General features: G+C 37.7%; 3 protein-coding genes across 3 annotated transcripts; 2 read left to right on the top strand and 1 right to left on the bottom strand.

The window, feature by feature from the left end:
• Positions 1 to 406: 406 nt before the first annotated feature.
• LOC110098650 (pentatricopeptide repeat-containing protein At5g62370) lies at positions 407 to 28,399 on the bottom strand. Its single transcript, XM_028698474.1, has 6 exons — positions 28,322 to 28,399; positions 21,304 to 24,523; positions 11,781 to 12,100; positions 11,574 to 11,691; positions 5,431 to 5,514; positions 407 to 1,291 (listed from the first exon to the last, which is right to left on the bottom strand). The coding sequence occupies exons 1-2, from the start codon at positions 28,397 to 28,399 to the stop codon at positions 21,341 to 21,343; spliced, it is 3,261 nt and encodes a 1,086-aa protein (XP_028554307.1). The 3' UTR covers positions 407 to 1,291; positions 5,431 to 5,514; positions 11,574 to 11,691; positions 11,781 to 12,100; positions 21,304 to 21,340.
• Positions 28,400 to 33,674: 5,275 nt separating this feature from the next.
• On the top strand, positions 33,675 to 35,734 carry LOC110098633 (L-type lectin-domain containing receptor kinase IV.1-like). Its single transcript, XM_020825514.2, has one exon. The coding sequence runs from the start codon at positions 33,698 to 33,700 to the stop codon at positions 35,687 to 35,689; it is 1,992 nt and encodes a 663-aa protein (XP_020681173.2). The 5' UTR covers positions 33,675 to 33,697; the 3' UTR covers positions 35,690 to 35,734.
• A 212-nt stretch (positions 35,735 to 35,946) lies between these two features.
• Positions 35,947 to 36,834, top strand: LOC110098649. Its single transcript, XM_020825540.1, has 2 exons — positions 35,947 to 36,315; positions 36,415 to 36,834. The coding sequence occupies exons 1-2, from the start codon at positions 35,947 to 35,949 to the stop codon at positions 36,832 to 36,834; spliced, it is 789 nt and encodes a 262-aa protein (XP_020681199.1).
• Positions 36,835 to 59,677: the final 22,843 nt, after the last annotated feature.

Genomic DNA, 59,677 nt, shown 5'->3' with positions numbered 1-59,677 from the left:
GTATATCAAACTTCCTCCACTTTTTCCTTCTCTTTTCCTGTAAAAATAGTCAGTAAGAAAATGCTGGTGAGCTATGAGGCTCAACAAGTTATGCAGAATTAATTAACGATTAAAATAGCATAACATGAATAATTACAATATTGAGATCATTACTGAAAAAAAAAATATTAAAAGTTAGAGTTAACATTATGCTTCAATGATTTTGGATTTTTGTTGAATATAAATTTTCTGTGAAAGATTTGGCTATTAATGTAAAATTTATGAAAGATAAAGACATCATATACAGTCAAATTTTACATTAGTTAAGTATTCAACATTCTTTCATAATCACATATCATATATGCCTTCATCATCATTTATGATATATATATCTTGTGTAAGATTAAAATGCATAAATTTTCAAGAAATATTTATATCTTTCCAAAACCTTCTTAAATTGAAAAGCTTTTAAATAACCTTACAAAACATTATCTTGAACTTATGTAATAGCAAAGGTATAAGCAGTAGGTCATATTCAAAATATTGGAGAAAAAACTTTCAAAAGCAATTTAAATGATTCATAACACAAGTTTTTTTTAAACATTAATTTTGCATTTCTTACCTCATTGCTGATTCGTCTTTTTAACTCCACCTCATACTCTTCTTCGATTGCAAGTAACCTCGTAACTTCTACTTTGCATAGTCCAAAGAATCATTCTCTTCTACCACTTATTGTACTTCAACTCTTACTTTCCAAAATACCACACCAAAACCATTGTTCCTTCAAATTACTTCAATCTACAATTTCATCATAAAATTCTAAATTAATCACATAAAAATCTTGGTTACTGATCTCTAATAAGTTCATTAAAAATCTGATCATTTCACTTACATGCATTTGTTTTCCTTCCTTCAATGTTACAATAGAATTTCCTTTACAATGCAATGTTCATAAATCTAGAAGTCTACGGAACCAAAGCCGCTGCTTGCAACAGGAGACTTGCGATCCTTGCTACAGGAATTCTCTCCGCCTATTGCTACAGGAAAACTGCGAATTCCTTGACCATTCCACGGATTTCTTTACACTCCCGGAATCACCTAAAGCTGAATTGTGAACAGGGAAGTCTGCGAATTTTATATGCCATGACAACAACGGCTTGTATGCAATCCAAACTCAGATAAGGATAGGAATGTGAGCCCTCAATCTATAACTACTCTCTCTCTAATAATCCAAAAGCAGCATCCCTTCAGAAATTCCTATTTCCAATCAGTTTCCATTAACGTGAAAGCCAACCCATGCCTTTTTGGATGCCTGACTGGAAACAGGATTATTATTTAATTTATATATTAGATTAAGATATTTGACTACAGAATAATTAACAGTAATTAAATATTAATATTTATTTAACAGTAATTTATAATTAACTTTAAAATAAGTTTTACAATATCTTTAAGTAATGTAACACGCCTGATTGGGTCTTACAGAAATTCATAAAGGCGCTGATTTGAAAGGATGAGGTAATGGAAGCAAATTGAACATCGGCTTGTTATAGAGATTTTTGTATTTCGAAGAATTGTAATTATTGATTTATTTGCATTGTGATCGTCTCCTTTCCATTATAGAGATTTTTTGTCCTAGAACTATATAAAAAGAAGATTATCACATGCACATACCAGAAACACAAAAATATGGATAAACATACCTGATCAACTTCTTCAACATTTCATGTGATAAAATATTCGTAAAAAGTTTATTCAGAATCTCAGGGCACATTCAACGCACATACAAAAGAGACAAGGTAATAAGAAAGACGAAAACACACACATAACATTCCACATGGCATTCATGATTAACTATTCTGCAAAGCAATCATTACATGATGAAAATTATTCCCACGCATATCCCTGATTCCCAGGATTTATCAGCTCTTCTAGAAGGGAAGATACGATTCATGATGGAACAAATATACAAGAATACTTAAATAAATCGGCATTATAAAAAGTTGAATAAACCATGAATACAATCTTTCACATTAGCCAATTTACTAAAGAATGGCATTATTGTTTGATATACCTAAATATATCTTCTATTTGTCTCTAGATTCATAGACAAAATGGCATTATTGTTTTTAATTATTAGCAGACATGCTAACACTTCAAATAAAAGTCTGTTAGACAGGTAAACTGGACCGGTCCAGCCGGTCTAAGCGGGACCGGTTACATGTGAAACAGCGACACTATTCCTCCTCTGGCGGATGCCGCGCAAGCCGCGATCCCATGGGAGCATTTTAAGAAGGAATTTTGAGGAAGATTAGGAGTGAAATTGAATGTTGAGACTGTTTAGGGATTTCGTTTTGATTTGTATGCATTAAATACTTTATTTTCCTAGGGTTAGGGCATCTTGAATTTGGCTGAAATTTGAGATCTCTTAGAATTAGGTTTTTCTTTGGGCTCTAACGGCGTCTAGAGATTTGGGAGAGATCGATCCTCCTCTCGAATTGAGGATCAATTGTATCTTGCTATTTTCTGTTTTCCTTTTATCAAATAATACAAATTATCTACTGTTTTTGTGGTTTTGTGCGGACTATTGTGGAGAAAGCTCGCTGTTTTTCGAAGATTGATAGGAAATACTTGAGATCTACAAGTGTTTCCTATCAAATTGGTATCAGAGCAAGTCTTGAGACCTTTCGTTGGTTGATTTTGGCGAAGTTCGGCGCCCAATTTTTGGTCGAGAAGGGACGAAGTGTTGTTTTTTTAATTCAAATCCCGAATTTTTGGATTTACAAAAGTTCGGATCGAGATAGAGGCCATGAAAATTGATGGGCTAGAAGAAAGGCTTGAAGGGGAGATGAACCAAATCAAGACAACGGTGGAGGAAAGGATTTCCTCCATAGAAGGACAAGTAGCTGATCTCCGGGACATGGTGAAGAAAATGTTGGAAATTCACAACCAAACGGCAGCTTCCGTGGCAAAAGAGGAGAAAAGAAAAAACACGAATTCTGAAATTCATAGGGAGGAAGATGAGGTGGAAATCGTGGAGGGAGAAAGAAGGAAACCCGATTTGGAGCCTTTTTAGAGGGAGGATAGAGGAGGTAGGTATGAGGAAAAGCATGGGTATGGAGGGACGGAGCAAAAGGGTGCTGATTGGGAATGCCGAGAGGGACATTATGGTTGTTGAGGTGCTGATTTTGAAGGAAGAAGAGGAGAATTTGAAGGGAGTTTGAGCTATGACAGGGCAAGGGAAAACCGGGAGATGTGGGGTGGGCCGAGCACTTGGGAGAGGGGAAGCTATGGAGGAATAAGGGGGAATGGTGGAGATCAGAAGGTGAGGAAGTTGAAGATGCCTATCTTCGAAGGGGAGGATGCATATGGGTGGATCTATAAGGTGGAGAGGTACTTTGCCGTTAATGGGCTAACAGAGGAGGAGAAGTTGACAGCAGCAGGCCTATGTTTGGAGGGGAAGGCACTGTTATGGTATCAGTGGAGAAACCAGAGGAGACCTATCAGGGACTGGAGGGAATTCAAGGACTGCATAATAGAACGTTTCCAAACCGATCAGGGAGGAGATTTCTATGATCAGTTCTTTGCTCTGGCACAGGAGGGATCAGTAGCAGACCACCAATAGCACTTTGAGCACCTAGCCAATAGGGTGCAGCGATTATCAGATACGGTATTGGAGGGGAACTTCATGAAGGGGTTGAAGGCAGAGATCCGAGCGGCAGTGAAAGTTCTGATGCCTAGTGACTTGGGGGAGGCAATAAAGTTAGCACAACTAGTGGAAAATCAGAAGAATCTGGAGAAGGGGGCCAGGAACAACGGCTCAGGAGGCTCTTATAGGACAACGACCACTCTTCTAGCACCCAAGGGGCCTGCATCAGGCAGCATTAATGAGACTACCAGGGAGAAGCCAGTAGGAGGGAGTGGGGAAAATTTTAAAAGGCTAACAGAGAAGGAGATGCAGGAGAAGATGGCAAAGGGATTTTGTTTCAGGTGCGAGGATAAGTATACGCCAGGACATCAGTGCAAGTACCAAACTCTTCAGGTTCTCACCGTCTGTGATGACGAGGAAACTGATGAGGGAGGTGAGGGGGAGTCGGTGAAAAAGATAGAAGAGAAGTTGCATTTAGATCTGGCTGAGGTTTCCCTAAACTCAATGATAGGATTCACTATGAATCAAACCATGAAGGTGAAGGGCGAGATAGAGGGAAGGATGGTGGTGGTGCTAATTTATAGTGTGGCTACCCATAATTTCATTTCCACTCAGGACGTCGACCAATTGGGAGTGAAATTGGTGGACACCGGTTGTTATGGGGTGATGATGGGTACAGAGGAGGTGGAGAAAGGTCAGAGGATCTGTAGAGAAGTGGTGTTGACCATCTAGGGGATTCAAGTAAGGGATGACTTTCTCCCACTAGAGTTAGGAAGTACTGATGTCATCTAGGAGATGAAGTGGTTGCAAACCTTGGGGGAAACCGAGAACAATTGGGGAGCACTCATGATGGAATTAATGGTGGATGGGAGAAAGGTGGTTATAAGGGGAAATGCGGGACTATCTAAAGCCATGACATCACTTAAGACCATGGTTAGGGATATACAAGAGGTGGGGGAAGAATATCTAGTGGGACTACACAAGCTGGATGGGATCAGGATGAAGGAGGGAGGGGATGTTTCTCTTTCAGTGTAGCCCTTGACTCAGCAATTTGGTAAAGATTTTGAACCACCTCAAGGATGGTCACCTCCACGGCAACATGAGCATATTTCCACCTTGAGGAAAAGGTGGATCTTTGGGAGGGGAGTATTGTTAGACCGGTCCACTGGATCGGTTTACGGGTGAAACCACGACGCTATTCCGCCTCTGGCGGATGTCGCGCGAGCCGCGATCCCACGAGAGCATTTTAGGAAGGAATTTTGAGGAAGATTAGGAGGGAAATTGAATGTTGAGACTGTTTAGGGATTTTCTTTTGATTTGTATGCATTAAATACTTTATTTTCCTAGGGTTAGGGCATCTTGAATTTGGCTGAAATTTGAGATCTCTTAGAATTAGGTTTTTCTTTGGGCTCTAGCGGCGTCTAGAGATTTGGGAGAGATCGATCCTCCTCTCGAATTGAGGATCAATTGTATCTAGCTATTTTCTATTTTCCTTTCATCAAATAATACAAATTATCTACTGTTTTTGTGGTTTTGTGCGGACAATTGTGGAGAAAACTAGCTGTTTTCCGAAGATTGATAGGAAATACTTGAGATCTACAAGTGTTTCCTATCAAAGTCCTAGAAGCAACTATAAAAGCAAAAGCATAACGCCCAAAAATAAGCTTTTAAAGCTACGCCTCAATGCATAATCAGTGGAAAACGTGTCCACTCCACTGAATAACCTTAAAGAACAACATTAAAGAGAATTAGTTTCGCCATAATTGGCACAATGAATCTGAGGAGCATTGAATTTCACATACCAGTTTTCAATATGCACAATACTGATCGGTGCAGCGAATTGCTTGTGCCAAATAACAACAGTAGTACCACCTCATTTCCTGCAACTTCATAAGTATAAACCAAGTAGCACACAAGAATATGAGCTCACTATTAATGGAAAGGAGACGATCACAACATATTAAAAAGAAAGCAGATACTTCTTTAGAACAGAATCAATTCATTAAGCTGACCAGAAAACTGAAATAGTTAGCATCCATGGTAGTGCCTTACAGATGTCAATCAATGGTTGATAATCCTTGGTCAATTAATCATCATAACAGATCTCCTTAACAAAACTACTAGTGGTGGGCAGGCATCATGTCATTCATTATTGATCTTTGATCTTTCTTCTTGTGTTAACTCAATTCAACCAGAAGAAAAACTAGGTGCATCTACTCAATTGACTCGGGAAAGATGAGTTTATGTCAAATACCGTCCTAGCCATCCTAGCTGTCAATTGCCTCTTCATCCTATGGCAAGCATGGGGATCTTTGGGATGCTCACCTGGATCATGTCAATCTCCTTTCATATTCGGGAGGCTGATTTATGAAGGATTATATTAGTACAATTATGCATTATTTTGTAATTATTTGTTTCCTTATTAAGACATCTTGTATAGATTTATAAATGGTGCAATAAAGGTAAAGCCTTTTTCCCTCTTCAAATCTTTAAATTTAACATGGTACTAGAGCCTAAGGATACATAATTCGCTTTCCCTGTTGTCCCACCGCCGGCCTTTATTACCGAAATTCTGAGGGTTACTGTTCCAGGCTGCCTTGTTGCTATCCATATTCAGTCCTTTTGCTTCCTTCGTGCATCCAAGACTGAGAGAGAGACTCCCTGCATGGGTCAAAAGGCAGAAACAAACAAACCTGGGAGTTCCTTTCTGCTTTCGTGTGTCCAAGACTGAAAGGGAGATAGAGCAGCGTTCTCGTGAGGATCTAGGGCCAGGACGAGCAAGAGTGTGAGACCTACACTCCTTTCTGCGGTTCGATCAGAGGGATCAAAAGCCTTGTGTGCTCCTATACTATTCTGATCAAATAGGAGTCTATTCAGGCATGAACTAGGACCAAACCGAAAAAAAGGATACTTGGTTGCTGAGTGCTTTTTTTACGTCTAGGCGGAATCGAACGGCTTGGGAAGGAGGAGATTTGCATGCCAACGACTGAGCCGTTTGAGACGTATTTTTCTACTGTTGTCCCTGAAACTTGCCGCAAATAGAAATTTTTTTCTTTCTATTATCATGCCTTCATTGACAGCCTTCCCTTGTTGTTGTTATCCCATCTATAACCGACGCAACCTTCATTGTTTCCCTACTTAATATAGCCTTCATCGCTACTTTTTGTCGTTGTAATGTCTGAAGCTAATTCCTTCCAAAGCTTTTGACCAAATGTAGGACTCTATGGTGCACCAAGGAAAAGAAAACCTCCCAAATATTTCCTATCGCTTAAATAGGAAGAATTATTTAAAATGATCTCAATTTGTAAAAACCTACTTGAAAGGGAAAGGAAGGATGAATCGCCTCCTTTGGGTAAGACCAAAAGAAGGGGATCCTAACTTTTGAGCATGGGATGAAACGGACTCCATGGTTATGTTATGATTGTGGAATTCCATGACTCCATAAATTAGTAATACTCTCATGTTCTTGTCCATTGCAAAGGACATATAGGATGCCGCCAAGCAAACCTTATCAAAAGCTCAAGATGCTGCTCAAATTTTTTAAATAAAGGTCAAGGTGCGAAGCAAAAATCAAGGAAACAAGATCATAACTGAATATGTCATTCACCTTCAAGGCTTATGATAAGAACTTGATCACTACATATGCATGGAAATCAAGTATCCAGAAGATGTTGTTATCCTGAAAAACTTTATTAAGAAAGATAGAGTATGACTTTCTTGTAGGATTAAATGCGGAGTTTGACCAAATTAGAGTTTAGATCATTGGAAAAGAGGAGACACCTTCACTAAATAAGACTATTTCTTTGATTCGTGTTGAGGAAAACCACTAAGGGGTGATGCTAGAACCAAAGGCTGTTGAAGGTTTAATAACGATGCCAACTAAAGAGGCACCATGGAAGGAAAGAGGTAAGGATTCCTCAAAACACAAAGACAAAAAAACTCCCTTTTGTGCAAAAAATCAATACACACAAAGGAGACCTACTGAAAGTTACATGAAAAGCCCCCAAGGAGTGAAATCAAAGAAGTAGATAACTAACACTACAATAAGTCAGCCCAACCCAGAAACAGTCCAACTTCAGAGAGCTCAACAAAGAAGATATTAATAACCTAAAATAACTATTGGTATCCCTTGAAAAACCATCTGCATTTTCGTCTCTTGCACTTTTAGGTAATTTTCATATATCCATCAGATTAAGTGTCTCTAGAAAGCATCTGAAAGGTTTATGGATCATTGACACAAGTGCCACAGATCATATGACACACTCCATTACCCACTTCATCAATTACACTCCTTGCCGAAGCGATAAGAAAATCATCACTATTGATGGTTTTCTTGCCATAGTAGTAGGCCAAGAGACATACCCTTCTTTCCCTCCCTCACTCTCAAAAATGTGTTTCACGTACCTCAATTATTCACAAGCTTAATCTCCATTCAAAAACTTACTAGTGACCATAATTATCAAGTCTTATTTAAACCTATATATCGTTTATTTCAGAACCAAAGATCAAGGAAGAAGATTAAACTTGTTAAGAAAAAAGTTAGACTGTACTACCGAGAAGAGCTAAACATATCCACTATTATCGAAAATAGCTATTCTATGTTATCCCTCTCTAATAAAAAATTAACTATTTGGCTTCATCATTTTAGATTTGAACATCTATCTTTTGATGTCTTAAAAATATAAATCCAAAATTTTTTTATGAGTTGAAAAACAAATCATTTCATTGTAAAACATGTTAGCCAAGAAAAAATGAGTCTTTTTCTCAAATAAAAAATGAGAAATGTCATACTATTTTCTACCTTATTCATATGGGGACCCCCTCAAATATTCCCAATATTTCAAGGTCCCTATAGTTTGCATCCTTCATTAACGACTGCACTAGAGTCTCTTGGATCTCTCCTCAAAAATAAATTTGGTGTTAGCACTATTCTCTCCATTTTTCACACTATGATCTAGAACCAATTTAAGGTAAAAATAAGGATGTTTCGTTCCAACAAGGCCAAAGATTACTTTAACCAAACCCTATCCTCTTACTTTCAAAAAGAATGTATCATTCATAAGTCTTCCTGCATTCACACCCCACAACAAAATGGAATTATAGATAGAAAAAATGGCTACCTTCTTACCATAACCCATGCACTTCTATTCCACCACAATGTACCAAAATCCTACTAGAGGAAAGCCTTTTTGACTACCATATATCTCATAAACCAACTACTTTAAAAAACATTAGGACTAAAAACACTAATTGATATTTTGTCCTCTTTTATCCTAAAGTTTGAACTCATAACAACCTCACACCCAGAATCTTTGGGTGCACTGTCTATGTTCACATTAATAACCAAAATAGAGGAAAATTAGATCTAAGAGCACACAAATATATTTTTGTTGGATATTCATCCACCGAGAAATATTATAAGTATTATCACCCCTCTACCAAAAAAAACTCTTGTATCCGTTGACGTTACTTTTGACAAACAAAAATCCTATGTTACCAAGCCTCATCTTTAGGGGGTGACTAAAACTAAGGAAGATGATAAAAATAAGTTTACCCCCTTGACCTTCCTACTCCACCTCAAACCGATCCACCTAAATCTGAAACGTACTAAAGCCAAGGAAATTGAGGACAAAGCTATTAGGGATAACATAAGGTTTGTAAAGGTACATTCCAGACATACAAATCCAAACTATGCTCCAGAATAGATCCAAGAATCTCAACCGTCTCCTGAAATTGAGGTAAATACAAGATCACCTAAAAAATCTCTCGTGTATCCCATAACCAACTTTGTATCCTTCTATAATTTCTCACATTCAAACAAAAATTTTCTGGTTACACTTAATGATATTTATATTCTTAATAATATTTCTGAGGCTTTATATGATGAGAATTGGAAAAGTGATATGAAAAATAAAATGCAACCCTAGAGAAGAACAATACATGGGAGATCATTGACCTATCAGAAGGAAAAAGATCAATCAGATATAAATGAGCATTCTCTATGAAATACAAAGTCGATGGTATGCTGAAAAGAGATAAGGCGAGACTAGTAGAGAAAGGGTACAGTCAGACATACAACATTGATTACCAGGAAACTTTTATACATATGACCAAGATGAACACTTTTAGAATCATGCTCTCCCAAATAGCTAATTATAACTGGCATCTAGAATAATTGGATAACATAAATGCATTCCTACACATAAAATTGGAGGAAAATATTTATGGAGATTCCATAAATATTCAAAAAAAATTATAGGGGTGTTAAAGTGTGTAGGTAAAAAAAAAGCTCTATATTGGCTAAAGCGATTACCTAGAGCTTAGTTTGGAAGATTCTCAAATGTTATACCATTCAATGGATATCGGTAGAGCCAGGGGGACTACATGTTATTCTTCAAGCACTTAGACTCAGGAAGAGTCACAATTTTGATAGTTTTATGTGGATGATATCATCTTGACTGAGAATGATAAAAAAGAAAAAGTGATGCTAAGGAAATGTCTTGCCAAGGAATTTGAGATCAAAGAACTTGATAAATTGAAATATATCCTAAAAATTGAAGTTGCCCGCTCTAGCAGAAGAATCTTTATTTCATAATAGAAATACATTACTAATATTCTTAAAGAAATATGTTAACTAGCTTGTAAACCGACACCAACATCAATAGAACCAAATCTCAAATTGGGGGAAGCAAAAGATGATCCAAACATAGATAAGGGAGCTTTCCATGGACTTGTAGGGAAATTGATTTACCTTTCCCACACCAGACCAGATATAATCTTTGTTGTAAGCATGGTCAGCCAGTTTATATAGAATCCAAAGCAAACTCATATGCAAGCAGTAGATAGAATATGCACTACCTCAAGGGAAATTCAAGAAAGGGGATTCTCTTCATAAGAGAAGTGAAATAACCCCAAAAGCTTATATTGATACAAATTATGCATAATCATTAATAGATAAATGATCTACCTCAGGATATTGTATAATCCTTGGAGAAAACCGAGTTACATGGAGAAGCAAGAAACGGAATGTGATGGTAAGGTCTAGTGCAGGGCAGAGTTCAAAGCTATAGCCTTAGGTATATATGAGCTACTGTGGATTAAGATGATTTTAGAAAACCTAAGGATTAAGTGGGAAGGACCCATGAAGCTACACTGTGACAATAAATCAACAATCAATAGAGCTCATAATCCATTTCAGCATGACAGGACCAAGCACATAGAAGTTGACAGAAATTTCATAAAAGAAAAATTGGACAGTAAACTTATTTATATTTATAATGTCTCGTCAAAAGATAAGCTACCAGATATTCTTACCAAGGAACTTGATAACTTTTCCTTTTTGGGATTGATTATCAAGCTGAGAATGACAGATTTGTATTCCCCATCTTGAGGAGTGTCAAATATCGTCCCAGCCATCCCATTCACTCCTTCCCTCTTGATCCTATGGCCAATATGAGGATCCATGGGTGGTTCACCTGGATCACGCCAATCTCCTTCTTCCATATTTGGTGGCTTATTTAGGAAGGATTATATTAGTGCAATTATGCAATATTTTATAATTATTTATTTTCTTATTAAGATATCTTGTATAGATGTATAAATAGGGATAGTTTGTGCATAAAGGTGAAGCCATTTTCCCTCCCCAATTCTCCGAATTTAACAGTTTACTTGCCATTTAATAAAATATAAATTCATTGCATAGCTTGCACCAGTTATCACTAGAATAAATAATGCTCGAGTGTGCTAGTAGATTAGGTAAATTAGCAACACCTTATTTAATGCACGTGTACGACATCTAATGAAAACTAGGTCATAAGCATGCATAAATTTACCAAAAGTTCTATTAGTATTCGAGCATGATTGATCTATTGTTCTATTAGTATTCTAAAATGATCAATCCATTAAACTCACAAGACAAAAAAAGTAGTTGAAATGCATAGTGTACCTTATGGATGGCTCTCACATGGTTAGCCTTTAGCCTATTGGACATGATGACCAATGACCTTATCAAGCTATTTGTGGCAGATTGGCTTCATGGCAATCATTCATCTTTGTTCTTGTGTCTAGGGCCAAAAATTTATTAAATACAATTAGCAAAGATATTCTAAATGCATTTATTCAAAATGACTTCAGCAGAGTGCAGGTTGCTTACCACAAGAAATATAACCTTACTCAGCAAAGAATCACACAGACCAGACCAGCCTTGTTGGCCTCATAGCTAAATATAGAACATCTCTCAACAAAACACCAAGACAATTGAATTTTTTTTTTCTTCTCTTTGTGGCCTTTCTTATTGGTGTTTATTTATGGAAAAAATTTGGCCGGTATGTCTTCGTATGCAGAGAGGGAGGGGCACAAACAATTAATCATTTGCCCTATTCCAATTTTCTTGGTTATAGGCACGATGAAGGCTTCAAAAGAATAGAGAGCAAATGTTTGATATAGTGACGCTGGAAGTTTGTGTATGATGACCTGCAAAATGCCAAAAAACCATAGAAACGCTTACGCTGCAAAAAGGATAACAAACACAACCTTTAAATTATCTGTGGACAAGAAGAAAAACAGCAGAGGAAAGGAAATAGCTATAACATCTTAGCAATACGTCGAGTAAACAGGATGTGCTCATGAGGTGGCAGACGGCTATAAAGAAAAATACTATTGCTGCTCCTGGCTATGAAAGAAATACTAGTACCGGCCCCATGCCCACAGCCCAATATTGAACCAAGTGAAGGACTTCATCCAGCTACCTTGACATATTCATGTCAGAGAGTGTCATAGAGAAGGCTTGCACAAAATTGAAGATAATTACAATTATGTATATGGATGGTGAAACTAGACAACCAGATCTTCCAATTCCAAGAAGATGGATTAAGTTTTCTTTTGCTGAACCCATAAGCCTACACTTTGCATAATTAATTTTGATAATAATAAACATGCAAAGAAATTATTTGTATGGTTTGTTAAATGTTGTGTAAATATTTAGAAAAAGCCATTTTGACCTAAATGAAACACTTAGCTTTAAAATATTTCATTTTGCTCTTCACATGTAAGAAACACATGACGAGGCATCGAAGAATACAAAGAGCAAAAAAATATATATTTAAGTTATACTAAAACAAAAAATGACATTTTTCATATATTATGATATATTATTTCTTTCAAAATATGCTAAAGTATCATTTGGAATACTAACTAAATAGATTTTGCAAAAACAATTATAGAAAGAAATAAGAAAAGTCAACTATGAAATTTGATTGTACTTATAGGTCTTTACAAACTTAACAAGTTCTTGTAAACTCATGGTCCCACTACGTAAAGTGTTTGAGATACCTTTATTATTAGTGGGTCTTTACAAAGGTTAACCGGTCTCCGTAAAATCCTTTATGGGCCTTCACAAAGTATTTGAGCACCTAAAAACCTATAAATGAAAATTTTTAATTAAATGTAATCAATCCATCTAATTGTAGACTTTTATAAAAAAATGACTTTATTCTACAGGATAAATTCGTGGTAATATAGTATATTTCAAACTATTAACTAATTTACTTCGCTAATACCAAATTATGATATATGCCTATGTATATGTATATTAAATGTAAACTCGAATTAATCAAGCACATTGAAAACCTAACCTTAGCCACCAAGAACAACTCTAACTCCCTATTGCAAAATATTTTTAACCATTGGAGATTCTTTTTTGAAAGAGGAAAGATGGCTAGCAATCGCCATTTTTTTTTTTTTTTTGAAAGAGGAAACAATAAAAAAAAAAAAATGGCTAGCAATCGCCATTCAACTTTGATGTCTAGATCTAGATCCTTGATTCTTCCATAACTAATGATTCATGTCTAAGATTGTTTTGTATTTGTACTTCTTCTGTACTGGTCATGTATTTTGGCAAAGTTATTCATGTGGAAAGACTAAGAGATAATACCTTTACCCACACCTAAGATAAATAGTACAATTCCCCTTAATAGAAAAGATTGTAGAGATTTCACCTCCATAGAGAAAAGGATTTTTTATGGGGATTGCGGTAATTCTAGATGGCATTGCACCTCAGCATGGAAATAGACTCATTAAGCCGAATAACATAAAAGCATCGTGATATGGCGGTTCCAAAGGAACCGCCTCTTAAGGAGGTTCAGAAAGAACCGCCTCAGCCGGCCTCACCTGGGCTAGTACAATTCCCCTTAATAGAAAAGATTGTAGAGATTTCACCTCCATAGAGAAAAGGATTTTTTATGGGGATTGCGGTAATTCTAGATGGCATTGCACCTCAGCATGGAAATAGACTCATTAAGCCGAATAACATAAAAGCATCGTGATATGGCGGTTCAGAAAGAACCGCCTCAGCCGGCCCACCTGGGCTGGCAATTTGCTACAGGAGGCGGTTCAAAACCACCTCCCTCCTACCTATTTAAGCTTGCCGCCTATATGTGGGGCCCCATCGATTTAAATTTATTTGAATATTATTTTTTTTTTAGGAAAGGGGTGGGCGGTAGAGAGCTTATAAATAGAAGAGGTAGGGGGAAGGGAGAGGCATGCTTAGATTTGAGTTTCTCTTGGAATCTCTTGGAGTTTGAGGGCTCTAGACTTGCGTCTAGAGATTGGGAGAGAACGATCCTCCTCTCGAATAGAGGATCACTTGTATCTTGCTTTATTGCTGGTTTGTTTGTTTCGTTATTGCAATTTTATTATTTTGGAGCTGATTATGCCCAGATTTTTTGCTCTATATCTTCGATGTTTTCTCTCCAATTAGTGATAGGTTTGCTTGCGAACTCAAGTATTCCCTTAGGGTTCCTTGCGAACTCAAGTATTTCCTATTAAATTAGTATCATAGTAAGTCTTGGGACCGGTGGAGGGCTGATTTCAATGGATTCCAGCAGCAGTTTTTCGCTCCAAATCGGAAGAAGTTGCTGTTTTTCTTTTCCAAATCCTGCTTTTATAAATCTACAAACTCCGGATTGTGATGGCGGCCAAAAAGTGGATGCCTTGGAGGAAAGACTTGAAGGGGAGATAAATCAAATCAAAACGACGATGGAGGAAAGGATCTCTTCAATGGAAGGACAAGTCGCCGATCTTCGAGAGATGATGAAAAAAATGCTGGAAATTCAAAACAGAATGGCGGCTTCAGTGGAAAAAGGGAAGGAGGGTAAAGGTACGAATTCAAATTCGTAGGGAGGAAGATGAGGCGGAAATCATGGAAGGAGAAGGAAGAAGACCTCATCTGGAGTCTGTCCAGAAGGAAGAAAGAGGAGGCGGATACGAGGAAAGCCAGGAGGGGTACTATGGCTGCCGAGGCGCTGATTTTGAAGAAAGAAGGGGAGATTTCGAAGGGGGTTTGGGCTATGGCAGGGCAAGAGAAGACCGGGAAACTTGGGGGGCACCTAGCACTTGAGAGAGAAGAAACTATGGAAGAATCCGGGGCAATGAGGGGATCAAAAGGTGAGGAAGGTGAAGATGCCCATATTTGAAGGAGAAGATGTGTATGAGTGGATTTACAAGGTGGAGCGATCCTTTGCCGTCAATGGGCTGATGGAGGAGGAGAAGCTAACTGCAGCCGGATTGTGCTTAGAAGGGAAAGTCCTGTCGTGGTTTCAGTGGAGAGACCATAGGAGGTCGATCAGGAACTAGAGGGAATTTAAAGACTGCATAAAAGATTTTTTTCAAACAGATCGGGGAGGAGACTTCTACAAGCAGTTCTTTGCTCTAACACAGGAGAGATCAATAGCAGATTACTGGGAGCAGTTTGAGCACCTAGCTAGCAGGGTGGAGCGACTCTCAGATACAGTATTGGAGGAAAATTTCATGAAAGAGTTGAAGGCGGAGATCCGAGCAGCAGCAACGATTAAAAAAGCGGTTGAGGAATCCGAACAGAGGCGCGACTCAATTCGAGGCGCTAACCCGACGCCTTGAGGCTTAAGCCTCAATGTATTTGACGAGGCGTGCATTTTTTTCAACGAGGCATACGCGTCGAGGCGTAACGCCTCGAGGCAGCGTGAGGCGACGCCTCATTAGGATTCGACGAAGCTCACAGCGAAGAACAAATTCCTTATCTTTCGAGTGCGCTTCTTCCGCTTCGTCCCTTTTGAGAGCTGCTTCGTGTTCGACCACAACTGAGTTCTTCGATCGGGCAGGAGTGCTCGGGAACGACCTTTCTTCCTGTTCGACCACTGTTTTGAGTTCATCACGCTTCGTGTGAAGTCGGAGCTCGAACCAAAGGTAACACTACCTGTTCGACCACTTTTTAAACTTTACCTGCTTCCTCTTTTGAATACTTTGGCTTCGACAACTGCAGGTAATGGGCTTTCTTCCTTTGCTCATGGAGTTTAAAACAACAAGAATTATTTTTATGCTTCTCTTTTAATGGCTAAAATTCAGAGTCTTAAAATCATTGCATGACTCACCACTAGGTACATGCTCGATGCGATGAAAAGTACAGACCAGGACATCGGTGCAAGGACAGAACTCTTCAGGTTCTCACCGTCTGCGATGACAATGAAACTGAAGAAGGTGAGGAGGAGATAGAGGAGGAAGAGGAGAAGCTACATTTGGATCTGGCTGAGGTTTCCCTAAACTCAGTGGTGAGATTCACTACGAATCACACCATGAAGGTAAAAGGAGATTTAGAGGACAGGGAGGTTGTGATGTTGATTGATAGTGGGGCAACCCACAATTTAATTTCCACCCAGGTCGTAGACCAACTGTGAGTGAAATTGGTGGACACTGACTGTTACGGAGTGATGATGGTACAGGGAAGATAGAGAAAGGTCAGGAGATTTGCAGAGGAGAGCGACTGACGATCCAGGGGATACAGGTGAGGGAGGACTTTCTTCCACTAGAGTTAGGGAGCACGGACGTCATACTAGGGATGAAATGACTGCAAACTTTGGGAGACACCAAAGTAAATTGGGGAGCAATCACGATGAAGTTGATGGTGGATGGAAGAAAGGTAGTAATTAAGGGAGATGAGGGGCTTTCCAAATCCCTGGTTTCTCATAAAACGATAGTGAGGGATATCCAGTTGGCAGGCGGAGGGTATTTGGTGGAGTTGCACAGTTTGGAGGGAGCGAGATTGGAGGAGGGAGGAGACATACCCCTCTCCATTCAGCCATTGATTCAGCAGTTCCAAGAGATATTTCAGCCACCTCAGGGATTGCCACCGCAGAGGGAGCAGGAGCATGTCATCGTATTGAAGGAGGGAGTGGCGCCCATCAGTGTCCGGCCTTATCGCTACCCTCAGTTCCAGAAGGATGAAATAGAAAGGTTGATTAGAGAGATGCTGGAGGCAGAGATCATCAGACCCAACACCAGTCCCTTTTCTAACCCCGTTCTATTGGTGAAAAAGAAGGATGGCAGCTGGCGTTTCTGTGTAAACTATAAAGCACTCAATAAGGAAACTGTACCTGACAAGTTACCTATACCCGTCATAGACGAGCTGCTAGATGAATTGAGTGGGACTGTGATCTTCAGCAAGATAGACTTAAAATTAGGTTACCATCAGATCAGAATGAAGAAAGAGGATGTACCCAAGACGGCTTTTAGAACTCATGAAGGATATTATGAGTTCCTGGTGATATCCTTTGGCCTCACCAATGCTCCCGCCACTTTCCAAACCCTTATGAATAAGGTTATCAAACCTTATCTCAGAAGATTTGTACTGGTATTCTTCGACGACATCCTGGTCTACAGCAGGATAGAGGAAGAGCACTGGGAGCATTTGAAAAGGGTGTTAGAAGTACTGCAGGAGCACCAGCTGAGGGCTAATTTGAAGAAATGCTATTTTGCATAAGTCAGTGTGGAGTACTTAGGCCATGTGGTATCAAAAGGAGTGGCGGCAGATCAGTTCAAAATTGAAGCAATGCTAAAGTGGTCAGTGCCGAAAAATCTGAAGTTAAGGGGATTCCTAGGACTAACAGGCTACTACATAAGGTTCGTTAAGGGGTACAACTCCATAGCATGACCACTCACTGAACAGTTGAAGAAGGAAGGATTCCTATGGGGGGAGGTGGCCACATCAGCATTTGAGAGCTTGAAAAAAGCGATGACTATGGTACCGGTCCTAGCCTTGTTAGATTTCACTCAGAGCTTCATTGTGGAGACAGATGCTTCTTGGTATGGGCTAGGTGCAATACTAATGTAGAGTCGTAAACCCATTGCTTATTTCAGCCAGGTATTGACGACTAGAGCTCGGCTGAAATCAGTTTACAAGAGAGAATTAAGGTACATCGTTTTGGCCATCCAGAAATGATGACCCTACCTGCTTGGGAGGCATTTCATTGTTAGGACAGATCATCGAAGCCTGAAATACCTGCTAGAATAGAGGATGGTGATGAAAGAACATCAAAGGTGGTTGTCCAAGCTGCTAGAGTATGATTTCGAGATTCAGTACAGACCAGAGGTGGAGAATAAGGCGGCAGATGCTTTGTCCAGATGTATGGGGGAGCTACAGACAATGGCATTATCTGTTCCTTTGATGCTTGACTGGGAGGCCATCAAGGAAGAAAGTACAAAAAATGAAGAATTAGGAAGGATCAGGTTGGATTTGCTCAAAGAAGATGGTAGCCATCCAGTGTACTCTTTAGAGGGAGACATACTATTGTACAAGGGAAGATTTGTGATACCTCATACCTCAATCCACATCCCAAATTTAATTCAGAAATTTCATGAAAGTGCAGTTGGGGGCCATTCAGGAGTGCATAAGCCTATAAGAGACTTGCGGACGAGCTTTATTGGAAGAAATGCATAGAGATGTAGAAGAGATGGTGGCGAGATGTGAAATCTGTCAGAGGAACAAATATTTGGCTATGTCAGCAGGGGGACTACTACAGACGTTGGCGTTACCAGGATGAGTTTGGGAGGAGATGTCCATGGATTTCATCGATGGGCTGCCCCGTTCAGAAGGTTTCACAGTGATCTTGGTGGTGGTAGATAGATTGAGCAAGTATGTTTATTTCATTCCTCTCCGACATCCTTACACCGCAGTGATAATGGCTTCAACATTCATTAGAGAGGTGGTCAGATTGCATGGGGTACCAGAGACAATCGTGTCAGATAGAGATAAGGTATTCCTTAGTCATTTCTAGAGGGAGTTATTCATATTACAAGGGACAGTTCTCAAAATGAACACAGCTTACCACCCACAGACAGACAGCCAGACGGAAGTAGTCAATAGGAGCCTGGAGACATACCTAAGATGCTTTGTGTCAGAGACACCCAAGCTATGGGTCAAGTGGCTATCGTGGACAGAATACTGGTACAACACGTCCTTTCATTCGGCTTCACAGATGACCCCATTCAAGGTGTTGTACTGACGGGATCCCCGCACACTTGGTGCACTTTGGGAGCAACAGTACCCTTGTTTCATTAGTAGAAGAGTAATTGGAGGAGAGGGGCCGAATACTAAAGGAGTTGAAGAGGCATTTACTGAGAGCTCAACAAACTATGAAGAAACAAGCTGATGGGCATAGGAAGGACATCTAATTTGAAGTAGGAGAGAGGGTGTTCTTAAATCTCCGACCGTATAGATAAAAGACAGTCGCCAACAGGAGGAACGAAAAATTAGCTCCAAGGTATTTTGGGCCTTATAAAGTGCTGGAGAAGATTGGGGCAGTAGCATATCGACTGAAATTACCACCGGCAGCAACTATACATCCAATTTTTCATGTCTCGCAATTGAGGAAGGCCATTGGTGACTACACAGCCAGTCCCGAGCTACCAGCAACACTCACTGAAGATTTAGAGGTAGTTCTGGAACCCTTAGAGCTGGAAGGGGTTCACCAAAACAAAGATGGAACTAAGGAGGTGTTGATCAAGTGGAAGAACCTCCCAGATTACGAGACCACATGGGAGCCATATGAGAGGATAACACATAAGTTCCCTTGTTTTCACCTTGAGGACAAGGTGATTCTTTGAGAGGGCGGTATTGATATGGCGGTTCCAAAGGAACCGCCTCTTAAGGCGATTCAGAAAGAACCGCCTTAGCCAGCCCCACCTGGGCCGACAATTTGCTACAGGAGACGGTTCAAAACCGCCTCCCTCCTACCTATTAAGCTTGTCGCCTATATGCGGTGCCCCATGGATTTAAATTTATTTGAATATTATTTTTTTAGGAAAGGTGTGGGCGGTGGAGAGCTTATAAATAGAAGAGGTAGGGGGAAGGGAGAGACATGCTTAGATTTGAGTTTCTCTTGGAGTCTCTTGGAGTTTGAGGGCTCTAGACCTTGTGTCTGGAGATTGAGAGAGAACAATCCTCCTCTCGAATAGAGGATCACTTGTATCTTGCTTTATTATTGGTTTGTTTGTTTTATTATTACAATTTTATTGTTTTTGGGGCTGATTACGCCTAGATTTTTGCTCTATTTACGTTGTTTTCTCTCCAATTAGTGATAGTTTTTCTTGCGAACTCAAGTATTCCCTTAGGGTTGCTTGCGAACTCAGGTATTTCCTATAACATAGTATTCTTATTTATTCTTTTTTGCTTATTTTCTTTTTTTTTTCTTGTTAAATAATCATGTAACTATTGCAACCTACTTAAAAGATATTTTTCAAGTCAAATACATTGTTAATAATACCCGGTTCACCCCTTGGGCCATCTGTAAAACAATTATCCTTGACTATCCAATCTCCAGTAAAATAATTGACATATTTTTAAAATGGAATCCCAAGCTTCAATAATCCAATCAAGTGCATGATAATTCATCCACTAGAGAAGGAGAAAACACTATAACATTAAATGATATCCTTTACTAATAAATTAGAAATTCCATGCCCTCAAAGAATGAGTAGAAATTATTAATTCTTAGGCATTTTGAAGCCATTAAGACATTATACAAATTTGAAAAGAACCATTTGCAAAAGTGTGATCTGAATTATTTGATCCTTATTGCAACCCAGTTAAAAGATATTTTAATTCAAACAACAACCAAATAAAGTGTAACTATAAATGGTTTTGAGATGGTTTGAAATGTGATCTAAACTCAATATCAATTTTTTGTTCAAACGATCTAGAATTTGTATGGATCAACTTTAAGAAGAAAGCTCTATTCTCATGTGTGTATGAGAGAGAGACTACAATTCTTTTAAGAGGACAGAATCTACTCACCCTCCATCAAAATATTTGAATGGCTGATATTGAAGATAGCCAATAGTCATTTGCAATGTAGATGTAACAACTGGGTGGGGGGGGGGGGGGGGGGGGGGGGGGGGGGGGGTTACGCGCAATGTGATCCCATATTGTTGAAATGTACCAACTAACCTTATAGAATGAAGAATGATACTAGTTCTACTCTTTATTTATTCTAAGTAAATTTGAATAAGTTATATGAAGTATTGATTCAAATGTGTTTCAGGCAGGCTATTTAAATGCTTAGATTTAAAAGCTCTAATTAGGTGTAATATTCTTGAATTAAACGGGAAATTATAACACCCAGGCAGTGATATGCATTGTCTTTTATCTTTCTTATAAAATCCTAATAAACATTCCTTCCTAACCGTCCTTCAAAACACAAGCATCCTTGGAAAGAAATGGCACCTTAATTGTGCATGTCACAAAAATGGTAAGTAATCAATCCCATGTTAACAGAAGGTTAGTAAATTAGTAAAAATGAGGAAGTGATTAAATAAGTACCTCTCAATGAAGGAACACAAAATGTTGGAGAAATGGCTTTCATGCATACCTGAGAAACCTTGTATCATGTACCAGAAAATCAACAGTTAGCCATTACCAATGAGCATGTTCTCCTCTATGTTCAAAGCCATGTCAAATTCTCCTTGACTGTAGCATGTTTTCAAAAGATGCCTCTTTGTGTTCTCATCTGGTTTTTTTCCCATTTTAAGAATCAGATTATAAACTCTGCGAATTTCCAATAAATTGGACCTCATAGAAAGTTCCCAAAGTATTCTATTATAATTACTCGAATGTGGCGCATGATTATTTGAGATCATCTCTTCTAAAAGCAGGATAGCTAGATTGCTAGGACAACAAGAAACAAGGCATTGAAGCAATTGGTCATATAAAATCTTGTTTGGAAGGAGACCTCTCTTCTGCATCCCATGAGCAAGTGATAATCCCTCAATCACCCTACCAGCCATACAAAAGCCCACTATCAATGTATTGTATGAAATTTTATCAGGAATACATCCATTGGAATTCATCTGATTAAATAAGCAGATCGCGCAATTAATATCACCAGATCTAATAAAAGCCTTCATAAGAATGGTGTAAGTCACCTGATTCGGAGCAATGCCATTATCATGCATGTAAGCAATATGCTTATAAGCATCTTCTATCCTATTAACTCTACAAAGTCCATGAATTATACCATTATAGATGTGCAGGTCCGGTAACAACCCACTATTTATAAGATCCTGCACTTTTCCTAATGCAAAATTGACCTTTTCCATTATTGACATGGAAGATAGCCTTTTACTGTGAAGAATTCGGGATGTAACTTTTCCTCTAGATTCCAATCTAAAAACAATGTATCTTGTTTTCTTGAATTTTTTGATTAGTGAGAGACTTCTGACACCCCTTTTGTGACCACAAAGTCCAGTTATCAGAGATCCATATGCAACAAGATCAGGCTCAATCTGATTCCTTATCATGAGGTCGAATATTTCCAAGGCTAATCCAACTTCCCCTTTCCTCAAGAACTGATTAACAAGCATGGTGTACAGAACGGTGTCCGGAACAAAACCATCCTCTAACATCCTATCAAGAAAATGGCAAGCATTCCTAAACATGTTTTTCTTAATCAGCCCATTTATAAGTGCACTATAAGCACGTGAACTAGGCAACAACCCTCGCTGTGTCATCTGATCGAAAAGACGACAAGCCCGAACTGCTCTTCCCATTACACAATAACCGTTAATAAGTGTGGCATACACTACCTCATCAGGATTAACCCCGGCTTTAAGCATGCCATTGAAAGTCATGTCAGCCTTCCTTATTCTTCCTTCTCTGCACAAGGACCCAATTATTGAATCATAAATAGAAACGGTAGGATCAAAGCCCTTGTGTATCATTTCATCAAGTTGTTCAAGAGCCAAGTCTACATGCCCAATCTTGCAAAGTGCGTTAATTTTAACGGAGTAAGTAGCCAGACTAGAAGGCAAATCGCTATGGTGCATAATGAGGCTGACAAGTGAGCCAACATCATCCAAACGACCCTCTTTGTATATGCACCTTATTAAGAAATTGTAAGTAGAGATTGAGGGCTCATAACCCCAACTTACCATTTTTTCCATAAAAGTACAAGCTACATCAATCTTTCCCTCTGTACAAAATACACTAACCAAAACATTAAAAATCAGATCAATAGGAAATGCATCACTTTTCATTATCTCATCAAGCAACACTTCAATTTGTCTTTGCAAGCCTTCATTGCAGGAAGAAAGATTAGAGACCCTCAACAAGTCAATCTTGCAGTCAATATTAGCAATAGCATGCAAAGTTTTCTGAACCACCATGGCCCTATGACCTCGTGGTAGATTATTGATAAGCAGGGCAAACATCACATGATCTGGAACAATACCACTGTTCAACATCTTATCAAACAACTGGTCTACCTCAACCAATCTCCTTTCCATGCAAAGTGAAGTTATCAGAGCTGTGTAACACTGTAAATTGGGGGGTATGCCAGACTCAGGCATCTCCATCAAAAGCTCCATTGCTCGGTCTACACGTCTGTTCTTGCTGTACCAGTTTATCATCAAGCAATAGGTGACAACATTCCGTTCCAAGCCTCTCTCCACCATCTGGTTGAAGAGTTTCCATGCTGAATCAACATAACCAAGCTTCAAAAACCCATGGATAATGGTATTATACGCATAGGTATCAGGCTGGCAGTAGCTTATCTCTTTCATTCTATTGAAAACCTTCAAAGCCAATTCCATCCTACCTTCCTTCTGGTACCCGTTTATGAGTGAAGTAAACAACGTGCGGTCCAGCCAAAACCCTCGAGATTCCATTTTGTTGCATACATCCTCAGCTTCTAAAACTCGATTTGCCTTGGAAAGTCCATACACTAAGCACTTATATGACCGCGGAGTGAGTTGTAAACCTAGGTTAAACATAAAATCAAACATGAAGCGCGCATGATCCACGCATCCAATGGAACACAAACCAGAGATCATGAGATTGTAGATTGATAAAGGTGGAAGAAGTCCCTCATGAGCAGCTATCGCGCAAAAGAGATTGAAAGCCTCCACATACTTCTCCTCTCCACAGCGCGCACGGAGCACAGCAACGCAAGCCCTCGCGGTCGGCAAAGATCCGATTTTGACGAGTTCGTCCAAATAAGTTTCGGCCACGACCAGCTTCCCAAGCTTGCAGTAGCACTCAATCATAGAATTCAGTACAGTGGGATCAATGGGAACTTTGTCTTTGATGCTATTGGTGAAGAGGTCATCGGCCTTGAGAAGCTGGCCGGCGACTATGAGAGAGCGGAGGAGCTGACCAAAGTCGATGGGAACACCGAGGGAGACAGCATAGTTCAAGGCAGCGACGGCTTCCGGCGAGGGAGAGGCATTGATGATGCGTTTGGTGACATTACGAGCGGCAGAGAGCAAACCGCGGCGGGCGAGAACGGCAAGAAGAGACAATCGGTAAGCTGCGAGGTCGGAATCAGTTCGGTGGAGAGAAGATGGGAAAGCGTCTGCGGCTGGAATAGCGCAGGCGTTCGTCGCAGAACGAACTGGGCTTGGAATTCTTGAAGGGTGGGAAAGGTGAAACTGGTAAAAAGATGGGAATTGGCACCTTTTCAGTTGTATCATTAGAATTTGGCGAAAGAAGAACTTATGGAAAACCACCACCACAAACCAAAGCCGATCAAGTTCCTGCTTTTGCTGAGCAATGAGGGCGGTTAGCAATGCACTATTAACAACTTGAATTTTGCTCTATTAATATTAATACAAATGCATTCAAATTAATTATTATCATTTATATTATAATGATTGTTTAGCTTAAAAAAATAATATCCACAATGAAATGCTTAGTGATTCAGCTCACTTTGAATGGATTTAGTCAATATTGATTTATTTCATGAAAAGTTTTGACTTGATAAATAGCATACATAAAGGATATTTCTCAAATGAGTCTCATTTCCTCTCTTATGAATTTGAATGCTTCTTATTTATATAAAAATTTAGGATTACATTTGAGCTTCATAACTTTTCTCAATTTATGTGGTTTGTAATATTTGTCTGATACTTTATTATTTTATGCATAGTATGAGTTATGGATTTATGACTACTTAGTTTTCACAATTCATTCATGAATATAATACTTGTGTGTTTGCAATGTTTATGCTTCATTCAAGCTTGCTTGTTCAACCATTGAAAGAAGAATGTGCTAATATGAGAGTGTCTTTTTTTATAGGAAATTTCATATGCCATCATATGATCTTGGAGCTTGCTTGTGAACTAAATGACACTCTGTGTTAGTTGATTTTCAACTGAATGGCACTGTTTGTTGAGTGTCATTGTACTCATTCTCCTCCTATGAATCTTAATGTACTTGAGTATATTAAGCCTTATGAGTTTGTGTCACCCTGGAATCTAAATTGGAAAAATTATACATATTTTTATCTTTTTTAAAATATCAACCAAAGCTCATAGAGGTAATCAAGTGGAAAACATAATTACATTAATGTTCATTGAGTATTTACATATATGATAAGTTTTAAAACAATATATACAATAATCAATAACATGTTACAAAATAATTGATAAAATCAAAGAGCTAGAAATAAAATCTAAACTATCACCCACTAATTAGTCTCACTCTATAGGCACATTACCTTTACGTGAAATTATATAAAAATCATATAATGAGTACATAACTCAACAAGTAAACAAAATCATACAATTGAAATCAATGCATGAAAAAAGAAATAATATGCTGCAAATCTTATAAGAAAATCTATGAATCAATATATACCCGGATGCCGCTAGCATCGCCTAGCCACGTTTCCAATTTTCGGCCCTACCTCACGCTGGCCTCGCTCGGACGCCGCAAGATTGCGCACGCCGTTGGTGTCGTGACTCAGGCTCGCAAGATCACGACCCTTGTCCCGTCGCCCGCATTTCGCAACGACACTCTCTCCCAATCGCCTTTGCCCCGGCCCCCTGTTGGTCTACTGGTCTCGCACCTGCTCAACATCTTTGAATTGGCATTTTGCAAACGGGCCACGGGTCGGGTCAACCCGGCAACCCGTGCAGGTTGGGTCCGAGTTAGAAATCTCGACCCATTTGTAAAATCGTGTCGGGTTTGGGTTGACCCGTTTAGACTGAGGTCAAGTCGAGTTAGGCTCAAAATCAACTCGTCGACCCGTTTTGACACCCCTAGCTAGTTTGAATGTTATTGGATAACCAGATTATGATCTTAAAGATTTTATTCAATACCATCCTTGGGATCCAGCTGAGGAAGTTTTTGTTTTAGACCTATATAAATAATGACTGAGAAAGTTTTTTACTGGAGGGTTTTGACTGGAGGTAAGCGAATGAAGTTTTTAAACCTAGCGGATTTGCAAAATTTGCAGTTCAAGTTTCCTTTCTACTTTGGTTATTGTCCCACTCAAACTCAACTCCAGACATGTATACTTCAACTATTGAAGGACCAGTAGTAGTGTAATCACCTTTTATTATTCTTTTAACATTGTAGGTTTGGTGGGTGAATATTTTGTAATGTTGGTTATTCTAGCGCTGTGCTTTTTTTGTTAGTTGTTTATTAATTATACTACACCTTCGTTTATGAATGAATTAGTATTTATTATTTTTTAAAACTAAGCATGGTTTTGCATAACATTTCAATGTAAATTGAGTAAATTAAATTAATAAAAGTAATAGATTTAGTCAATCATAAAAAGATAGAAAAAGCTACAAAAAAATAACATATAGAGTCAATGGTAACTAAGATAACATCATGCATATACATATATGTATTGCAATATGATAGACCAAGTCATTTAAATTGTACCTCGCATAGCTACAGCAATGACTTCTATGAACAAATCCAAAGAAATATAGGACTCGTCCCAACTCCTAAAAGCTATCTTAATAGCCTTTCGATGTGCATCGCATGCTTTCACGTATAAAACATTTACGTTAAACTTTGCTTCGACTCTTCCAATTATCTCTTTGGGTTTTATATATATCTGCTTCCTTATGGTTGGAATAACGAAAAAGCTAATCAACTATGAGTTACATTGCCTATGGTCAGCTTGTAGAATAAGATTTGTACATTAATGATAAATATTTTCCAAACACCACCCAATTACTGGCTTAGGCTTACATGTAAATGCCAATGACACTTAGTAGTCAAATTATCATGTTGTATACATGCAACTGTAAATTTCTATTTATTCAAAGCAACCACCACAAATTAAACATTATTTATGATGGGCCATCCTTATAAGACGAATTGTAGTTTTGATTTACAATGAAAGAAGACATGTTTAACCAATTCATTTGGAATTACAAATTCCTCATTTGTCATACCACTACAGGAAAACAGCTCATTTCCGACAGAATTTCCGGCGGAAATAAATTCGTCGCAAATTCCGGCGGATTTTTTTCAACGAATTTCCGACATAATTTTTGATTGTTTTTCCGACGGATTTTTTTCGATGCAATTTCCGACGGAAATTAAAAATTAAATATTTTTTATTTTAAAATATAACTTAAATTATTGAATTAATTAAGTTAATTAATTTTTAATTTTTAATTTTTTTGTTTCTGCCGGTATCAATTAAGTTACTTATTGGATTTTTAATTTTAATTTTTACTTTTTAATTTTTAATTTTTTATTTTTAAATTTTTAATTTTAAGTTAATTATTGAATTATTGAATTAATTAAGTTAATATTTTTTATTTATGCCGGTAACAATTTTAAGTTAATTAGTTAAGTTAATTATTTTAAAATTAAATATTTTCTATTTTAAATTAATTAATTTTTATTTTTATTGTTAAATTAAATTAACAAATTTTAATAATTAAGTGGCAATAGTTTAAATAAAAAATAAGTAACTTACTTAACAGATTTTAGTTTATGAGTAGTTGGTAGAATCCTTTAAAGCCTGAGGAGGAGGGGGCGGGTTCGAATCCCGCTGTGAGCACTGGGCGATCCGCGCGGGGAGGGAGGAGGGAGGCGGGTCGCGGCGGGTTCGGCCTGCTTTCAGTCGGTCAGGTCGTCTAGGGTCGGGTCGCAATTGCTGGCGGGGGCTGCTGGAGCGGGAATTGAGGAGCAGCTGCTGTGTGTACGTAAGTGTTTTTTTTTTTTTGCATAAAATTTCCGACAAATAAAAATTTCGACGGAAATATTTTTCCAGCGAAAATTCCGTCGGAAATGCGCCGGAAATAATTCCGGCGCATTATTTTGCGCCGGAAGTCCTTTTACGACGCGCGTGAAACCGGCGGACATATTTCCGCCGGAAATGCAAATTTCTGACGGATTTTTGGTCATTTTCCGACGAAAATGGCCGCCGGAAAATGACGTTTTTCCTGTAGTGATATAATAAACTTAAAAAGTAAGAACTTATACTTAAAGCAATGTGAAATAAGAGGAGGGGTGGTGGTGTGTCAAAGATATTTAAATGAAAATATTAAAAAACTTATTATTATTACATGGCATTACAGCGCCTAAGATCTAGTGATGTTGCACTGCATGTTGTCCCTAGAGTTACTGTAAAACAAAACCTTCAATACTGTGGAGATATTTCTTGGTACCGTAGTGCTCTCAAAGCTACTGTGCTTGCCAGCCCAATGCTGCAACATTGCCCGCTATATCATATTTTCATATTTTTTAAAAATAAATTCATTTTAAATCTTTTGGTTAATTCAAAGCCTATAAGCTTATTTAGGTTTTGATTATTATAAATGTTATTGGTTGAGTTGAGTTTTGGCTAATGATTCAATATATGTTGGCATTTTGTTTAAAATAACATTTTGGTTATATAGTGGATTAAGATTGATACATGACTAGACATACAAAAATGATGCCAATCACTAGCTGATGAACGTGTACTCCGCTAAAGCTTAAATAGGAAATATATAGATCTTTATCCATCAAGACAAAAGACGATTATCAAGGAATCACGGACATACTTTTATGTTTATTGGATATGTTTTCTTGTATGTACCAAGTATATAATTTATGTGAAATAATAAGGCACATACACATGAGAGCAAAATTAAGAAAAGAATGCTTCGAAAATCTACTTCAAATGGTTAATCAAGATTTCTTAAGCTCATACAGGATGATCTCTGGGATGATTGAAATCATCTCTGACATTCGTCCATTATGATTGACATCATATTGTATGATTAGTTTAACAACGAAGATTTCATCTAGATGATCTACGTGATGATCAAATTTTATCTCTGCCAATTGTACTATATACGATTAACATCGTATGGTATAATCTGCCATATTAATTCAACTTTGATTTGATCAACTAATCACGAAGATAAATTTAAATAAATTTTCAAATATTATATATAGTATGAAGATATTCATATAGTACAAACAATACAAAATAAAAAATTCAAAATACTTACCTAAATTTGATAAGCGGTTAGGATTTTCATATTAAACAGATCGTACAATATGATCTTAATCATACAGTATGATTTTTTTAAAATATTAATTATATAATTAGCCATTTTAATTGATTTTGCAAATAACTGATCATATAATATGATATGGATTGTATGGTACGATTACTTCAAATTTTTTAAATTTATTTTCTCACTCTCTTGTGTGTGTGTGTGTGCATGGTCATCAAATTAGCATACACCCTTATATGACTTAGACTCAAGAAATATAACATTATAAAAATTAAAAGTACAAACTCTTTCAACACATGCTATTCCACCCAATCTTGAGCCTGGAATAATCTTGAAAGGTGTATGATATACTTGAAATATTAGTACACACATAAATAAATATACAATGCAAATGCTAAGAGAAATGAAAATCCAATCAATAATATTTGTTATCATCAAAATCACACTCATGGAATTCTAGATTGCAAAATTAACACCCGGCCTTCTTTGCTTACATGTAAATGACACATTCATTTCATATTAGTCATGTCATTTTTCAATTTAATGTAAGTGAATATCATATATGAAATATACTTATCTAAGAAATATAAGAAATCTAATCACTATTTATTTACTCCAAATAATCATAGTTTTTTATTAACCTAGTGAAATTCAATAATATTACTGTCAAAATTCTCATAAAATTCATAATTAACATATAAAAAGTTATAAAATAAAAGTGTGATAGATGAGGAGAAAAAACTATCAACTTAAGAAAGATTCAAATCATCATATTCAAAATTATTAAAAAATAAAGTGAGTTTTTGGTTACCTACCATTAATAAAATAAATATCCAAATAGAACTGACAAATGAAAATGCTCTGAGCCCTTTTCTCTCTCTTCTCTCTCTCCTCCTCTCTTCTCTCCTCTTCTTCCCTTCCTTGACGCCTTCCACAACAAGGAAACAAAATAAGGGGGAGGGTAACGAGTGGAGAAAAAAATTATATTAAAAATCTTTTTTAGTTCCTAGTGTCACGATGCTCCAACCCAGCGATGCAATGCTGTATGCTTATTCTAAAGTTACTATAGAATAGAGCATCAGCAACACCGCATAGAATTTCAATGCCCCAGTATTTCTCCCTTCATAGCCACTATGCTCAAAATTACAACATTGCATCACCACAGTTAAAATTTTTTATATTTTCATATTTTCATTTTAAAATTATTTTTAAGATTTTAGGTTGTTACAAGTATAAGGTCTCATATAATCTCAAGAAAGCTCTTAGGAGCATATTTATTGGTGATTTTGATTTCTTATGTTAGAAGATATTCTTGGTTGTTAATATTGATGACACATATTTCTTCCATTAAAATATGGTTAATATCAAACATATAAAGAAAGAAATGCTTTACTAATTAATAGAGTGGGATAAATCCAAGTAGAGTTCAAAGTGTGTTGGGGATTATAATTATGGTACAATTATAGTCAATGCCTTGGAATATTTTTACACTATTATGCAAAGAGCATAAGGACTATCAATTTAAGTACGAATTTGTGCAATCTACTAAAATATTAGTATATTATTTCTAAGATGTCTTAGTTCACCATAAGAATTAGAAGCCATTAAGGAATCACTAATAGTTTTTAGGGCCAGGCTCATTCTATAATAATATCGGTTGGAGGCAAGATGATTCCTAGAACCTACTTGTATTAACTAACATCAATATTGAGTTCTTTGCTTTAGTTGTAGATCATTCTAGGTGGACCTTGGCCCAAACAATGCCTATAGTTATACATGCGGTAAACTTTAAACTTATGACCTATCTTGTTCATATGTTATAGTAACATTGGGATACACATGTGTATATTATTTAATTATATATTTCTTAGTACTCCACTATTGATAGTTATAAGAAGACTTTCATGTCAATGTTCCATGTCATCCCCAAATGTTATACTTGTCATAATTATAACCCAAATGTTGAAATCAATAAGTTGGCTCTATCAGGCTTTAGGCAAAAGCAATTAAACCCCAAATAGGACGTTACATAAATACTATGTATGAAAGTGGGTTCAAGGAGCATAAGATTTATGGTTTATGCACTAATGTCTAACATAATAGGTCAACACGTGCTTTTAATCCTAATAATATTATGTAATACATTTGTATCTTCATATTAATTTGTTTTATGTTATATACTCATTTTAGTATTTATTTTACTAAAATTATATTTTTGAAGACATGATGGCAGAAGGAGATAGAGGTCAAAGGTGATATGCACCACAATGTATTGATTCTATGGAGATTGATGCTCGTCTATCACTTGACGAGGTTCACCTTGCGATTGCCAAGTTAGAAGGATATATAGATCGAACAACACATCCAAATGAGGTACTAAATTCTACGTACCTACTTTATCTATTAAAATAGTTTTAAATGTTAGCCTTCATCTATAATGTTCTATACTTATGATAGGGCATTATTTTGGAGGCCCCATCACATTTGCTTATAGAGAAAAAGTAGCAAATTAGTTGTTCTCACTTCATTAAAGATCTACGGAAAGTAGGCCTATATGATATTATGCATTTGCATATAAGGCATGATCATCATTTACATATCACATTAGTTGAGCGTCAGTCTCATCAAACTAACATATTTATTAATCTATATGTGAGATAGTTATTATATTACATGATATTGACACATTATTAAGTATTTGTATCAATGATCCATCATTAGTACGTCAAAATATATTCGGTGCTAGTAGGAGGGGATGGTCATTACTTTTCTATTATGATGATTTATTTTCTATGCTTATTTTAATCAAATGGCATGCTACGATCTTTTTTTTATGCTTACTTTTAAAAAAATAATACATTATCATCATGATTTTGTCGATCCACATTATATCCTTTCATGATGTCATTACATAGGAAAAAATCAAAAGAGACATAATCAAATTATTCATTTCAATGATAATGAAAGATGATGGCTATTGTTAAACAAGAATGCTCTAATCATTCAAAGAAACTAACTTTCTAAGGGCAGTAAATTAAAAAGCTAATGCATCTTTAGGAATGTCAGCTACAATCATGCAAGTTAAAATATTCCTTTAAAAGGCTTGCTCCCAGTAGCAAAACGAACTGGAGGTAAGCATCCAAAGACCTGCAGCAAAACAAAGCCAGCAACGAGAATTTCCACTTGGTTTCCTCTGTTTTGGGAATTGCAGCGGGAATATCAACAAGATTACTCAAAGTGCTCTCTGGTTTCAATTACTACAGCTGGACTATGATCGTATGGGAAGTTTTTTGCAACTTGCACTTTCTTTGTTCATCAATTATGCAGCTGGATGTACTAGTGCTGTTGCTCCTACCACGTTTTGGTTATTTCACTTAATTTTGTTTTTTTGGGTGGTATAGAAGGGGTATAGTTGTGATTTCTTTCTCTTTGCCTGCATAAGGTTTTGGTCTTGCTTTTGTAGGCTGTTTTCTTTACTTGTATTTTTCACTTGTAATATCATCTTTTTACAGTAATAGATGGGCTTAGGCCTCAAATTTTCCCAAAAAAAAGGGATTTTTACATGCATACCACTTTATAACATATGTATTACATATTTAACACTCAAAACTTAAATATTTCTTATATACCACTTTAATCCAAACTTAACCTCAGAAATACCACTCCGTCTTACTCCGTTCGCTCGGTTTCACCTTCACGCCCGCTTAGCAGTTAAAATCCCTAAAAACTTTCGGCTCTTCCCACCGAACGCTTGAGGAAATCCCGTTCTCCTTCGTCTCTTACCACTGGAAGGAGAAGTAAGGTAAGATCTGCTCCTAAACTCCCCAATATCGTCTATTTTCCCCAATGTTTCTTCAGCTCATTCATCGAATACCGAGCAAATACCGAGTAATACCGAGAAATACCGAGTTGTACTGAGTTTTTCTAGAAAAACTCGGTACAACTCGGTATTTCTAAAAAAAAGTTTTTCTAGAAAAACTCGGTATAACTCACTATTTCTAGAAAAACTCGGTATTTCTAGCAAATACCAATTTTTTTTAGAAAAACTCGGTAAGAAAAAACTCGGTACAACTCGGTATTTCTCGGTATTACTCTGTATTTGTCTTCACAGAGAGTATTTCTCGTTATTGTCAAGCAATACCTAGCAATACCGAGCAAATGCCTAGTAATACCTCGCAATACGCGAACATAGCATTCTCGGGTTCCGGTCTGGGTCAAGTCGTCGGGCCGCGCGGTAAAGAATAAGAGCACGTGGCGACATGTTATTGGCGGCCGAACGTAGCTCTAAGTTTGGTCAGAGGACCTAATAATTGTTCCTTTCTAAGGGCAATAAATTAAAAAGCTAATGCATCTTTAAGAATGTCAGCTACAATCATGCAAGTTAAAATATTCCTTTAATATCCAGTATTTTTTTTTTTTTTTTTTTTAAGAATGGGCAGCCGGCTTTCAACAAGCCAAATTTTGAAAGAAGATGTAGAAACGACAGCGAATCTAAGAGAAGCAGCAATGTTTCCCATGTCTCTCGCCCTCCTCCTCTCGATTACAAAACTCTTATCTTTCGCCACCGCCGCCGATGTCGAAGCCGCCGGATCTTCCTCTGTCTCGAGGTTCGTCTTCAATGGCTTTCTCGGCGCAAACCTCAATCTCAACGGCGCGGGGGAGATCCTGCCCAGCGGCCTCCTCCAGCTCACCAATAACACTCACAAGCAGGAGGTCGGCCATGCATTCTTCCCCACTCCCTTCCTTTTCTTGAACTCCTCCTTGGGGGAGCCCTCGTCGTTCTCCACCTCGTTCGTTTTCGCCATAGTTCCCCAATACTCCGACCTTAGCTCCGAAGGCATCGCTTTTGCGGTCTCCCCATCCGTCAACCTCTCCGCCGGCTTGCCCAGCCAGCACCTCGGCCTTTTCAACCTCAGCAGCAACGGCGATGCCAGTAACCATATCGTCGCCGTCGAACTTGACACCACAGAAAGCAAGGAGTACGGTGACATCAACGACAACCACGTCGGCATCGACGTCAATGGCTTGATATCTGTCGCCTCCGCGCCCGCCTCTTTCGCTCCCAACTCGACGTTCGATTCCCAGTTCGAAAACCTGAGCTTGATCAGCGGCGAGCCGATGCGAATTTGGGCAGAGTATGATGCGAAGAACTTCCAGTTCAATGTAACTTTAGCTCCTCTCCATGTCAAGAAACCCAACTTGCCTCTCCTCTCATCAAAAGTCAATCTTTCTTCGGTTTTACTGCGTGATATGTATGTTGGCTTCTCATCCTCCACTGGCCATGCGGCTGGGTCGCATTACATCCTGGGTTGGAGTTTTGCCCTGAACGGAAAAGCAGAGGAGCTCGATCCTTCTCAACTTCCAACACTACCGATAACAGAAGAAGAGCCCGCTGCTGCTAAGCAATTGGTTATACTTCTTCCGACAGCCGTTGCGGTATTGTTGGTGACCATTTCTATAATTATCGTGGTTGTGCTGTCGAAAAGGAGGAGGAAGTACGCGGAGGTGATTGAAGAGTGGGAAACAGAGTACGGGCCTCATAGATTCTCGTACAGAACTCTCTACAAAGCCACCGGAGGTTTCAGCAACGACAACATACTCGGAAACGGGGGCTTCGGGGAAGTCTATAAAGGTATGCTTTCGAAATCCAAGCAAGAGATCGCGGTGAAGAGGATCTCCCATGATTCAAAACAGGGGATGAAGGAGTTTGGGGCAGAGATCGCCAGCATCGGCCGTCTTCGGCATCGCAACCTCGTACAGCTTCTCGGATACTGCCGGCGACGAGGGAAGCTCATGCTGGTCTACGAGTTCATGCCCAACGGAAGCCTGGACAAATACATCTTTGGGCGAGTAGAGCAATCTCTTAGTTGGAAACAGAGATTTAACATAATCAAAGACATCGCGGCCGGGCTGCTTTACCTGCACGAAGAATGGGAGCAAGTGGTTCTTCACAGAGACATAAAGGCGAGCAATGTACTCATAGACGCCGAATTCAATGGAAAGCTTGGGGATTTTGGACTAGCGAGGCTACACGATCGCGGGGAGACTGGGGAGACGACGAGGGTGATGGGGACATTCGGTTATCTTGCTCCTGAGCTATCCAGGACGGGGAAGTCTACGAGGAGCTCAGATGTGTATGCGTTTGGGGCGTTTCTGCTCGAAGTGGCTTGTGGAAAACGGCCGGTGGAGCTGAGGGGGTGTGGGGTGGAGTTGGTTTTAGTCGATTGGGTGACGGAGTTTTTGAGGAGAGGAGAATTGATGGAAGCGATGGATAGGAGATTGGGGGAGGACTTTGTGTTGGAGGAGGCGGAGATGGTATTGAGGTTGGGGTTGATATGCTCCCATCCGGTGGCGGAGGCCCGGCCGGGTATGATGCAGGTGGCGCACTACCTTCTAGGAGAGGCGCTGCTGCCAGATATGACGCCGGAGGATTTCCCCTTATTTCAGTCGGCTTCGATCAGGAATGCGCTGGTTCTTGGTGCGTCATCCTCGGACTAGCTATTAAGATGTATTAGTACCTAAGTTCCTAAGAATGTACTACTTATTAAGCTTCTACCAATCTCTGTTTTACACGTGTACCTACTAGCCGTCTAACAGGCTATATATATCTCCCTATGTATTAAGAAATGATTTGATCAAGTAAATAAGACTTATGTCTTCTTGTTTACTATCTTCGTATATCTTCCTATTCCTTCTTCTGTTGCTCTGTTTCTACATGGTATCAGGCCTGTCTTCTTCTTCTTCTTGATCAGCAAATGGCTACATCTCAATTAGCTTCTTCTGCCACTGAACAACAGCACAGTGCTCCGGCAGAAACTTCCCACATCTCTCAATCTCTCAAATTCGTGGTGTCTAACCTCAAAACGCTGGTACCAAATCAACTATCAGCTGAGAATTATCCAATCTGGCGTCATCAAATTCTCAAACTTCTCCGCGCTAACGACTTCGATCAATTTCTTGCACCGCCGACGTCTTCCGAGACTTCCTCTGACCCTACAGACGTCTTCACGCACAAGAATTGGCGTTTCATAGACCAGAATCTTCAGGCGGCCATCTGCTCGACAATATCCCGGCCATTACTGCCTTATATCCTTCATCTTGACACTACCTATGAAATTTGGCAGGTTCTTGAAAGCCAATTTCAAGCTACCAGTCAATCCAAGGTGATACAGCTCAAGAATGAGCTACACAACGTCTCCATGAAGAATCTCTCCATGATTTAGTATCTCACCGAGATCAATAAGCTCGTCGATCAAATCGCCTCCGCCGACTCTACCGTCGACACTGAAGATATTGTTCTGTACATCATGAACGGCTTGCCTCCGGCGTATCAATCATTCAAGACCTACATTCGCAACTCACCTCAGCAAATTCGTCTTGAAAATCTTTATGCCATGCTCATCAGCGAGGAAATTTACATTAACGTCGATGCTGCACGCAACCCCACTGACAACAGCCAGCAGGTGGCGTTATATGCTCAAAGAGGTCGCGGCCGTCGATCAAGAGATCGATCGAACCCATCCTCGAACTCATCTAGTCGCCCCAGCCAATCGCAACAACAGCTTCCTACTTGCCAGATCTGCGCCAAGAAGGGTCATATGGCAGATATCTGCTGGCATCGTATGAATGCCTCCTACACTTAGCAACCGAGCAACTCCAAATAGAACAATGCTCTGTTGGTCAACACCGAAAATCCTTCTTACGACTGATACCTTGATTCTGGGGCGTCCTCTCACATGACAAATGCGGCAGACAACCTCCACCAACCCGCTACATATCAAGGAAACGAAGGCGTATTCATCGGGGACGGAAGGAACATACCCATTGCTCATTAGGGCACGGGCATTCTTCCAACCCCGAACCGTAAGCTTCACTTACTAATCTACTTCATGTCCCTAATATCTCTCATAATCTTATATCTATCTCTTATCTTGTTAAAGACAACAACATCTCGATTACATTTGATCCAATGGGTTTTGTGTTTAAGGATCTGATGACAAACCAGGAGCTTCTTCGTGGTCCATGTAGAGCAGGACTATACAAGATCTCTCCAACAGAAACTCAACAGCACCACACCTCTGCGCTTCAGGCGTCCAAGAACCCGATCTTTAGATGGCATGATCGTCTCGGCCATCCTCATCTACGTGTTCTGCAAAACATAGCTCACAGCAATCCTAGTTTACATATTCCTCATTCGTCTTTTTTTCTTGTACTACCTGTATTCAATGCAAATGCCACAAGATTCCGTTTGAACCAGCCAAAACAAGAACTCAATCACCTCTTGAATTGGTTGCATTCTGATGTATGAGGACCGGCACCGGTCACCTCTACTCAGGGTTATAAATTTTTTGTTATATTTGTTGATGATTGTTCTCGCTATACATGGCTGTTTCCAATTGTGCATAAATATTATGTCTCTACTGTCTTTAAAAATTTTACTACTTTTATAGAAAATCAAACTAACTACAAAATTAAAGCACTTAGGACCAATGGGGGTAAGGAATTTATCAATCAGCAAATGCTCAACTTCATTCAATCCAAAGGCATTCAGCTTCAATCCTCGTGTCCCTACACTCCGGAGCAGAATGGGGTCTCCGAACGCAAAAATCGACATATCCTGGAAACAACGAGATCACTCATTCATAAAGCCTCCGTTCCTGCGGTTCACTGGCCCGAAGCCTGCACAACGGCTGTGTATCTGATTAACAGAATGTCATCGTCTAACACATCCAACAAGTCCCCTCTTCAACTTATGTTCAACAAACTACCTGACTACACTCACCTAAGGACGTTTGGTTGCGAATGCTTTCCTCTTCTACCTAAGCACACGCGCACAAAGCTGCAACCGAAGGCTAGCTCATTTGTGTTCATGGGATACTCCGATATACATAAGGGCTATAAATGTTTCAACAGGGACTCTGACCGAATCTTTATCTCTCATCATGTTATATTTCTTGAGGATTCTTTTCCTTTTAACCTAACTACTCTTCCTACTCAGCTCCAGACTCAGGACATACCTCCGACAATGCTTCTACCGGTCTCCAAAGCCTCGGATATTAAAGCGTCTCTCCCTATGAACTCTACACACAGCCCTGAACATCCTATCTACACTCCACCTCAGATCGGGGTATCTAGTCAGTCCAACCCGCCTATAAGCATCACGCCCATTCCGGTCCAGGATCAATTGTTTCAACTTCCCAAACATCCCATGGTCACCAGGCTACAAACAGGGTCCTTAAAACCGTCTTGTCGTCTGAATCTTCTTGCCACTAAATCACCCTTGACTGACCCGGATCCCACAAATTTCTCGGAAGCTAACAAACATCTGGAGTGGCGACAGGCGATGGAGGAAGAGTTCATAGCTCTTCAAACGCAGGGAACATGGTGCCTTGTCCCCCCTCCTCCCAACGCATCGATCCTTGACTGCAAATGGACGTTTCGTAAGAAGTTCAATGCTGATGGCTCGGTAGCTCGGTTCAAGGCACGGTTAGTAGCTCAGGGTAACAAGCAAGAATACGGCATCGACTACGGTGAGACGTTCAGTCCGGTGGCAAAATTGCCCACCATCCGAATTCTATTCACTCTGGCCAAGGGCGGAACTGTTCATGGCATAGGGGGGCAATTGCCCCACCTTTAAAAAAAAAATTTATTAGAGAAGGGTAATTTATTAACTTGACCCCATAAATTTGCTATTTTACCCCTGATTCAACGAACAAAAAATGACGCCCAGTCACGCCTGCCAGGGCTTCTCTCCGCTTCAGTTATTCGCGTGTGTGGAAGCTCGGTGATCCGCCGTTCGTGTCTGGCTTCGTGAATCGCATTATCGCAAGGCTTCATTCATTCGTTGTCGGCAGGATCCTCTTCCCTTCGTGGCTTGACTGGCTTCGTGAATCGCAGATTCGCAAATCGCAAGGGCTTCCGACTTCCGTGAGATCTAGGTTAGTTTTGATTGTTCTGTTTGTTATTTTTTGTTTGATTTTTTGTTATTTTGATGGATTTTCATACCCAAATGATGGTGTGGATTTTTGTGTATTTCATATTTTCATGATTCATGGTGCTTTAATTTTTTTTGCTATATCTATTTTCATACCGAAATGAACAATAAGAAAGGAAAGAAAAGGGAAAAAATCTGATATGCATTGATCTTCTTTCATTTTTGGAATGAGAATATGAGATAAGCCTAACACTTTTTTTTTATAGAATAGCATTATTTGTTATTGCGTTTGATCTTCTTTCATTTTTGCAATATGTAGAAATTTTTTATGCGTTGATCTTCTTTTCATTTTTGCAATTATGTAGAAATTTTTTATGGCGTTGATCTTCTTTCTTTGAATGTTAGATTATTGGCTAACAATTCAAACTAATTTATATTTAATTTTTACGGTAGAATGAATCTAAAAAACATTAAATTAATCTAGAGGAAGTGGAATCCAAGAAATTATTACATTTGGCAAGTTAGGTTGTAATTGCTTATTGGTTGGTAACAAAAACCTAATTCCAACTTAAATGCACCTTTTTGTTAAGAAAAACCAAATTTGTAACGTCGTTTGCATAACTGTATGGGCAAGGTGGTGGTTTCAGGTCAACAACCTTTCATTTTACTTTTTACTTATAATAATATGGAGGGTTATTTTTGATTGAACATAATATTTATATTTCATTTAGGATTTAGGATTCGACGGTTATTATTCTTTTGGTAATAAATTTTATTTTAGGATTTAAAGAAATGGAAGCGTTATTTAAAGAGGAAAGAACGCGAATAGAAATTGAATTTAACATCTTCCAAGCAAGATCCAGGACTCCGACTTCCTATTTGGAATTATGAATGTAAATGATAGAGGATAAGGGAGAATGTGACGGAATGGTTTACTAGATGAAGTTGTCACGTTTTTGTGGTTTTTGAAGTTGTTGTCCAAACATGAATGAAACATATTAAAACTCGTCGTCGATCAGTAAGAGGAGGTTGAAGATAAAACAAACTCTACATCATTATCGTGTTGATTTATTTTAATACAAGTAGTTGACATGCAACTTTCAAGCAGTTAAACAATCGCTTTTCTGAATCAAGTGCTGAGTTCTTCTGTGTAATGTCATGCTAAACCCAGTGATTCTTTTCGTGCTTATGATGAGAGGAAATTGATATGTCTAGCACAGTTATATCCAAGTGATTTTTCTACAATTGAGGTTATTGCTCTTAAAAATCAATTAGCAACGTACATTATCGATATGCGGACCAGTGAAGAGTTCTCCTCTCTAAGAAGCATTGCTGATCTTGCAAAGCAGATTGTTAAGTTCAAGAAGAATGATGTGTATCCTTTGGTTTACAAACTTATTACTTTATCATTAACCTTACCAGTTGCTACTGCTACGGTGGAGAGAGCATTTTCAGCCATGAAAATTATCAAACATCGATTGCGTAGTAGGATGGGTGATGATTGGCTCAACGATTGTCTTGTGCCTTACATTGAAAAAGATGTATTTGATTTGATTCCCAATGAAGATGTTATCCAATATTATCAAAAAATGCAAAATAGATTGATAAAATTGTAATGATTTTTAATTTTCCTATCATAATGGAATACATGATTTCACTTTGAATTATATCATCTTTTTTTTTTATATTAGTCTATTATACAAAGAAAATTTTGCCCCCCCTAAGATGAAAGGCTGGTTTCGCCCCTGACTCTGGCTATTACCAAAGGTTGGACGGTTCAACAGCTCGATGTCTCCAATGTGTTTTTTTACGGTCAGCTCACAGACACGGTATACATGGCGCAGCCAAGAGGCTTCATCGACAATACTCATCCGAATCACGTATGCTGGCTTCGGAAATCAATATATAGCCTTAAACAGGCTCCACGCCAGTGGTACATAACCTTCACTAACTATCTTCTCACGATCAGCTTCAAGCACATCCAAGCTGATCTGTCTCTCCTCACGTATCAACAAGATCATACGCACATCTTCCTCCTTGTCTACGTCAACGACATCCTCGTCACTGGCAACAACCAAGAGACGATACACAGAGTGCTGTCCAAGCTACACTACAAATTCAACATGAAAAATCTCGGACCTGCTCACCATTTTCTTGGAATTAAGATTCAAAAACTTCCAGATAAGTTCTTCTTGCCTCAATCATCCTATGCGGCATCAATTTTAAACTCTGTAAATCTGACATCTTGCAATTATCTTGCAAATCCGTCTTGTACCAAACTTCTGATCCAAACTTCCATGGATGCAACACTCTCCGAGCCTAGCACATACATACGTGTCACAGGATCTCTACAATACCTGACGCTAACCCGTCCAAACATAGCCTACGCGGTTAACATGCTCTCTCAACATATGCACGATCCCTCCTCTCAACACATCTATCTCTTAAAAAGGTTGCTGCGGTACATCAAAGGAACGCTGACTCTTGGATTACCTATTGTTCAAGCTCCGCTCACACTGACTACTTACTCTGATGCTGATTGGGCGAGCGATACTACAACAAGGAAGTCTACTACCGGCTACTGCACATTCTTAGGTGATACTCTGATCTCATGGGCAGTTAAGAAACAATCAACGGTTTCCCGGTCGTCCACAGAATCGGAGTATCGCGAGCTAGCGGCTGCCATCGCATATACAATTTGGCTCAAGAGACTCCTCACGGACTTCCTCATTCCACAAAATCAGCCCATTGATCTGTTATGCGATAACATGTCTGCAATCGCTCTGGCTCACAATCCAGTGTTCCACGCAAGAACCAAGCATATTGAGATAGATCATAGATTCATCCGTGATCGCATTCAAAACCAGGTCATTCGTCTTCTTCCGATCGGCACCACTCACCAGCTTGCCGACATTCTGACCAAGCCACTGTCAACTCCAAGGTTCAAAGAGTTACGGTCCAAACTGACCATTGAGACGAAAGCTCAGTTTGACGAGGTATATTAGTACCTAAGTTCCTAAGCCTGTACTGCTTATTAAGCTTCTACCAATCTCTGTTTTACACATGTACCTACTAGCCGTCTAACAGGATATATATATCTCCCTATGTATTAAGAAATGATTTGATCAAGTAAATAACACTTCTGTCTTCTTGTTTACTATCTTCGTATATCTTCCTATTCCTTCTTCTGCTGCTCTGTTTCTACAAGATGTAGCATGGATGAGATGTCTCTAACTTTGGAGAAATTAGGAATAAATGTTGTCTGGAGATTAATTAGAATGTATCATGTCATCTTTTTGCTCGGTGTTGCGGCTCGATACTAATTGGTACCACGGCTCGATACAGCTGACGTGGCGCATTCTGGTTGGTCTTCGAACAACATTCTATGTCCGGTTTCTACACTGAATAATTTCTCCTAATTTTGTGGGTAAATGAGTGAGGTCGAGCTCAAGCCAGCTCTAAGTTGAGCTTAAATTTGATTAATTAGTCCTGTTTGAGCTCAAACTCGAGCTTTATTCCATGAATTTGATTTGACTCATTTACTATGAAAGAGAAAAAAATGAATATAATATAAGTAATTATTATAACAAAATGATTAAAATAATGAGAAATGAAAAGAAAAAATAATAAATAATAACTTAGCATAAGAAGATGAGATATTGTTTAAATATTTTTAATTATTTTATACTTAAAATCTTGAATGCTAATATATTTTAACTTCATTTTATACTAATATTTTTTAAACTAGTAAGCTCGTGAGCTAACAAGTCGAGTTAAGGTTGGCTCAAGCTTGACTCATTAGCTCGTAAATTTTACCCACGAACAATTTATCGAGTCGAATACGAGCCAGCTTATAAGTCAGACTAGACTCACTTACATCACTATCTCTAACATTGAAAATACAATATATTAACAAATATGTTGTAAAATATGAAAATACCTAAAGATTGCAAGGCTGTGTGAGTTGCCTTAATGTAATTTTTGGTTGTGAAAAAACTGAAAATTGTTGAATAATATATTAAGACGATGATGAAAAAATTTGAAATCATATAATTATATAAATATGTACTTTTCGTTCAATATTTTATTTTATTTTTTTTTGAAAAATTTGGGCAAAACCAGTATATTAATCAAAAGAGGTTACATGCAAAAATAAAGAACTAAGGCCTCAAATAAAAAGAGGATGGCTTAGAGAAGCCCAAAATAAAAAAGAAGCAAAAATTACATGCTATGAATTTGACATTTTGAGTACAGGAAAATAAGCAAAATAGCAAGATCAGATCCCACAAAGCCTGGACTCAGGAAAGTAGCTTGAGTGTCGAGAACCCCTGGTTGCCCCAAAGGCCGTCCACAGGGAGCCTGCATTTGGGTACATCGTAATCCAAGGCAATACCCGCAGGCAAAGCCAATCGAAATTTAGCGTCATCCACGAAGGCCCCAGAGAAAATTTCATAATAATTCTGACAGTGAAGCATAATTTTTCCATTTAGTAACTTTCTCAAAAACCGCCCTTTTAATAGCCAAAGCAGTGGTGATTTGGCTATGAGAGGAAGATCCAAATCTTCTTTTTCGTTCAATATTTAAAAATAAATAAATAAGTATCCAATCTTTTTTTTCCTCTCTTTTTTAAGTATATGTTAAAAAAGGAAAAGAAAGAAAAATTCTAGGCAGAGATGATCGAATAGGCAATGAGAAACGACAATGGTCATGGAACCCAACATTATCTTTACTTTCTTAATAGAAAGTACATTAAATTTTCAACTATATTAAATCTATAATAATTTAAAAAATATAATAAATAAATAAATAAGATAATCTAAAATGAAAAAAAAAAAGATTTAACAAATATGTGTCCATTTGGGTCAAATGTAGCATTTTATAAAAATAATTTTGAAGCTGTTATTGAGAAATTAATATTTTTAAAAGCTGTCATAAATATTATAAATATATCATTTTTAAAAATTTTGAACAGTTTTTTTTAAAGCTATCACACATTAGCAATTTTAATTGTAAAAAACAGTTTTCTAATTTATAAAAAATAGCAAAAAATTAATAGCTAAATAAAACTATGATTGAGATATGAAAAATAAAATTTTGAAAAAACTATCTCAAATAGATCTTATGTATGGGATAATTGGTTTGATGTGCATCCTATATCATAAATCATTATATTAGCATTAGAAGTTTTTATAATGGTAACCGATATAATATTGGTATTATGGAATAAGTTATTTTTCATAATAAGAACTTTTTGGGTCATATAAATCTTTTTTAATGATTAAATTTTTATCAACTGGTTTTTTGTAGATTATGTGAATATTTTAGTAATTTTGTATCAATTAAACATCATAAAGTGAATTTTAATTGAATTCAAGATGTTTTATGAGATTTTTTCATTAATTTTGATAGAGATCATATAATTTAGGGGATCTTATAAAAAATTCTCACTACAAACTTATTCCTTATTATTACTGGCTGCATGATGGAATATTGTGGCGGTAAAGAGATATATGGTTTAATGTCCTAGCTTTGTATGAAGGTTCAGTACACGTGCAGACAAGAGATAAGGGTGCAATGTCATAAGGACAAAAAAATTTATGTGAAAAATTCTGAAAAGGGGAAAAGTCATGGGGCCTGACTTAGTTAAATGATGTCCTTCCTTGGGGGAAGGCCTTGCTTAATGTAGAAAATATATAAAATGTAAAACACATTATTTGGTGAGAGTTGGAAGAATCCATTGAAGGGAGTTGGAAGAATCCATTGATATGACAATAGTTCTAAAAACATGTTAGCCTATTCATTTGGTCGGTATGACCATAGTCGAGCGATGAAGATCTGAGGGGATGTAGTCAGACGACTGAGGTAGAGGGAACCATTATTGGATGATAAAGGTCAAAGGAACCACAGTTGGTTGGAAACGGTTGTCAAAGGGACCGTTGTGGCGGGTGATGAGGGTTGGAGGGACCATAATCCGCGAGAACTGGAGTTGGAAGGATCGTTGTCGATAAGGGATGTTGGTTAAAGGGTCTGTAGTCGGTGGGCGACGGAGGTTAGAGGGACCATACTTGGCCGGCAATGGTGGTAGGAGGGATCATAGTCAGGGGGTGATAGTGGTCAAAGGGACTATAATTGACAGGCAACAGAGGTTGAAGGGATCGATCAGACGAAGGCCCGATCATGGCTATTGGATGGTGGTTCGAAGATGATGGTCAGAAAACAATCCAAAAATGATGGCCTGGTAGCGAGGGTTCGCTAGGTTGGAGCTCCGAGAGGCTTTAAGCCTCAGAGCTCCCTTGTCTCTCTAGCCTACAGTTTAACCCTCAAAAAGTCTCAATCTCCTCTCATGTGGAAAGAGGGGGTCTATTTATAGATTTTGATAGTGTCATATTTTATAAATATGCAGAAGACTAACTTAAATAAAACCAAGATGAAGCTATTTTGGACTCATTGGATTCATCTCATTGAGTTGCTCAATTTGACTATAAGCACCACATATTTGGACATTGTTTGGTTATCCAACAAATGTTTTGAACTTCTAAATATGCTTTAAGTCCTTGATTTGAGCCCATTTGGGCATGAATTGGACTAGTTTTAGTGTCATTAGGCTCGTCTAATAGAGAAATGTAGTTGGCCTATAAGTTGACATTGATCTTGATCGAAGTTCAGATGGCCCTAAATTTAATTTTAAAAGTTTCTAAAAAAGATATGCCTCGAGATTCATGCTAGATCAAGACAATTTTTTTGTGACTTATCAATTTCCCCAATATTTTTTGATATCAAAACTTATAAAGTCTGAAAATAAGCTTTTGAGTATTACAAAAGTTGCAAAATAAAATTATAATTTCTCGATAACTATGAGGCGTGATCACTCCCTTGACACTAATGTAGAGCTCATCTCATAACTATAAACAAAGTAAAATGTTCTTAATCATCATTCTAATAATTCATGAAGTTGGCATATCGATCAGGATAGAAAATGCTAAAATATTTCACTCCAAAACTTTAAATTTGCTTGAAACTAGTTGTAAAGGATCCTTTTGGCCTTCAAATGACCAAAATTGAGCATGAAACGTTAAAAAAATTTATAGGATTGACCCAAAAAATGTCGAAAAAAGACTCTATGGGCCAAAATTGACCCAAAACACATGTTGGCGGTCTAAGCGGCCTACTGTTGCTCGCAACCAGCGAACACATCACCCCCGACTAGATTATTTTTTATTTTTAATTAATTTCTTATTTTTAATTTTTAAAAAGAAAAAAAAACTTTAGAGAGAAAAATATTTTGAATATTTTGGAAAGACTTTCAACAATAATAATATTTATTATTACTGTTATTTATTTATTTAAAAAATGAATATATGATTTTTTAATAAAAAATTAAAAAAAAATAATCTAGAAAAATTGAGAAAATTCAGGGATTTTTTTTTCAAACATACCCCCTTCTTGATCTATAGGGGGTGGGGAAGAAACACGATTCTCTGAGCATATTCAAAGTTTTCTTCCATAAATTAGGGGAAAAAATAGACTAAAAAAAATTTAGAGGTCGTCGACACTAGAAAAGGTTCGATTTTATGGTGCATTTCTGACCTTCCTCTATGAATAGAATGAAGACGATCATGTAGGAGTCTAAAGATCATCAACAATGGTAAATGTCTGGTCCTCTGGCATAGTGTGCCAGGTGGCAAGAGTTGAATGTTGTTGATGGAAATCAAAGCTCGATCCTCTTTTGTAGGGTGCTTGGCGAGCATGTGTCAATAGTGGCAATTAGAGGAAGCCTCAATAATGGTAGTCGAGCGAAGGGCCAGTGATTATCTGCCAAGAGGCAAAGGGATGATGATGGTAGTTAAGAGGAACAAAGCTAATAGTGGTAGTTATGTGAAGGGCCGATGACATCGGTGGTCAGGTTGCCTTTTATTGAAGGCAATGAACATCCACACTCATAGGGGCAGATATTAGATAGCCCAATGAAGGGGGTTCAATGGTGTGCCTATGGAAGCAGTTTAATGGTACATTAACAATGCTAATTGAGTGGAGACTTGATGGTGATAGGGATTTGATATTTACTTGAAGGAGTTGAGAGAGATGTTTCAAATTGCTATGTGGAAGAAGTTGATGGAATCACCAAGGCTATTTGATAAAGGATATTTTGCTTATATGATATATTTTCCAAATTATCGCTTGATGGTGTTAACTTGTGTGGAATAGGTTTTGAGGAATCTAGTAAGAATATCTAATCTACATAAGATTATTTGTCAGAGTATTTCTTTATAATATTAACATGTGTACAAGAGGTTGAGAAAAATCTACTAAGGATATTTGACCTATCTTAGGTTGTTTATTAGAGCATTGTCCGATGACATTAACTTATATGAGAGAAGATGAGAGAAATTCAATAAATATATTTGACCTATCTGAGGCTATTTTCCAAAGCATTGCTTGATGGTGCTAACCTACATGGAAGAGGCTGGGAAAATCCACTATAAATGTTTGACCTTTTCAAAGTTTTTGGTAAGAATATTGCTTGATGATATTAACCTACATGAAAGTGGTCGGGAGAAATCAACGAATTATATTTGATCTATCAAAGATTATTTATCAGAGTATTACTAGATGACGTTAGCATGTATAAAAAAGGTCAATGAGAGGAATCTAATAAGGATGTTTAACATATCTGAGATTTTTTTAGAGCATTGCTCGATGATATTAATTAATGTGAAATAGGCTGAGCGAATCTACAAATGTTTGACTTATCTGAGGATATTTGTCAGAGTTTTGCTTGATGATATTAACCTATTTGGATGAGGTCAAGAGAAATTCAACATTGATTTTTGATCTATATGAGGTTATTTGTTAGAGCGTTGCTTGATTACATTAAACTGTGTAGAAGATATCTAATTGAATCCCACTGGGATCAATTATACCTTGAATTGAGAGGGGGCAAATGCCGTATGTATCCTAAAGTGAAGGTGAAGTTTAATATATCTTTAAACCATTGCTACCTATTTGAGGCCAAGACTATAACCTTGCTTAAGGAGTATAATCCCAACTAAGGACTATATAAAGCTTATGATTCACTTGAAGCCATATTATATTTGTTAAAAGCCTTAAGATAGTTGGTTAATAATAAGATTATTTTTGGACACATAACATATTGGAGGTACTTGCTGACTACAATCATATTTGAGATTTCAACCAAGGTTCCCCCCAGTCTAAATATGCTTCCCATAAAATTAATGCATCAATGACTATTAGTTGAGATATGATAGAATAATGCATGTTTGTTATTGTAATAAGGTTGCGCCAAATATTGAGTTGCTTATTTTAGACTTGATAATAGATCATGATAAATGGACTATCTCACTTCAACTGTGCTTAGAACATTTACGTTAAAGGCCTTTTAAGGTTGTAGAAAAAGGTTGCCCCTAACTAAGGATCATTTCCATCAGACAACGACAAACTGTTGCATGCCAAAATATCCTAGCTTTGAATGTCCTATCTTTGAATGCATTTCCATCAGATGATAGAGATATAGAGCTTAATATCTTAGCTTTGCATGAAGATCCAACACACATACATAGAAGAGAGAGTGGTGTAACATTCACAAGAGGCATCATAATTTTTATATGAAAAACCCTAAAGATGAAAATAAACTAGGGGGCCTTACCTAGTTGAAATAATTTCACAAATATTGGTTGTTGATCATAAATGATGCCCTTCCTTGGGGGAAAGTCTTGGCTCTATATATCAAATATATATTGTATAGAGAACATTACATAGTTGGAGTTGAAATAATCTAATGACATGAGAACACTTATCAAAAGAATGCTGGCTTTTCCATTTAGTTGGTAGAATGAATTTGGGTGAATGAGGTTGGATGGACTGTAGTTGATAAGCAATAGAGGTCAGAAGGATAGTAATAGACAACAGAGGTTGGAGGGACCGTATTCGACAAGTGATAGTAATTGGAAGGACCATAGTTTGGTAATAGTGTTCAGAGCTATCATAGATGGGCGATAGTGTTTAAAGGACCGTAATCGGATGGCGATTGAGGTCAGAAGGACCATATATAGTGGTCAAGAGGATCATAACGATGGATGATGAAGATCAAAAGGGCCATAGTTGGGCTATGGTGGTTAGAGGGGCCATAGTCGACGATCAACTATGGTTGGAAGGACCATAATAAGGTGAATGTGGTCGAAGGGACTGTAATCGGTGCGGCGACGATGGTAGGAAGGATCATATTTAGGAAACTATGGTAAAAAAGATCATAGTTAGGTAATGGTGTTCAGAGGGATTGTAATTGGACAATGGTGGTTAGAGGGACCGTAGTTGGTAATCGGCAGGCGATGGAGGTAGGACCTATCATAATTAGACAATGATGGTTAGAGGGACAATAGTCAATAGGCGATAAAGGTCAGAAGGACTGTAGTTAGGTGATGGTGGTTGGAGGGATCGTCGTTAGTGGGCAACGGTGGTTGGAAGAACCGTAGTTTGGTGATGGTGATTGGAGGGATTGTAGTCGACAAAGGATGGAGTTTAAAAGGACCTTAGTCAGGAGACAATGGTTGGATGGATGGTATTCGACAAGCGACAGTGGTTAGATGGATCATATTTGGTGGGCCATTAAGGTAGGAAGGACCTTAATTGGGTGTCGGGGTCGGACATACCATAGTCATTAAGATGATTGAAATGCACATAAGAGAATCAATCATAAATAAATTCTAAAAACATTAAAAATATATTAATCTTAATTGATCGTAGTGTATGATGAATCATCATACTATATGATCAATTAGAATAAAAGTCTCTAAATACAACTTAACTATGTTTTATGTATCTAAAAATGCAGCAAAAAATAGAGTATATTAGCGCATAATGTTTATGCCAGACAAACATATACCAAAAGACATCCCTATCATTTTTGTAATAGTCTTGAAAAAAACTCTAAAGTTAGCCACATTTCATGTACCCCAAAATAAACATTTAACATTTCCTTCTCGAATAATAGGGATAGAGGAAATCAGGATTTCATTTTAGCGGGATACTTAGCAGAATGTCTCTAACCAATATAATCATAAAGCACAGATAGAGGGGAATTATCAGGAAAATGTCTGGTGAGGGCTTGATGGTATTGAAATTCTTGTATACGAAGGCCTTTGCACCAATGATCCCACCTTAAGCTAATTGGGGAGTTATTAGTAATCTTGAAAATCAGATTAGATTTAGCTATAGAGGCAGTGGCACAAATACTTTTTCACATAGTCGATGACATCATTAGGGGGGTTCTTCCAAGGAGAGTAGTAATTAGAAAAAAAAACCAGTTCAAAAGCGGAGAAGTCCAATTATATATTCTTAAGATCAGAGAGCAATCGAAAAGCGTAACGAAGAGCTTGAAAGTAGGTAAACCCAAATCGCCCTTATTCTTGGGTTTACACGTGTTAGGCCAAGAGACAAAATGAAGTTTTCTTTCCTTAATATCACCAAAGAAAAGGAACTTTGCAGATAGTTTGGCTATCTATTTACAATAAGATTTAGGTATGAATGCACCTCGAATCCAATAAGCAATAGTGTTCCATATGGTGAAACGAAGAAACTAGAGCCTTCCTATAAAAGAGAGAGAGAGAGAGACTTTGGTTTCCAACTAGAGAGCTTGTTAGATATAATATTAAGAAGAGGAGAGAAGTCAGATATAAGGTTTCTTTTGATTGAGATGGGAATGCCCAAGTAAATGAAATTCATGCAGCAAATTAGAATTTGAAGGGTGTCACAAATCTCGTTAGCATGAGAGAGTTGGCTTGAATAATAATAGATCTTTTTCCTAGATTGAGTTTCAAGCCAAAGGAATTGGCAAAGGTGTGAAAAATGTTTTTCAACACATGACAATTAGGCAGAGATGCTTTGCCAAAACTAAGAACATCATCAGCATAGAGGAGACACGAAATTTGAAAGCCTTGATGTCCACCGGCTGAAAAGTGTTACCCTCCTCAATATTATCCAATAAACAAGATAAATCATCCATGGAAAAGCAAAATAGATAAGGACTTAGGGGACAACCCTATTGCAACCCAGCCGAAGAGAGGATAAAGCCCTCTCTAAACCACCATTCAAGCAAATAGAAAAATGCACATTAGTAATACAAGCCTTCACCCATTTAATGAACATGGGAGGAATACCCTTTTGAGCCATCCTTTGCAACAAAAAATTCTCTAGAAAGAGAATCAAAGCCTTCTTGATATCCAGCTTGGCACACATATAAAAGACATTAGTGCATTTTTTACATATTCCAACAATTCAGAAGCCAATATAATATTATTTATTGAAATACATTTCCTAATGAAACCAGCCTGAGCCTGATTAATAATCTGAGGCATGATGCGCTGGAGTATAGAAGATATAATTTTTGAGATTATCTTGTACAGGGTATTTGCATAGAGAAATAGACCTGAAATTAGATATATCATTAACATAAGAGGTTTTGGGTATCAAAAATATTGCTGTAGCTTTAACACCTTTAGGAAGATACCCTTTATCAAAGAAGGCCATACTAGCTTTACAAAGAGAAGGGCCAAGAATGTGCCAACCACATTTATAAATATGAAAATTAAAGTAATCAGGGCTGGGTGAAGAAGAAGAGGCCTCAGAAAAAAACATTAGCTTTAGTTTGAACTTAAGATATAGGGTCAGTGAGAATAGATTGCATATTATGAGGGACAATTCTACATGCAGGGAAGTAGTTAATATTAGGGGTCGGTGGGTTAGGAGGGTTGTAAAGATTCTAAAAATGGGTAATAATCCCCTCCTTAGCATTGCCAACATTCCTAGAATTGCCAGCCAGAGCAATATAACAAGCATAATGTTGAAGTTTTTCCTCATCCAAATTTTCGAATACAAAAATTTAAGATCACCCTCCCCATCTTTAAGCCATTTGGCTTTAGCTCTCTACAAGACCTAGGAGGCCCAAGAGGTAGTTAAGTTAGCTATCTTTCCATTTATGGCTTTTAGAGTAGAATTAAAAAGGAGGTTAGTAGGGTCGGCATCCAATAAGGAGAGGAGGCAATTTTGCTTATCCTGAAGATTTTTGAGAGACAACTCGATAGAATTAGCAGAGGCCCAAGCATTAGTTTTGATGGGAGTTTTGAGCTTCCTTAGCTTATTGGAAAACTCCATCAGAGGGTTACCCACACAAGGTTCCAAAAAAGTATTTAAAAGGATGCCCTAATATTTATCCTCAGTAGTCCAATAATTCTTGAATTAAAAGCCATTTATGTTGAATTGAGAGCAACCATCCTTAAGCACAATCGAGCAATGTTCAGAGCTCAAGGGATCACCCACCAAGTAATGAGAGAGAGGGAAGTTAGCAAGCCAAGCCTCATTGAAATTTTTTTGCGTGGCTTTGCTTTGTTGGGGGGTTAAAAAATGTTGATGCTTTACTTAAAAGAAATATTGCTGTGGAATCCAATTGTATATTTTGTCATTCTAGCCTTGAAAGTGTTTCTCATCTTTTCTTTGAATATGAGTACACCTTCGATATCATTATATATTTACTTCCCTCTCTTAAAATTTTCCTCATGCTGCCTAATTTCAGTCAGATTATGGAATTCCTTTATGGTGGAGTTATTCGAGTATTGGCGAAATGGCTTACTATTTGATAGTTTTATGGGCTACTATATATATCATATGGAGGGAGAGAAATGGAAGAAAATTTGCAAATTCCTATAAAAGCCTTTCTAATATTAGTGTTTCTATTAAAAGGATTGTGGCTATTAAATAGGGGGGGGGGGGGGGGGGGGGTGCCCCCCTTTTTTTAAACATGTGGGGGGGGGGGGGAGGGGGGTTGCTTCCGCCTATTTTTTGTAGAGGCTGTTTTGCTTTATTATGCTGACTATTAGTTATCTGTTGGATTTCTATTAGATTATTGGACGAGGGCGATGATGTTATGGTTGCATTCTCTCCCCTTGGATGGCGATCTTTTGCAATGAATCTCTATTTGAAGGCAATTATGACAACCGGGGGATCTTTGGTTGATATGAGGGTGAAATTCTAATAAAGCTGAGCTTGCTTCTGCTCCTTTCCTCTGAATTTTGTTCACTTTCCTGATCTTTGTTCTTTTTTGCCCCTTTCTTTTTTAGATGTATATTTATACGTCTTTTTGTGAATTCCACTTCTTGTTGTGGTATCTCCACAATTTTGACCCCTTTTTTTTTCTTTATGACACATGTAACTAGTTGTCTTTTTTATTAATGTAAATGGGCTTTGCCCTTAATTTTCCAAAAAAAAAAAAAAATCCAGTCTACTATGTTTGCTTGTTCTATGCGATTTAAGACAAGTTTTTGAATGATTTAAAATGCATTTTCCTATTTAAAAAATCTTATGCTTTTCTTTATCAATTAAAAAATTATTAAATTAAAATTATTTTTAAAAATCACACCAATTCACCCATTTTTTTCGTTTGCCATAATATACAAAAATATCTTATCATCATGAGCCAATCAATTTTTTTGAATTGATCAAACCATTATTAGAAAGTTTTTTTTATACACGATTCTATCAGCTACTTTATCTCTACAAATTTATCAGTAATTTTTTTATTCGCAAAACAACAAATAATACTTGCCGAGCGTTGTGACTCCATACTACCTCCCTCTTATTACTTCGCTGCGCTAATTTTTGGGCAATAGAGAATCCTCCACTCGCTGCTCTGACTGAGAACCCCGATTTCAGTTGGCTCTGCTTTATCAGTTCTGTAAGCCTTCGTTTGGGACTGCTTTCTTACTCCAACTGAAAAAGTTGAGAGATTGTATTGTCCTGATCAAAAGAAATCAAAACAGATAGCTTGTAAAAAAATAAAAGACGAGCAGAAAATCGCAATAATAATAATAAAAAAAACAATAGAACGAATGTCCAGCCATAGGAGATAAAACAATAGAGCATTACCCACGAAAATCATGACCTTGATTTGGTCATCCCAATGAATAAAGGAGTTTATTACTTAAATCAAGGAAGAGATTCCACCAATGTTACCTTTTTAAAATTTAAACTTTAAATTAAATAACATAAGGATGGCGCCATGAATGTTTAAATTTGATAATCTCTCTCTCTCAACAATTTTTTATATTAATCTTAGGGGGTGTCAATTTCGGGTCACGTGTTGTGTTCGGGTCGAACCGGAAACTGACCTGGCACTGTTCGGGTCAACCCGAACCCGACCCGTTTTTACAAACAGATCGATTTTCTGGATCCGAACCCGACCCGCTTTGGGTTCAGGTCAACTCGACATGACACGGATTTTTTCATGTTTGGCTGAAGCGCGCGAGAAAATGAGCGAGCTCCCATCGCTACTTCCATTAACGGCGGGGCGACAGCGGCGACGGTGCGGCAGCGGCGGCGCAACAGCGACGACATCCTCGAAGGAGGTGAACTGGCGACTCGACTGCTGACGGACTGACCGACTCGACGCGTCGGGTCATTTCGTAAGCCAAGCGGGCACGCCGGGTAACATAAATGGGCAGACTCATTTCCGGGTCATTATCGGGTTTCGGGTCAACCCGAACCCGACCCGTTTGCTAACCGGGTCGACTCGAACCCGAATTTTTCTAGGTCGAGTTCGGGTCGTGTAAAAAATTGACACCCCTAATTAATCTAAAATCATCCCCCCTAATTAAACTAATCTAAAATTATATATTTGATATATCCTCAAAAAATTATCATGATCGGGCATGAATCTCGAGGCAAAATGGACCCGGAAACTTCAAAAATTAAATTCAGGATCACCTAAACTTCGATTTCAGCGAACTTATAGTCAAACTTAGCGTCTAGGAAATATGAACACAACGACACCAAATCTAGTCAATCCGAGCCCAAATGTGTCCAAATGAAGCACCCGAAGCGCTATGGAAAGTTCAAACCATAATTTGAGTTATCAAACGGTTTCCAAATCTAACGTTCTTATAGTCGAATCGAGCGGCTTAACGAGGCAAAACTAACAAGCCCAAGATCGCCAAATTCCAGCATCATTAATACCTTCAAATGTCTGACGAACAGTGCACGATCAAGGGATTCAATATCGGCCCTCCATCCGACCACTCCCTATTTACCCATGATCTCTCACTTATTTACAAGCCATGCCACTCCAGAATATCTATAAATAGACCCCTCATTTCTCATGAGAGGGGACCCAAGCAAGAAGAAGAGAAGAAGAAAAAAAAAAAGAAAAAGAGAAGAAGAAGAGAAGGATATGAGGTAAGAACTCCTCCTCGACCACTGCAAGAGTTCTGTTCGACGCCGAAATTCTTCCTGACTTCCGAACGATGCTGGAGTTGTATCTGATGCTCAAGTGACGCTAGAGTTCTGCCAAACGCCCGAATTCTGCCCAACTTCCGAATGATGCTGGAATTCTGCCTAACATTCGAGTGACGCCGAAACTCTGCCCTATCTCCAAGTGATGTTGAAACTCTGCCCGACATTGTAACTGATTTTTAATTCATAAGTGCTTCATTGTAATCTGATCGTCCTAAATTTTAAGGACGAGTCAGCCTCTTGTATTTCAAGCAAACACTAGTGGAACTCTTTCAACTGGGCGTGGCCCCGTGGTTTTTCCCCTTTCAAGGTTTTCCATGTAGAAATCATAGTGTTATCATTTCTCCTTTGTTTGTGTGATAGATATTCGTACAACGCTGAGACGGAAATTTTCTAACTCTATCGCCGCGTATATTCTAGTCCGCAACAATATTGATTTAAGAAACTAGGGTAAATTGATACATAAGATATTTTTTTGATTTGTTAGATCCTGTGTATACACAAAGCAAAATAAAGAGTCATTCAAATCACTAGAGAGCAAATTGAACATTCAATAATATTTGTGCCCAAGTGTAAAAATGTAGTAAAATTATTTTGTGCGGATGCGGACACCATCCGGAGGTGAATCAAAACGCACAACATCACCCATTTGTTGTAAACCGGGTGACGTAGGGCGTTCTGATTCTCCTCAAAACGATTCGATGTCCGCACATAATAACTTCTCCAAAATTTAACATTTAAGTGCTAGAACTAAATTTTTGTCAAAAGCCTGGGCACCGAGGCACCACTCTTGACACCCTATTGGATCCATGTCACCGATGTTGGCATTGATGCATGAATTGTTGATTGAAGTATCAGGATTAAAGTTGGAGCCCATGCACTAACACCTAGCACTTGTGGTGCCAAAGTGTCTGTATCCGCTTAGAGCTTGATGCTTGACATGGCACCAAACATTGTAATGATAGATTTTAAAATTTAGTAAGTCGAAAGTCAAATTTAAGGTTATGTGAAAGTCAAAATTTTAAAATCTAAAATAATCAAAATACTTTAAAATATATTGAAAATAAAAAAAAAAAATTATTATTTCAAAACTAAGATTGAAAGTTTTAAAATTTAGTAAGTCGAAAGTCAAATTTAAGGTTATGTAAAAGTCAAAATTTTCTCAATTATGTGACTAATTAAGGGAAATAAGGATTAATTAATTTTTTTTGAGTGATTAACCAGCCCAAGGTCAAAGTTAGTTAGTTTATATGTCAAATATCTTTAGCAAGTTAAAGAAGAATCCCAAATATTTAAGCTATTTTTTGAAAATTATATTTTATATTTATAATTAACTTTAAATGGTTAAAAATTATTCAAATATGAAACAAATCAAACAAATTTTTTAAACATTTGGGGATGTGTTATTTTTTCTTTGACTTTAAAAGAATCAAATCAATCCAAGAATAACCAGTTAAGGAGAAATATATGTTTTTCAATAATTAAAAAGGGCTTTTAACAATGAAAAATAATCATCTCAATGTATATAAAATTTGAAACAAATACAAATATACACTTTTTTTTTAATTACTTGATTTTTTTTTAAAATAATGCAAATGTTTTTAGTTATGAAAATTATCAAATAAATATGAAAAATAAAATAAAATAAAATTAAGAGTACTTGAGCCAGTCAAGAAGATTTTTGAAATTAAAAAAAAAAACAATGCAAGATTAGTGAGAGTATGCTTTAAAAGTAATTTCCTTGAATTATCCAATCTATTAGAAATTGGAAAAAATAGGTTTTTAAAATTTGAAAAATGTAAAAATATCCATTTTGGTTTTAAAAAATTGTACCAATGTATGATATCACTCAAAATAATGCCTTAAGAAACCCTTAATTGTTTAAAGCTACTTAAAGTATTTTTAAATAAATAACAATTAAAATAATATATAATTTTATTATAAAATTAAAAAATACCTAAAATAAATTAACAAAAACTAAGAAATACTACAAACAGTGTGTAATTTTATTTGCATTTTTATTGATTTGGGTTAAATGATCCAATTAAGCTATATCAAACATCCATTTGACTAAATTAGGCAATTCCTTAACCTATTCAGACCTATTGGAAGAGATAGTTAATGTTAATTTGTCCAATTATGGTGTTTGGGGCTAATTGACCTAATTGGGTCCAATTAGGCAAAAATAGGGTTCAAGTGGTTCTAGTCTAGCCAATAATCAATTAGGGTCAATACATCTAATAATATTATGATTAAACCTCTATGAAAGAGGGTTGACTAGCTAGTTTAATTAATTGGTTCAAAATCACTAATTGGGCCCAAGGTTTATAGGTTTTTTTGGCTGAATTAACCATACGACAAACCTAGGCCCCCTCAAGTCAAAGCTAAGAGGATAGGGTTGCTTGGTAGGATGAAAAGACAATGCAATGCAAAATGAATACAATGTCAAAGAAATGCAGCGTATTTGAAATGATTTAGAATTATTTGGATGCGTGTAAAGTAAATGCAGATGATTCTTTTTTTATTTGGATTGTAGTAAAATAAATGCAGTTTAAACTTCAAGATGGTGGTTAGTGGCTGGTGGCAGGGCGGTCATGTGCAACATCAACCGTGGGCAACCGGAGATGGCAGCTGGTTTCCCGCATTGGTGGCTTGCCGTTGATGAGGAGGATGGGTGTGTGTGTGTGTGTGTGTGTGTGGGGGGGGGGGGGGGGGGTAAATGCGGAGGTGGCCGGTGGTCGACGGTAAGCAGTGGGTGGTCGGTGTTAATGGTGGCCAGAGTAGGGAGATGGTGACAGTAAAAGTTGGGTTGTGGTCAGTGGCAAAAATGATTGAATTTATTATGTACTTAAAAATCTTGCAAATATGATGAATTCCAAATACACCAAAAATTGAATTAACAGGTGAATTCCAAATGCACCAAAATTTTACACTGCATTTTTTTTTTACTTCAAACCAAATACCATTATTCTCAAAACTCCCACACTTGAAATGCTTCATACTCATTTTACTTCGAACCAAATAATCTCATGATCGATAACAGTGCACATACATGTAATTGAAATAATAGAAAAGTGACTGAGTTCTTATACATTCAACTCGGTCAACTAAGACCAATTAGGGTCAAGCTATGATCAGTTATATCATAATGCTAGCTAATGTTACGTCTTTTACGAGAAAGAATCTATATAATTAAGAATTGAATGATTGATGGTCTCCTATAGGCTTCACTAATCCACATGGTGTCCTATAATCACCCAAGTTCTGATCCTAGTCAGATTGGGTTAGGGGTTGGAGCAGAATTCAACTTTGACATATAAATCATGTTTCTTCTAAGCTAGTTAATCATGGACTCTATTCATGCTTCTTATTAGAGGAGAATCTCACTCTAACAGGAGGATATCGTAGAGGCGCACTTAACACAAATACCAGTAACTTTTTAAGCCTTCTGCAATATAGACTATTTCGCAAAGGAATCCTTCTTTGGTTGTTCCCTATATCAGGCACATTTTAGCATATAACGAGTTAAATCCTTATTTTCAATGAAAATGTGGGCTAATAGTTTTCATCTAAAAATTTCATATATATTGATGAATTTAAGGTCACTTATACCAGATATTTGTTACTTATTTTATGATGCTCTTGCTCTTAAATATTATTTGACTATCTAAATTGAGCTCACATCCTTTAAAATTATGAATAAATCTTGAGTCATCCTGAAGAGAAATTATTTTGTGCGGTCACCGGACGCCGTCTGGTGGCGAATCAAAAAACGCAACGGCACTTTTTTGTTGTTCATCGGTGTTGTGTACCATTATGTACTGGATGACGTGGTGTTTCCTTATTCGCCTTCGAATAATCCGATGACTGCACAGAATAATTTTTCCATCATGAGGGCATCCAACGTGTTCTTTTCAAGCCCCTATCTTTTCTAGATTTTATAATAGTAATTATTAATTTATGTATAGTCTTAATAAATAATCTTCATTTGCAAGTGTTGTGGAGCTTAAAATACTACTAGGCTCGAGGTCAGGGAAAAATAGAAGAAGCATCGTTCTATTGGAGAAATTATTAGGTTCGGACACCGGACAGAGAGAATCATTCGGAGTTCTCTTTATTTATAGTGAAAAATGCAGTCCTACAGTAGTTGCGCTTTGACTGTGCTTTTACTATAGACAGAGAGAAGTCCGAATGATTCTCTCTATCCGGTATCCACACCTAATAATTTGCCGTTCTATTGAGTACCTTGTCTAATC

This window comes from Dendrobium catenatum, unplaced genomic scaffold, assembly GCF_001605985.2.
Source record: "Dendrobium catenatum unplaced genomic scaffold, ASM160598v2 fragScaff_scaffold_1089, whole genome shotgun sequence".
Lineage (NCBI taxonomy): Eukaryota > Viridiplantae > Streptophyta > Magnoliopsida > Asparagales > Orchidaceae > Dendrobium > Dendrobium catenatum.
Note: the sequence above shows the minus strand (reverse complement) of the source record. Positions and strands in the feature narration are given on the sequence as shown.

Bases quoted from the DNA above. Each gene is read 5' to 3' on its own strand.
- LOC110098650 (XM_028698474.1), bottom strand. From the start codon at position 28,399: ATGTTGCAGCATTGGGCTGGCAAGCACAGTAGCTTTGAGAGCACTACG. The intron at 24,524-28,321 runs GTTTTGTTTTAC...TAATATTAATAG, and splicing joins ATATCTCCACAGTATTGAAG to AGCAAAATTCAAGTTGTTAA.
- LOC110098633 (XM_020825514.2), top strand. From the start codon at position 33,698: ATGTTTCCCATGTCTCTCGCCCTCCTCCTCTCGATTACAAAACTCTTA.
- LOC110098649 (XM_020825540.1), top strand. From the start codon at position 35,947: ATGGCTACATCTCAATTAGCTTCTTCTGCCACTGAACAACAGCACAGT. The intron at 36,316-36,414 runs GTTCTTGAAAGC...TCCATGATTTAG, and splicing joins CTACCTATGAAATTTGGCAG to TATCTCACCGAGATCAATAA.